Genomic DNA, 72,089 nt, shown 5'->3' with positions numbered 1-72,089 from the left:
CTTAGAAATACACTTCACTGGGGTTGAAATGTCTCCCTACTGCAATTTATCACCACCTCAATATATATTTTAAGATACTTCGAGATACTTTCCCTAGGGGAAAGTTATAAATTAAAAGACATTTCCTTCTGTAATCTTTAGAGGCAAAACAATATAAGTTTGAAGTGTTCTGTGCCCTAACAACAAAGGACAAAGTTGAAAGCAATAGTCCTTTAATGACTGATTTCAAATTGAGCTGTTACATAGAAGTAAAGCAACAGACCTGAAATTTTTGTGTTGCTTTGTTTTCCCAGGTGTTAGCCATCCCTCCCGGCTTTCCTGGCTTGTGTTTACTCCATCCTGGGGCTCATTAACAATGACAGTAAATAAACCCTTACCAAGGAAGCCAGTGCTTTTAATCCCTGACAGGTACTCACCAAGCAGTCACACCTTCAGATGAAGAAATACCCTCTGCCAGGTTTTTTTTTTCCCCAGATAGTAACTAAGCTCTGTAGAAATATGATTTATTTTTATTTAATTGGTAGGGAAGATTGTTGGCAAAGAAAATTACAATCCCACCTCCTGAAGCCTGAGGCACTGTGTGTTGATGCCACCTGCCCTTGTGTTCTGCTTGCTGCCTTGTCCAGAGATGTGAACTCACTTTACCTTTGCTCCACTCACACACCCGTTTAACATAATGCAAGCATCTGGACAAAATCAGAGTGCAGAGTGCTGGAAACAAAGTATTTCATACTCTAGGGAAAACGACCAGCTCAGTACACAGACATAAAAGCTTCCTATGCACAGAATCACGGGCACATTTTACAAATAATTAGTTAATTATCTGTTTTACCCTTTTAACCAATAAACAATCATCTCCAGATTGCAGTAGCCAGGTAACCACCAATAAACATTAAGAAATGAAACATCAACACTATCACGGAAACATCCTGAGGGTCTCTCGCCTTTTAATGACCTGTATCCTGGATTAATTTGGCCTTGCATTTTTCTTTGAGATATTATTTTGTTTGGAGTTTTTTTTATTATTTTTATTTTACAAAGGATTTATAAGGCAATTTATGAAAGAAAGCCTGGTAAGACTCTCAGGCAAGTGAAACTATTTCTTTCAGTGGCAGAGGCAAAGAGTAGGTAGTACTGCCAGGCTAGTGGTGTCTTTAGCCTTGACCAAAGAAGTTTCTCACAGCAAACTGCTATTAATGTAGAGAGTCCTGGATGGCCAAGATGCTAAGATCAATCTTAAATAGGGTAACCATATCATCCCCTCCCCAAGATCTATAGAACATCATGGTAGAAGGAACAGAAAGAATGCAAGAGCCAGATGACCAGGAGGTAGGTCATGGACCCCTGTGTCAGGACATGATATGTTGATGCTACTTTTGAGGTCAAAGCAGCTGCTCTTTTCTGCATAGGATCTTCACAAGACTGAGCTAGTTAATACCAGTCAGAAGTAAGAGTGGAGCTCATTGTGTTCCATACTATCCAGGACAGCTATGGACAGTCACTGGCTGCTGAGTGGGACGAAGTCATTGACTTTAGAGTGATACAGTGACTAGTGAGTTACTGAAGTTCCAGAGGAGAACTGCACACCCATGTCCATGTGGGTGGCCCTGGCTATACTCAAAAAAAAAAAAAAAAAAAAAAAAAAAAAAAAACTCACAAAGTAAAACCAAAACCAAAACCTGAAAGTGGGTAGAAAGCTGGTAAGAGCTGGAGTAGTATATAGGGATAGACTAGAACGGGGATCCAAAAGGACGGGAGAGTGAACATGACCAGAATATTAACATGTATAGAAGTCTGTGAAATATATACATATACATTTATTTTTCTTGGTTTGCTTTGGATGGTGCTTCTAAGTAGTTTGGCCTGAATTATTTATGTCCCAGTTCTGACAGTCAATGTGGGTGTCAAAGCATAAGGTTTTTAGCACATACCTAGAATAGCAGGGGGTTACAAATTGAGGGGCCTCCCCAGGCATGGCCTGTGTCAGTGTGAATGCGAATTAGTATAGTCTATACAGAATGGTAGTCCTTCAAAATACCAAAAATGTGACTATCACATTGGTTCTCTCAGTCCTTGTTATATACCCCTCAGATATGATCTCTGTCTATCAAAGGGATGCCTGGCCACTTCTTTTTATTGCTGCCCTCTTTAAATTAGCTATGTTGTGATGTCAGCCTAGATCTTATCAATGGATGAAATTTGCACCTTCCCAATGGACACATATAAAAGTATAGAAAATAATGAAATCCTGTTATTTATGATAAGTGAGCAAGAATGGTGAGAAACAAGACATAGAGAGAAAAAGACTGAATATGTTTCCTCATTATAGATGCTAAGGAAGGTGGATGAAGAAAAAAATGTTCAAGTTATATGTAATCTTTTCTTACCAGCAATGAAGAACAGAGCTATGGCATTTGCAGAAACATGGATGGAGCTTGAATTAATCATGTTAATGAAATAAGCCAAACTCAGAAAGAAAATTTTCACATTCTTTTTTGTAAGCAGAATCTAGCTTTTTTTTTTTTTAAGAAAGGCATAACAAGAGAACGGGCCTCATTATGGTTGAAAAGGAAATGAAGAGGATGAAAGGCGGGGTCGATAATCTGTGAATGTGGGCTTAAAAAAGACTGAGGCAGTGTGTGTACCTCAGGATGTCATCATGCAGTGTTTAACTCTGTACAACGAATGTATGTATACTAATAAGCATTTATTGTAAAGCAGTGTCTATCACAGGTGGAATAGAGTGGAAGGAGAAAAGAGAAGGAGGCTACATAGTAGCTACTGGAACACAGCTAGGTAGACATTTCACCTTTCAGTCCGGAGCAGTTAGATGAATGCTTTCTCAATAACCTGCATGTCGCTTACTCGTGACTGCAAGGGTTAAGTTGGAATCGCCAAACACAGAGTAAGTATAAGGCAACCGAAATGCAATTACCTTCATTGTTTGAATAGCATGCACTGTACACATGGGTTTCAGTCTTAGGCTTTCATCCATAAACATGCACAATTAATTAAATTATGAATGAATTAGAAAAACAGTATTATCTATCATCTAACTATCCACCTATTCGGTCTTTCTATTATCCTTTATCTATAAACTGTGTGAGGTCACAGAAGCCAAATAGAAAGAAGCTAAATCAGTGACTTTAGCTTTGTATTTCTTCTTCATTTCAAAACTGTGAGAACATATTCTATTGCTTTGTTAGAGTATTCTAAGTACCTTAAGGAAAACCAGGGACTACTTGTAGCTTGTTTTTTTGTTCTGTTCTGCTTTCTTTTCTTTTTAATGCTGTGACTTTAATGGCATGCCTGTAGCCAGCTCAATATTAATATCTATATTTTAAAATCTATTTTATAATTTTAAAGTCAAGGCCATGTGTATCTCAGGTTGGTATTGAACTAGCTGAGATTTTCCTTGATTTGCTAAACCTTTCACCTTCTGTTCATGAGTGCTGACATTACAGAGTGTACCATCTTGCTTGGTTTATGTGGTACTGGGTTTAACCCTTGGGAACTTATGCATCCTGGGCAATAACTGGACCAACTCAGCTGTATCCCAGCCTTTAGACCCTGATATAAATGTGACCCAGTTTGTGTTACAAGCCTGTGTTGATGCATATAGGTGGTAAGAGGGTTTACTACTATCAGAACAATTTTACAGATTTTCACAGTTTCCAATTATATATCTTTACTGATACTTGTTATTAAATTTTGGTTTCTGAAAAACACCCTCCCCCTATCCCATCCCCTCTCCCCCTGCTCACCAACCCACCCACTCCTGCTTCCTAGCCTTGGCATTCTCTTACACTGGGACATAGAGCCTTCACTGGACAAAGGGCCTCCCCTCCCATTGATGTCCGATTAGGCCATTCTCTGTTACATATGCAGCTGGAGCCATAAGTCCCACCATGTGTACTCTTTGGTTGGTGGTTTAGTCCCTGGGAGCTCTGGGGGTATGATCAGTTTATATTGTTGTTCCTCCTATGGAGCTGAAAACCCCTTTAACTCCTTGGCTCCTTTCTCTAGCTCCTTCATTGGAGACCCTGTGTTCAGTCCAATGGATGGCTGTGAGCATCCACTTCTGTATTTGTCAGGCACTGGCAGAGCTTCTCAGGAGACAGCTATATCAGGTTCCTCTCAGCAAGCACTTGCTGACATCCACAATAGTGTCTGAGTGTGGTGATTGTATATGGTATGGATCCCCAGGTAGGGCAGTCTCTGAATGGTCATTCCTTCAGTCTCTGCTCCACTTTGCCTCTGTAACTCCTTCCATGGGTATTTTGTTGCACCTCCTAAAGTATCCACACTTTGGTCTTCCTTCTTCTTGAGTTTCATGTGGTTTGTGAACTGTATCTTGGGTATTTCGAGCTTCTGGGCTAATATCCACTTATCAGTGAGTGCATATCATGTGTGTTCTTTTGTGATTGTGTTACCTCACTCAGGTTGATATCCTCCATATCCATCCATTTGTCTAAGAATTTCATAAATTCATTGTTTTTAATAGCTGAGTAGTACTCCATTTTTGCCCAGGCCAGAGAGGAACCAGAGGAAGCACCTCTCTGGTGGCTTAATAGAAGACTTGTGATTGGTGCAAACACGGTCTTTCATTTGCATGAAGGATGTGCTCTGCTTGGTGTACGTACACTCACTCCTGGCATGGTATTCTTGCACAATTGACACAAACATCTCATCATACTCTTTTTCTCGAAGTTGGATATTTAGTTCATTCTTTGAACTAATCAAGAGACATTCTTCTGATCTGTCTCAATCTCTCTTGTTCATTTTTGTTCTTTGTCATTAATAGAGTCAGCAAATTCTGAACAGAGCATATATGATTTAGCAGCAGTGTGGGAACAAAGAAGGATGCAGCAGGGTGGTAGGACTAGCTGCTACCCCAGCCCTGGCAGTGGTAGCAGTAGCAGTTAGCAATGAGACTTGGAAAGATCGCTATGTCATAAATAATGAGAAGAAGGGGTGGAGACAGTAACTCTGAGATGCTGAAGATAAGCTGTAGACCCTGGACATTGGTTACAGTAAAACCAAGTTTTAAGGGCCACAGGTCACAAACAGCACAAGGCCCTCAGAGTACTAACAGTGGTCAGTGAGTAATGTTCCTAACATTCTGATCTGAGAGCTGTTTCATTGTCACTGTAGGACTGAGTATACAGACATCTAAACTGTAACACAAGGAGAAACACATGCTGTGGCTTCCAGGGAATACCTTCTTGCTGCTCTCTGCTTCTGCTGCTTCTGCTGTTTCTGCTGTTTCTGCTGCTGCTGCTGCTGCTGCTGCTGCTGCTGCTGCTGCTGCTGTTGCTGCTGCTGCTTATGGCTCTTGGCAACTAAGAATGACAGCAGCTTCCAACTGCTGAGTCTACTGATCACTAAAGTGGAGGACATTAAGTCTCCAATATCAATGATTCGAACCATATCTGTGGCTTCTAAATTCTTGAGAAATAAGCCCCTAGTTCTCAGCAATTGGATTGGCAAACTCCTAAGTTTGCCTGTTCATTCCCAGATCACTTAACATAATACCTGACTATAATTGTTTCCTATGGTGCTATATTTATATTATGGCAAATATTCAATAATGGTTTCTAGAGAAATGTGACCTAATCTGTGCATTATAAGAGAATTCCTCAAAGATTTATGTTACATGAAAGAACTTATCCTATATATTTATAACAATGGCTCAATAAGTATTTGTTGATGTGAATAAACATAGGTAATCTGACTTTATCTACAGAAATGATAGGAGATCCTGTGGTGAGATGGCTTACTGGATGAAAGCTGATTGCCTGTCCTCTCTAGGACCAACCTACTGGGAAGAGAGAAATGACTCCTAAAAAATGTCTTCTGATCTCCACATATACACTGTGGTACAAACCAATGCAAGATAAACAAAAAGGAATCATTGAAAACTAAATAAATCTATATTTCCCAATCCATTCTTCATGAATTCAGACTTTAGATCTGCCCTAAAACAATTGAATACCACACATGAGAATTATGGATATGTAGGTCCATAATGTGAAGGCTGTAATTGAATGAGCTTGTGGATACATTGGTAGAGGGGATGGAGAGTTGCCAAGCTCTGAGGATACAAGAGCAGTCAATCTAGAAGGAACCAGAGCCATCTGTCCAGCATTAAAACACACTGTGCCCCACAGTCTAGGATGAGAACCTAAAACTTATTTTATGTTGTAATAATACCTGACAAATACTGGCGTGCAGTTGGGTAAGAAAAGGAGTTAGGTTATTGACAGGGGTAGGAATATAAGTAAGATTCATGTATTGAAGTTCACTATAAGACTAAGGCAAAACTGAATTCACTGGAAGTTTTATAGAGGAAAATGTCTTTAAAGTATTCAATGGTGATATGAACAAGAAAATGTACTCTATGGTTGGCTTTAAACTCGCAGAAATCCTTCTGCCTCAGCATTCCAATAGCTAATATTGCAAAGTGTGCTACCACCCCTTGTCAATTTCTGACTTTTCAGCATGATTTTGTGTTCAATATTCAGGGAATAAATCAACTTTGTATACCCTTAACCAAACTATACAGGAAAGCACGTGCCTAGGTCTGCGACTCCACCAGGTCTGTGCCTGTCTGCCAGTTCTGCGCCTGTCCACCAGGACCTCGAGTTGGCTAACAGAGACTGTTAGAAATGATTTTGTTGCCTTGAGGTACTTTTGTCACAGTTCCCAGTAATTGAAATTTCCTATGGCTGTTAAGAATCATTAAAATAGCCATTTCTTCATCAATTAGAATCTTGCTGCCAGATTGTATGACACTTGGTGAACCAGCTTTAATTTGTTATACATTGTTCTCAGAAGGTGAGATGAGATTACAGGGACTTGTGTGTTAGTTAGGAGATGTATTTTACACTTACCACTCATGGTCCCCTTTCTAGTAATTCAAATATAACGGCCTGATCTTGATTAGTTAATCTTTCCACATCAGCATTTTTAGATGGTACTTCATAAAAGTTTCACTACAATTAAAAATGCAATTAAAATGGATTATCTGAATCAAAGTCAATCTTTAATTACTGCATGCTATCTAGATCCTTGCTTCATGATGGAAGAGATAAAACTCTAACAATTGCTGTGCTAATGCCTTCATTATTAAGAGCATAATAACGCCAGGCTTTTGCGACTCATCTCATTTCCTGTCAGTTCCTTTTTTAGGTTGTCATCGAGAAGCTTGCTTCCTTTAACAGCCATCCCTACTTAGTCTGGAGCAGAGCTTTCTTATTATTCACCTACAAAAATATTATTAGATGGAGTTCATCTAATTAATCCAAGTCCTTTCATGTAAAGGGACTGAGGGCCTCAATTCTGAACATATCTTTGTCCCTTTTTAGTATGCCTTCTTTTTCCCATTACCATCTCTTCCAAAAAACAATTTAAGAAGTTCAAAACAGATGATGTGTTGGAAAATTCCATTCACTGCTTCATCCAAATTATTTATCACTTTACTTGCAAATTTGGTTTCGTATTTTAGCAGTGTGAGTATTAGGTAATGATCTAAGAACTCTTGAACTTGAAAGTCAAAAAGCTCCACTTTCCAACTCATTCCGCATGGTGGATCCATAACACTGGAGAAGGCCCCTAAGATACATAAGCTTTCAGTCACTCATCTATAATACAAGTGGCAGCAGATATGCTTACATATTGTGAAGTTTGGAAATGATTTCTAGATGTATAGATACTGCTCTGCAGCAAATAATCAATGAAGAGTGGCTATATTTATTACAAAATAAGCTTTTCCCTGTTATTACCCAGGCATTATGAATATCAAGATAATATCTCAACCTAGGTTTGTATAAACATTATACAATAAAAACTCCTAATTGGTACAGTTTGAGATTGAAGACGGAGTTTTCACATCATCTTTAAATTTGCATATATAATTGTGTTTATCTGCTATTTTAAAGCACCTAACCCATATCTGATGTGAAATGCTTGTAATCGTAAAATGTCTTTATGAAACACTTAACAAGATGCTGTTGCATCAATCTTTTATAAAGGCAATTACACTAAAATAATCTTTACCTCCTGGCAGTGTAAGCGCCAGCCAACATTGTTGCACAGTAACTAAAGGATCAAAATACATAGGTAATAAGTCAGTAAACTATCACCATTGTGTTTAGTAAAAGCCTTAAGAATTGAATTATCTAGATAAACTGGAGGAAATTATTTCAAGAACCCATATATGTTTATGTTGTATAACTTTTCATGGGGAGTTATAAGAAAAAATTATTTGTCCTAGACAGCACAGTCAGGAAAGACTAAAGATGCAATCGTACTAAAGTCTATACAGCTCAGTGAGCCCAAGAATTTATGTAGGTTACTTAACATGCATGCATATAAGGGTCCAGAGGTTACATACAAGAACACATGTGACTCAACCACAGCTGCCTAGACTGAAAGCCCACACCAGCAAAGGTGAGGGTTCCTAAGCTCTACATTAATGAACTCCTTGTACAACTCCCAACTGGTCTGCTGCCGTGAGTGTTTCCTCTCCATATCAGTTGCTACTGCTAAAGTAAACTTGGGGTAAATCTTGCAGGTTTTGTTACTTCCTGAGACTTTTCATTTTACTTTCCCAACTTCCTAGGATTACTTTACTTCCTGAGTCTTAATGTACCTCCCTCCAGTACATAATACTTGGAGGACTAACTAAAGGAAAGGTTTGACTTTCACTTTCCACATCAGAGAGAAGGCTGACTGGAAGACGTGAAAATATGGACACATCCGTCATATAGAAAACAGAAGGATTGGAATCTAATGGTGACAAGAGGAGAAATGGAGAGAAAAGATATAAAATACCAAAATTGAGGTCAGCAGTCTACTAAACGTGGTCTTAAATGACAAAGAAGTAATCACAGGTAAAGAGGTTGATTTAGCAGCGTATGGAAAAGGACCCAGCAAGAGAAAAACATGAAGCAAGAAATGTAAACAATAAAGTCCACTTATTATAATCAACACACTAATTATCAGAGTATGTGTAGGATAATCCACAACTTTGGCCCAGCGTGATGCCAGAGAATATGCTGCGACTTTACCGACCTGGAATTGACCGATTTGTGAGTTGGGAGGCAGAGTGTATGGAAAACTTCAGTGCCTGTAAGATTGTTCATGCTCTTGACAGATAGTCAAAATGGATTTGGGTTAAGTAGTAGACAATTTCCTTATAATATACAATAGCTGGCAGAGATCTAAGTTTTATGAAACATTGCCTATCTTTGTAGTTTTACTATTTTTTTCCATATGGCAGAAATCAGAACATCTACTTTCAGATGCTATGCTTTAACCACTAAGCAGCTCTTTTATTTATTTATTTATTAGGTATTTTCTTCATTTACGTTTCCAATGCTATACCAAAAGTTCCCCATACCCTCCCCCACCCACTCCCCTACCCACCCACTCCCACTTCTTGGCCCTGGTGTTCTCCTGTACTGAGGCATATAAAGTTTACAAGACCAACGGGCCTCTCTTTCCACTGATGGCTGACTAGACCATCTTCTGATACATATGCAGCTAGAGACACGAGCTCTGGGGGTACTGGTTAGTTCATATTGTTGTTCCACCTATAGGGTTGCAGATCCCTTTAGCTCCTTGGGTACTTTCTCTAGCTTCTCCACTGGGGGCTCTGTGTTCCATCCAATAGCTGACTTTGAGCACCCACTTCTGTGTTTGCTAGGCCCCTGCATAGCCTCACAAGAGACAGCTATATCAGGGTCCTTTCAACAAAATCTTTCTAGTGTATGCAATGGTGTCAGCATTTGGAGGCCTAAGCAGCTCTTCTATTTGCTTCCTAAGCTGTTTATCAGGCATGGAAGCTCATCACTACATCAGCAATTGCTCTGTTTTCAATGTTTTCTACCCACAGATACATAATGCATCTAGATTGAATCTGAAAAGAAAACCTTCAATGCTTGAGTAGTTATCATTTTGATAGCAAAAACCTTTGTTTGAAAATTTCTGTATCTTCAGTGATGATTGCTTGTTACAGTTGTAAAATATTTACTCTGTACATCAGTTTTGATTATGGACATTTGACAAAGATGAAAAGTAGTATGATGGTGTATATCTAAACATATGAACTTATGAAAAGAAATGTACCAATCATAAATCAAGATGTGTCCATGAACTTGATTTAAAAAAAGATAAAAGAGGTGATTCAGTCCTGGTGACAATGCAGGCCAGCACTGGGGATGCAGAAGCAAGCAGTTCTCTGAGTTCCAGGCCATCCATGTTTACATGGCAAGTTCAAAACCATCAAACGCTATATAGCATGTACTTGTCTAAACAAAACAAACAAACAAAAACAAAACAAAACAAAACATAAGCAAATTCAAAAACCAATAAAAGAAATAAACAAATAAAAGAGAAAAGAAAGAGAGAGAGAAAGAAAGAGAGAGAGAAAGAAAGAAAGAAAGAAAGAAAGAAAGAAAGAAAGAAAACAGTTAGTGTTACCCAATAGAACTACTAAAGCAATTTGCTGTCAACTATACTGTCCAGTATATTTAGTTTTGTTTTTTTTTAATTTTACTTATTTTATTATTTTATTATTTTTATTTTATATTACTTTGTGGACTAGGGACAAGATACAAGAAGATCTTGTTCAGTTATTCCTTTGAATTCAATTTTCACATTTATTTTATTTAGAAGGTCAAAACAGCCCTTATAGTGCTGTAATTGAAAATGTTCCAATTTTCCATCAAAAGGATTGATTCTACAGATGTGTCTACACACACGTGGAGTCAGGAGGGCAGTGCTGCTGTCTTCCTCTGTGGCTCTCTGCCTTATTCTTTTCAGATACTTCCTCTCATTCCATGAGTAGTGTACCACTTGGCTGGTTAACAATTCCCAATGATGCTCTGTCTCCAAGCCCCAGGCCAGCTCTGGAACTACAGACATACAACCTTTTGCCCTGTTTTCACGTGGATGCTGAGAATCCAATGTTCGGTCATGTTTGTGTGCAAGTACTTTATTGTCTGAGTCATCTCCCTAGGTCCCAACATGGCTGGTACTGTTCCTGCACCAACAATACACTTTAAAAAAATGAAAAATGTGTAAAATAGCTTATTCACATTTTCATGAAGTACATACTGAAATGATGGTATTTTTTTATTGTGACTCATACTAAATGGTGGTTAGATTGATTTAGACAGGCTAGATTCACCTGTTTTATTCACATTTTATTTGAAAATTTAATAATAATTGCTTTAGATATATATTAGTTATTTTTCTCTTTGGGATAACAAAAATACCTAACAATAAACAACTTGAGGAAAGAAGAGTTTGTTTGGGCTTAGTAAATACAATCCATGTGGAGAACAAAGGATGACTACAGGAGATGGATGATGCAGCTCATCACAGTGAGTGTATAGCCATGAAGTAGAAAGATGCATGGTGATGGTACATTCCTGCTCCCCTTTTCATGAAGTCTAAGAGAGTATTCTTCAGAGTGATATTATCTACCTTTCCTTGTGGGTCTTCCCACTCCAGATATACCTTGATGAAAGCATTACCATGGGGCATGCAGAGGTATACTTGCATACTGAGTCTAAACTCCATCAACTTGACAGTTCAAGTTAACCATCAGAGCCACAGAAATTTATTTTTAATTGGGAAAATATGTGGTTCTCGTGTTAGGGCCATAATAAAGACATTACAGATAACAGACAAAAAATATAATACCGGACAGCAGCTAGGGCTTAATGAACTCAACGTACACTGAAATTCTTTACCTTACCATTCCAAAGCTTGTAACACTGAACAACTTTTTCCAATCAAAAATAAAAGTAAATGTTCATTTGAAAATAGAGACAGAATTTAAGCAGATAGAATTTAATTAACCACACTGGAACATAGCCAGACCTCTTCAGCTAACATTTCTGCTCATTAATAGATAACATTATTCCTGCCCTGCTAAACCCAATGTCAGGAACAGAAAACATCCTTGCTTTCCTTCCTTGTTGGTAAATATCCAAAATTAAATAGGATATTAAAATGCAAGCATTTCAAATTAACAATTCAGGTCTCTATAAAAGAGGAGTAGCCACTTTCCCACGGTGAATCACTACTAATCTGTTACTGGTAGGAAGAATTTATGTATCAACAATATTACCCACAATACTTTAAAATATAAATTGAGTGACTTGATATGTACCACATGATGCAATAGACTCCAATCAGCTCTTCCCTTGCCCTGCCCCATTCTGTGCTCAATCTGCTCCTCATCTGGTCACCAAAGTCACCTCACTATATCCTTGCTCATAATGATAACAAAGGTGCAACAATGCTGGTTATCCATTTCTTTAGTCACGTCACATGCAACAGTAGTGGTCTCCTCCTTAAACTCTGTTAAGAAATGTGCAAAGCTGTGCCAATATAGGGCGTTTAGTGCCCATTCCAGCCTCAGGAAGCATCTATGGAACTCTTAGCAACATAGTTATTATGGTCCCTATGTGTGGCTTCATTGTATTGGCCTACCTAGGACAGTTGAAAACCTCCTTAGTATGATTGTTGTGAGATTTTTGGCTGGGGTTGGAGTCACCATATAGTTCAGGTGACTATTGGAAAGATGATGACTGGTTCACTCATGCAATTGCTGCCTCAGCCTAGTTAACCAGGACAACATCAGTCTTTCATACATACTACCCACCCCTCTCTCCATCATCATTTGGTTAGTACAGGTATGCAAAGAATAGGGAAATCTATATTCTAACTGACTGAGTATATTCCACAGCTCATGGAATTTGCCCCTAAACATTCCAATAATCCCAGGTGAAAACTGCAAATTTTATTAGGAACCCACTGAGATGTCACATCTACCACAGTTCATTGTTAAAGATGTGAGTCAGAGCCTTCATCTAAGAAAGGGGCATTGATAAGAACATGCACACTTGGAAGCATGGCTCATCGAGATCCTGCCCTTGGATATTACTGCCCACAGCACACAGAGCACAATGTTTAGACATGGTTAACCTGACAGCAGAAATCATAGGATTCATAGCTATGCTCCTTGGTTCTATATATTCCAATATGTAGTAGTATCTAATAGTGCATTTAGAAAATGACATATATCAATAAATAATTTTCAGGTGAATTAAGTAGTTATTGGTTTATATATCCTATTTATCATTGTTTGTATCTTACAGAAACTTAAGTGTAAGATCAACGCAATGACAAGAATATATTGTATATTATACAAAATGTTCAGTAGCAGGCTTAGAATCAATACTTGGATTTTTTTTGACAGTTCTCCAAGCTGAATAATCCCATAGTAGTTCTCAACCTTACTAATGCTGTGACCCTTTAATGCAGATCCTTATGATGCAGTGACCACCAACCATAAAATTGTTTTCTTTGCCACTTCATCACTATAATTATGCTTCTGTTATTAATTGTAGTGTAAATATCTGTGTTTTCTGATGGTCTTAGGCAACCCCTCTGAAAGGATCATTCAGTCCCCAAAGGGGTCATTATTGATGTTATAACACTTCAATAGTTAGCTCATATATTGCATTGATGATGTCATAGCCTTACAATTATGGTGTTGTATCTATGCAATTGTGATGTCATAATTATACAAATATGATACCATGTTTCTGCATTGATTGTCTCATATCCTCCAATTGTGATCTCATATATTTACACTGATGATGTCATATCCTACAAATTGTTATGTAATATTCTTGTAACTTTGAAGTCATATCCTTCCAATTATGGTGTTGTGGCCACAAGTTTAGAAAAACTTGAAGAAGGCAAATATTCATTCATTCATTCATTCATACCTAGTAAGTACCTGAGATTTAAATTAATATCCTAGGAAGTGTACTTTTCACCAGGTGTAAAGTGCTGGAATAGGTCTGGTGATTGGGTTTCTAGACTGTTCTGAAGATTGAAAGAAAACACATTAACACACCAACTCACCTTTTCTACTATGTATATATTCTTTTGACATATAGTCTAGCTGAGCACGTTTGAGTTGACAGGGGCACCAAATAAGGCTGGGAAAATTGCAATATACAATAAACTAAAACAAACTATGAGTTTTATCTTAAAAATGTGATAGAAAAAGATGAAAAGAGGAAAAGAAAAGAAAGGAAAAGAGAAGAAAATGAAAGAGAGAATGAGAGATGAGAATCTTACAACCAATGTCCAGCTATTATCATCATCAAATATTGATAGATATAAACCATACATATTTTGCTATAACCTTACTATGAGGAAAACTTGATAACATTTACTAATTCCAATGCTAACAAAGTATCAATTACCTTTAGACATGAAGAAAAAATTAATGAAAAAAACAGTTTTTTAAAAAATATTATCTTTTAATTATTATGATATGTATACATTAGGTTCTTCATAGACTTTTATAGACTCACGTGGATGCAAGGAGGTATATAGTGATTTTTCCCAAATAGAAACAGTCTCTGCTGAAGAGAGGAGAGGGGCTCACAAAACTCATCAAGCAAAGGAAACACACAAGCCTCACGGAGTCCTGACACTTACACAATTACAAGGCTTCTCCCCAAGGTAATGTACTCAGGAAAGAATTGGTGGAGAAAGGAGACTCTCTAACTTGTCCAGTTGCCTCAGGACATGCAGAAAGTTCTAGGCATGCAGCTTTCCTAAGCCATAACCCACTATGGGGTAAGCATCATGGTGACATATCTACCTTTGAGTCATGCATGCTCTTCTAAGTACCATCACAGCTTGTATATAACCCAAATTGGTTCATTATGCTAGATATAAGTGGAATCATTTTTTATATCTCTCCTTGATTTGGGACAAAGAGATGTTTGTTCATGTCTCCCAAGAAAAAATCACAACACAAGCTTTTCATGCCTGAATAATATGGGAAAACATCATTTCCTATCTTTTATTGTAGTATATAAATTTGATTTTCTAGGCCATGCAATTAATCAACAAAGATGAGTTTCTGTGTACAGGTGAGTAACCTTAAGATATGCACAGCTGATCTGACATTAGCAGGAAGCAGAATGACTGCCACAAAAAAGCACAGGAATTTCACTTGTATCCTCCCACTTACACAGAAATATTGCAACAATTTTAAATAATCACTGCCTCTATTAAAATTATAATCTTCATTATGGTGTTGAGAATATTGACATTAATACATTTACAACACTAGGAACGATGCTTGGCTTGTAAGCTTTAGTAAATCTAGAACATCAATACCACCATCACCACCACCACCATCATCATCATGATCATGTCGTTCATCAATCATCAGATCACCATCAAATCATCTATTTGCCCCTCATTTCACCTCTGCTGCTGGGATAAAATACCCTGACAAATAAAAAGCAACTTGAGGACATAAAGGTTTATTTTAGCTCACAATTCCAAGCACTCTATCATATCAAGGAAGTCTTATAGGGACTTAACATCTAACTACATGGCATCCATACTCAAGAGCAGAGAGAAATGAATACATGTATTTTTTTAATCAGTTTACCTTTTTACTCTTTATGTAGTCTAATATCTAAATGTAGGTAATTCCCCCTTTCTTCTGTCCCACAGTGGAATGGTTCTTCCCACATCAATTAATATAATCAAGACATATCCCATACATAATAACAGGTGGATCTGATCAATACTACCCTTCATTGGTACTCTCTTCCCAGAAGAGTCTAAACTCTGGCAAACTGACAAATCAAACTAACCACATAGATACTTGAAAATCACATTTTAAATAAGGTTTAGGTTTTTTTCCCTCATTACATACCTAATGTATTAAATTATAGGCATATAAATGTTATATACTATGATTTTCTTTCTCAAATGCTGTCTGTAGGATAGTACTGGGTTTAAATTAAATCCTCCCAAATTATATTCTGTAAGCTCCTATTCTGCAAAGTGTAAAGAACAATGGTCTCAAGATGGTTTCAATCACAGTCCTTCCTCATTCACTCTATTGTATAGAAATGAGCTATATAGCTAAAGCACACTGGCTTGACATCATGAATGCTTTTTGATGGGTCTTTATGAAATATAAGCAATCATTGATTTGAAATCCTGCTTAGCCACAACAGAACATTCTGTAATCAATTACATTTGGGGTTTTAACCTATAGATAGAAGACATGAATAAGCTGAGTTAATGACTTTTTCAACTGGCCAAATGATATCCCTGGGGGGTGAAATGTAATCCCCAGGACAGGCAGCAATTTCCTATTGTCTGTCATTGCTACACTAGCTGTTGGGAGCAGAGCTTCCTATTGCTGGGCCAACAAGCTACTCAAGACCATCACTTATGTTTCTGCAATAAAAGGCCCATGCCAGCCATTTTTCTCTCTCTCTTCCAAATACCACTGATCTTCCTATTTCCATGGTAACCGACTCCTGCTGGCATGATCAAGAAAAAAGTGATTTGGGATTTTAATTAATTGCTTAGAAATGGAAATGTAACAGGACTGGCAGTTCAACTAAGTACATTTTGCAAAGTGAATAAAAATAGAATTTCTGAAATACTTGAAATTGTTTCAGTGGCTATAGCACATCCTTTGCTAGACACCTTAATTTATTCCATTTTCCAAAATAAATCTGCCAGATGTACTAAGCCATTTTGTCAACACAAATCATTTTAGCAAATATTTAATCCCTCTTCTAAACAAAATGCATTATAATTTAAAAAAATCTAACCCATCAGTGTGAACCCACTAGGTCCTATCTTGAAATACTCCTGAGATGTTTGTATATCATGTTTAAAGGAGCTGTCATACCTTGACTGTAAAGGAGAATCCCTGTATTGGCTGCCTAGTTAGAAATAAATCCCCCAAACTCATGGTACTTTCACTCCAGGATATATTCTCCTAATCTAGGTAGTAAAGGCTAAGACTTGTGGCTTGTACAAAAAGTAGAATTCAATATTGCTCTGAAGACTATATGTTAAAAAAACAGAAACTCTATAGAGATTCCAGACAAAGGTAAAAAAAAAATGCATTTATTTGACAAATGTGTGGTTGTCTGTGTCTTTTAACTATATGCAAACTATAATTAGGTTTTCCTGTACTATTCAGTTGTAAATGTTCACTATCACACCAATAACTAAAATTACTTTTCATTTAAGATAAAATCTTCCTGTTCTTTAGATAAATGCAAATATCTACTATAAGATACACAAACATGTTTTTTGTCACCAATAAATGACTTTATTTAAAGTTCATAAAATTAGGTGAGTGGACATTGTAGCCATCCATTTCCTCTTACTGTGAGGACATTCCTGAGGTTGATAAACTTCTAAGCAAAGAGCTTTATTTAGATTCCTGTTTTGGAGATAGTAAGTCCAAACAGTATTGTAGATCCTCTGGAAGTTTCTACCCTGACTACATCCCATCATGATGGACAGCTTCATAGGAGGTGGGAGGTGACTTGGGTGAGTGGGAACAATAGCCATGGCAAGACAAGAAGAGTCACACTCTGAGTATGACAGTTCTCTTTCAAGAAATAATTGGGTCTTGTGATACCAACACTAATCCCTCCCACAGACAGTATCTCCAAGTATCTGCTTCCATAAGATCTGACCATTTGAAAGTCCTATTAACTGTGAATGTCACCACACTAACGACTAAGCTCCCAACATTAGACACTTTGGGAAGCACACCATATGCAAACTGTGTTCTTTTGAACAGCAAATCTATAATACATACATATATTAACATGGTCAGAAAAATCACTGCAATATAATCTATATCAAAGCTAATGTGTTCAAAGTCATTCAGAAAAAAATAATAATCAAACACAACTTTCCTTACTTACTAATTAAAGATTTTGAGTACCAATGACTTTTATAGGATCATTGTCAGTACTAAACAAGAGCAAACTGATATGAAGTCGGGCCACATCAGGGATATTTATGAAAAAGGTATTTATCTGGTCTGCCCATTTAATAGAAGCTGGTATGATTTGAACACAAAATAGACATTCATATTATGGTCTGCTGAATGAAGAGAAAACTGTTTCTAAGAACTGGAGGTGAGCAATGTTGGAACAGGCATGAGGCCAATTTTGACTTCTTCATGCCAGCCATTTCTCAGAGTAAATTTTCCTCATTGGAAATCATGCTCCTGACCTCAGGTATCAGATAATGTCTTTGCTGGATATCCTCAGGACATCTCAGACTTACCACTGGGAGACACTCATCATGCTTGTGATTGTTGGCCCAGTAGGGCTCTTTATTATTAATCATCTTCAGGGGGCTAAGACAAGATTCTCAGTAGATATTTGCCTCAACAAAGTATCTGGAAGAAAGTAGGCAATTGAATATTCTTATGTTAGATTAAAGTTGAATGGTCTCCAATCCTCAAAGTATGAATTAGTCCTAGATCTGTTTGTTGACCATGAAATATCTTAGCGAAGATAAGCTCCAAGGAGCAGCTTCTAAAGCAGAGCTGATGGCATACTAAGCAAAATATTTTGAAAATAAATAAATTCATGAACAGAAAATATATAAAATATGATCAATATTAGAAAAAATCTCAGGCAATGTAGAAATTATATATGAAGTTTAAATGAAGCATGCTTATTTTATTAATTCTGTCAGTGATACTGTCCTTACTTATTTTATTTATAAGGATGTTGATTACAGATATATTCTAGGACACCCATAGTCACTTTGGAATAATATTGGTCTTACACCTTGCCTTCAAATAATACCTCTTCTCATAGACAAGAAATTCAAGCTGTTTGTACTAATGTGCACTTATTCTTGGCTCCATTGTGCCAATTAAAATTTGACATCTGTGAATAATTTGTAGGTTTGTCCATTTTTGAAAACTACAGATAGTTTTTAAAGTTCCTGTCCCATGTCTCTTGTGATTCACACACAGTGTATATACAAATCCTATAAGAACACACACACACTCACATACACAGAGACACAGAGACAAAGAGAGAGAAATAGTATAGTATACAAGCAAAAGTCTAATAAACAAAGAATTTACAAACAAATAAATAAATAAAATAAAAAGTTTTCTACAATGACATTGAATTCATTTTTCATTGGCCATCTACTGGGGCCACACTAAATGGGGGCTACACGTAAGTGTGGTTAATATACTCAGTGAGACTCTATGAAAGAAAACAAATTCATTTTCAAGCGGTTGTCCATTGGAGAAGTCTTCTAGATTAAGAATGAAAGTTAATATATCCTTCCCAATTCAGTACTGATATCCTTTCTGACCTATACAGGCTCTGTGCATGATGCCACAGGCCCAGTGAGTTCAGTGTGTGTGTGTGTGTGTGTGTGTGTGTGTGTGTGTGTGTTGTGTTCTAGAAGACAATGTTTCCTTAAGGTCATCCATCCCTTCTAGCACTTACAGTTTTTATGCCTCTTCTTCTCTACAGCTCTTTGAGTCCTGAAAGGAGGAATTTGATGAAGACATACCATTTAGGACTGAGTGTCCCAGAGTCTTTCACTCTGTGCAAACTCTTCAGTTATAAGTCTCTGTGTTAAGTGCCTCTACTGCAAAAACGTTGCTTCTCTGATGATGGCTAAGTGGGGCACTGATCTATGACCATAGCAGAATGTCATTATTAATCTTTATATTGTTATGTCCCTTAGCATAAAATAATATTAATAATATTTGTGTTTCTGATAGGTCTGTGGTCTCTTTGCTCTCAGGTTTCTGGCTACCCAAGCAGTGTCAGGCATGGGTTTCATATCATAGAGTGGAATAATTTTTTATTAGATACATTCTTCATTTACATTTCAAATGCTATCCTGAAAGTCCCCTATACTCTCCCTCAACCCTGCTCCACAACCCACATACTCCCGCTTCCTGGCCCTGGCATTCCCCTGTACTGAGGCATATAATATTTGCAAGACCAAGGGCCTCTCTTTCCAATGATGGCCGACTAGGCCATCTTCTAATACATATGCAGCTAGAAACTTGAGCTCTGGGGGGTACTGGTTAGTTCATATTTTTGTTCCACCTATAGGGTTGCAGACCCATCCAACTCCTTGGGTACTTTGTCTAGCTCCTCCATTGGGGGCCCTGTGTTTCATCCAATAGACGACTATGAGCATCCACTTCTACATTTGTCAGGCACTGGCATAGCCTCACAAGAAACAGCTATATCAGGGTCCTGTCAGTAAAATCTTGCTGGCTGGGTTTGGTGGTTCTTTGGTGCCCCGGGTGGAGCAGTCTCTGGATGGTCCTTCCTTCTGTCTTAGCTCCAAACTTTGTCTCTGTTACTCCCTCCTCGGGTATTTGGTTCCCCATTCTAAGGAGGAATGAAGTACATGGAATGGAATTTAAATCTAATCGGAGAGTGGTTGGTTACTCCCACATTGGATATTTTACTGTGGCACAATCATATCATGCAGAAAGGACACATTTGTAGCTCAAGGAAAGAGTGTGTCTAGGTTGATGGTTACCTTTGTGCTCTGTTAGCATGCAGAGTACAGCCAAAGTAAAGTACAGGAAACAGGAAAATATGCATAAAGAAAGACTTTCACATCAAATTTGAATGTTTTATTTTGTCATTTTTTCCGAGGTTGTGTAATTATTTCATTACCTCATTATTGGTATGTCCTCTCTGTCTTAAAAACCTCTTACTTTCCCAAGCTCAAACATAAAATGTATTGTACTTACTAACATGTCAGGGAAATATGGAGCTACATGTCACTAAGAAATGGAAGAATTAGGTCAGTCTATGCTGTGTAAATACAACAGTTATCTTTTATACTATCAGCAACCATAACTACTAGGTCTTACTCAGGGCCCTTAAGCTCTTTCTCATTTTAATCTTTTCTTTCTTTTACCTAACAGATGAAGTAACTGGGACTGACTGACTGGAGTGATGAAACTTCTCTAAGTCCCACAACTGACACTTGAAAGAGCTTGAAACCAAACTAATTTCACTCACAACTACTGGTGCATTAAATATAATTTGAAGTACACAATTACATTATGGAAAAATAACAATAAGCAAATATTTTGCTTGTACCATATATAGCATTTAATGCATACAAATAAACATATATTTTCTAAGATCCCCACCCTGGGTGGTCCAAATACACATGTCTCCAATTCCTATATATTATATATTTCTATCTGAACCACCACCTTCTAGGCTTTTCTGTGATTTTGAAGCTCTCTTGAGTGGCTAGTTGCAACTGAATTGCAAATCTGTGTGAGTAATTCATATTATCTTTCCATCTGATCTATGTTAAAAGTCCCAGGAGAACACATGATCTGAACAACTCTGTATCTGCTCAAAATATTGTTTGAGTTAATAAAAGAATGGCTGAATCTCTAAGAAAGCACACAAGCCTGGTGCTTTTTTCTGTCTGAGTTTTTAAGAATGTCTACCAGAACCAATTGCTCTAGACCCACTCTAGCCCTTGAAAAGATACAGAAAAGAATCAGAAAATTTCATATCAGTTTGGCTTAAACTGGGTATAAAACACTCACAAATTGCAATAATAATAATAATAACAATAATAATAATAATTAATACGTGATAATGATGAAGACAGGTAGATGATAAATAGATAGATGATAAATTGATATTGTAATTATAGATTTCAAAAAAAAACTTATTGATAAAGTGTATGGGTAGTATACATATTCTTATTTCGTTATGTATTTTCAAAATAGTTTTTCTGAAATATATGTCATATGAGCAACCCATGTCAAAAATAGACATACACATATACACCACACACACACACACACACACACCACTAACACCACTACTACCTTGAATCTTTACTGAATGTTTGATCACCAAACTCTTTTTTTGTTCTTGTTTTGGGGGTTTTGTCTGTTTGGTTTTTGTTTTTGTTTTTTCTTCTTTATTGGATATTTTATTTGTTTACATTTTAAATGTTATCCCATTTCCCTATACCCTCCCTGTGAAACCCCCTATCCCATTCCCCCTCCTCCTGCTTCTATGAGAATGTACCCCTACCCATCAACCCACCCACTCACACCTCCCCATCATCACATTGCCCTACACTGGAACATCGAGCATTCACAGGCCCAAGAGCCTCTTCTCCCATTGATGCCCTACAAGGCTATCCTCTGCTACATATAGGGCTGAAGCCATGGGTCCCTCCATGTGTACTCTTTGGTTGGTGGTTTAGTCCCTGGGAGCTCTGGTTGGTTGATATTTTTGTTCTTCTCATGGGGTTACAAGCCCCTTTTCAGCTCCTTCAGTCCTTTCTCTAACTCCTCCTTTGGGGAACTCAAGATCAGTCCAATGGTTTGATGTGAGCATCAGCCTCTGTATTTGTTTGGCTCTGGCAGGGCTTCTCAGGAGATAGCTATATCAGGCTTCTGTCAGCAAGCACTTCTTAGCATCCACGATAGTGTCTTTATGACTAAAGATGTTGAACATTTCTTTAGGTGCTTCTCGACCATTCAAGTTACATCAGTTGAGAATTCTTTGTTTGTCTTTGTACCCCATTTTTAATAGGGTCATTTGATTGTCTAGAGTCTAATTTCTTGAGTTCTTTGTATATATTGGATATTAGCCCTCTATCAGAAGTAGTGTTGGTAAAGATCTTTTCCCAATCTGTTGGTTGCCATTTTGTCCTATTGACAGTGTCCTTTGCCCTACAGAAGCTTTTCAATTTTATGAGGTCCCATTTATCAATTCCTGATCTTAGAGCATAAGCCACTGATGTTCTCCAAACTCCCTTTTAATCTTCACTTACCATCCCATATTGTCACGTCCAGGTAACCATTGACTTGCATTCTGTCTTTAAATATTAATAACAACTTTCTTTCACCCATTATAATAATTTTGAGAATTGTCAAAATTATGTGTGAGTATGGTTTATTCTTTTTATTACTAAGTAGTATTCAGCTGCATAAACACACCACAATCTGCTTCAATATTCATAAAGATAGTGTCTTAGTCAGGGTTTCTATTCCTGCACAAACATCATGACCAAGAAGCAAGTTGGGGAGGAAAGGGTTTATTCAGCTTATACTTCCATACTGCTGTTCATCACCAAGGAAGTCAGGACTGGAACTCTACCAGGTCAGGAAGCAGGAGCTGATGCAGAGGCCATGGAGGTTTATTCTTTACTGGCTTGCTTCCCCTGGCTTGCTCAGCCTGCTCTCTTATAGAACCAAGACTACCAGCCCAGAGATGGTCCTACCCACAAGGGGCCTTTTCCCCTTGATCACTAATTGAGAAAATGCCTTACAGTTGGATCTCATGGAGGCATTTCCTCAACTGAAGCGCCTGTCTCTGTGATATCTCCAGCTGTTTCAATTTGACACAAAAGTAGCCAGTAGAGATAGCAACTAAAATTGTTTCCATTTTGAGTTGCTAATAAGCTGGCATAAATATACAAATACAATTCTTTAAAAATACTTTCATTTTCATTAGTAAATACTTGACGCTCAAATGGCTAGGATATGGTATAAGTCTGTTTTTAAGAAACTGCTAAAACATTTTCCAAGGTAACTGCGCCACATTCTTTTTACATCTTGACATCTGAAATTGCATATTTATATTTAAAATGTTTTTTTCTGAGATTTCCTTTTCCTTCTGTTGTTTCTCAGTCTGTTAGATATCAAAAAAGTTTCCAGTTAAGCATATTATTAAGTTTCCTTGAACATTTTCCCCAAACCACTGATGAAGTGTGTTCAAATTATTGAGAAATACTGGCACCCTTTGAAGCATTTGATGGTCATGATGTTCCCCTTCATTCTGCATGTTTAGACACCATCCAATATTAAATTACAGAAGCATCTGGTCATTGTGTTGTGGCAGCAAACAAACCCACCCTAGCTGAATGATTTTGTTTTGTTAGTAACAATACATTAGAAGTGGTTGGCTAGCTACAGCTTATTGAGATAAGCTGACGAGCAGATTTAAAGAAACAAAGTTATTCATTCTACCTAAATGCTTCACCTCTCCAGTCAGTAAACTGGAGAGCATAGATCAAGAAGGATTTCGCAAAGCAAACTCTAGAATATATCAGAAGTGGACACAACAATGACAAGTATAAAAATGTTCAAACAGACTCTGGTCAGACATCATCATGGTCCCCAAATCTAGCCAGCTGTTAAAAAGTGTCAAATGAAGAAAGTCAAGGGCAAACAGCCTGTTGAAGGGATGAGTAATTTCACTTGCAAAATCTGTATACTGAATGGGCAGGGTTTCAGTGCACGTTGCTTGCCTTCATACTTCATTTGCCTGGGGCAGAAAAGGTCTCTGGCAGGGGGTAAGCAAGATGACCATGCTCCAGGCAAAAACCAATGGAACTGCCCTTTGAAGTTAACTCCCTAGAAAAGTGGATAACAGTTTCAAAAGGAAATAACAAAGTTTGTGGATAGGCTTACATTTCCTCTGAAAGAAGAAGCTAAACAATGTGAACTTGAATGCCTAATACTTGAGTTAAAAGACAGCAGTTCCCAGAAACAATGGCAGTATAATTCTCAAGATCACGTCTACGTTGACTACTGTTGAGTGGACACAGAACTCTGTTGACTGAATATATGAGTGCTATCTTTATGCTCATGCTTGTCTGATAGTCCCCACAGCAAGAGCAATTGCACACAATGCCATGATGACGCAATTAAATGAGGGACTTACAGAGTAAAAAAAAAATTGGAGAGGATGAGACTTGTGCACTGGGGAATGATTCTGAGACATAATGTGAGGTTTGTTTTATTATTTATTTTTAATTGTAGCTACAACTGGACAAAATAGTGTTGTAGATAACAAATCATGTTGCAAGCACACCCAGAAATTCAAAAGTAAACCAATATGCAGACCCTAAGTTTGAACTTAAAATAGACTTTTGAGTGACAACGTCAATAACCAGCAAATAGCAAATCTTAAAGAGATAAAAACTAGCCTATATGCTGATGAATACAGAAGAATATAGAGAAGGGTGATGTCCAGACATGACAATAAAAGGCCTTTGAAGATATAAAACTATGCTTTGTGGGTAACATTAGTAAAAACCCCATGTCAAATACCTCACACAGGATTATATAGACAGAAAAGTGAGGCTGTTTCTCTAAATATCTTGTGTTTACAGTTATACATACAACACAGAGGTGGCTCCTACCTCAGCTTAATTTTGTTTCCCTCCTAATACACAGTGAGCAGCAAACAGAATAATAAAGTTATTTTTAGAAGGATTAAACTACTTTTCCCTGTGCTTAAGGTTTTTCCCAGTATCCCGACATAGCTTGGGATTTCACTGTGTTCTTTGTCCTTTCAGGTTTTGATATGTGTTTGACATTTTTTATTTTCCTGGAAGGATTTCAACCTACTCAGACCCAATGTCTTTGGAAAGAAGTATATGTGTATCTTTATTTGGGAGGTGGGAGAAAGAGACACACTAGGGACACTACCCACATTCCACACTCTGTGAAGAAGTGCACATAGTTGTTTAGATAGATGCCCATAAGGTTCTACTTGAGTGTAGCTTGGCTGTGTCTTGCAGTAACTTCAGCATGCGGGAGACTGGAGGAAGGAGATCACTAGCACTGTCTTGAACTTTTAAAACAATGTATTTGAAAATGTTAAAGAGCACAGATGTTTTCTCTTTTCAGAGCTACCAGTTGACCTGAACATTTCCTGAAGATTGGAAAAGTTGCCACCAGCAGGACACATAAGAAGAGCACACCTGAGCATCACAGGTTGAGATAATCAGACTAACAAAGCCAGCTTGTTTGAGAAGAATGAATGAATTGCCTTTGCTGTGCTTTTTCATTTTCTATCTTTGCTTATATTTTCACACTAACAAGGAATTAACAGTTTAAGAATGAGATTTCCCTGTAGACTATTTAGCACACTGGGGGAAAGGTTTCCTGTACAATCTCACAAACCAGGTACCCAAGGGATTCAGGGCTGTAGTTTGCATCTATGATGTTTCTCATCTGTTTACTCTCTAAGCTTCACCTTACTCATTTTTTTTTTTTTGAACCTCAAGTCAACAGAAAGAGCAGCTAAGTTGACAAATCGCTGCAGGATGTTAGTAAAACCCCTTGTCACTCTTTATAGTGTTACACCATAATTCATGAAACAGGCACACACACACACACACACAATCTGTGATGGTTTGTATCAGCAGCTTTATGAAGGTTCTTTAGTGTTAAAATGGAATATTCAATGGCAATGCTTTTCAGTCAATGTTGTGTGACTTGACTCTTTATTCTTCTAATTGAAAACCCCAAACCTAAACCAAATAACAATGGCAAGTACCTCTAGCTAGAATTAATAACCAAACCTTCAACATTTGGCTACAGAAAAGAACTCTTCTTTCGAGTCTTGAGAAAGTTCAAACTCATTTAAAATTTTTCCACATATTGAGAAGAGTTCACAGAAATTTACCAGCTGCTTCTTAATAAGATAGAATCACTGGCTTCTGCCAATGAAAACATGGTGTAGCTCAAAGGCATTAATGAAAGGTAAAAGAAAACAACAAATGGCAAGGGTAAACTGACCTGGCAAAAGGGAAGCAGCCACTGCCCTGCAGTATCTTCTACAACAAGCCACCAACAACCAGAAATTACTGTCTCAACATGGATAGTGAGGATTAGGCTCTCTTCTACACTAAACTCTTATGGCCATCCTGCTCTGAAGTTTCTTAGGGTACAAATGTCATTCGCTAATTCTATTTGAAACATAAATCCAGGTGTCTTTGTCCAGGAAAAAAACAAATTCAAAGTCTAATGAAAGGGTAAGAGGTACAGTGTGGAGAGTATGCTACTTTTAACTGAAGTGGGATTAACACATGGTCTCCTGAGGACTTTAAAATGCCACAGAATCCATAGTCATTCTAAAAAGAAATTGAATTTCTACATTTAACACCACCACCCCACCTGCGATATCATTACAAGTTTATACGGCTCATCTAGCCTTGCGTATATATTTATAAACTCCTCTCCATCATTACAAGACCCTTTAGAAAATAACTACACATACTTAAGCAATCAATTCATTGTTTCGAACAGTTGAGAACAGTGGGTGGGCTATTTTTTTTTCCGTGAGAAAAGGCAGGCTGGGAAGTGAACACCTCAGCTTGCTTCTGTTTGTTTGTGCCTTAAATCCCCAAGGCTGTGTTCTCTTGGCTGGGCATACCTGTTGATCAAGCTGCTTAACTGTAATTACTCCAGACAGCTTTTTGGCTCACAGTGTTATTTCATAGGCTTCATAAATCATACAAATTATTACCGCAATAGAAAACTATAATTACCCACAAACCCTGACATGCCAAAATGTGTATTAATTAGATAAGGTAATAAATACTTTACGGCACATAGCCATAATCATTACCTCAAAGGTGACATATATACATATACTATCTTGATGGTCTGCAGCAAAGGATTCAATATAATGTTCAGTTTATAATACATTTGTTTTCTAATTTGATTAATTAGTTGATGCTTTGTAGGTTATTTTAAATACGAAAAATAATCTAAAATTGAAAATGCTTCATCTAAAGATCAAATAAAACACACAATATAATTTCATAAAGATTGTATAGAGGAAGAACTTAATGGAAGTGTGAGTTCCTTTGTTTCAAACTTGGACTTGCATAGCAAATCATACAAATGATAATCACATTTTGAATTCTACTCAAACCCACTGTTTTTCAAATGAGGAAATTCCTATCTAGTATAAATGATTATCTTTTCTATGTCCAGAGCCCTCAAAATATGATGACAAACTCAGAGTGGATTTGAAAGTAATTACTAGATAAATATGGTGTTTTATAAACTAAAAGATCATAATAAATTTCCTCACATTCTCACAAAAACGTGTTCTTCAGATCTACAAAATAATGTGTTTTATAGGACTACAACTACATTTGATTTCTTGCTACTTTTCAATTCTTTCAGCCTACAATATTTTTTTAGTTCATCTTTTTCCTATATAGTCATCAAACTATTGGGAAATAAATGGGTCTTGTGTTTGTTGTTCTAAATATTATATTAAGCAGGTTTTTTTTCCTATTTGTAGCTCCACTTGTACACTTAGCCCATTACATTCAAAGAAAAAAATTCAATGAGGAAAACATATTGCAAGGTAGTCAGATAAAGGCCAATTTAATTATCACTTGATTAAATCTGTTCAAAAAATCATTAACGCCAGTGACTCTCATTTAAGTAGAGATATGCGTAAGAGACCTTTAATATTAAGAAATGAAATAAAAGCTACCCATATTTTCCCATTTAGATGCTTATCTCAATGAATCATTCAAAAATGAATTCAAGCACGATTGAGTCACTTGTCTTCATTTTATCAATATCGGGAAATCACAGGGAAGCATCACATGAAAGATAAACCGTGTCACAGATAGCACTGGCTCTCCACAGTTCCCAGAGATAATAATGCGCTCTCATGGATATAGATAGGTGAAGTAGTATTTGCAGTGATTGCCTATGTCTTGTCTACTTCTCCATATCTAGCTTTCTGCTAGGATTCCAATGAACTTGGTTGAATAAATGACTGTGATTAAATGAAATTTACCCGAGAGGTGATGGATTACTTAAAACCTACATTTCATACTGAAATGGAACCGTTATAACAAAGGCACTCTGAAGATATTCAAACAACTCAGAGCTGATGCTACCTCAACGTAGAAATACTACGTAAATTGTAATAAACGAAGACGCTTTAACCTTCTTGCACTAAAGTTCCAGAACCTAGCTGTTGTCCTGAAGATTCATTTTCTCAAAACTCCTCAGTATATTTCAGAAGAGTAAAGATATTAGAAATAATAAGATAAAGTTGTCAAATTATAGTATATCTTTAATTTGATAAAATAATGAACAAATACATACATCCAATTCGAAATGTTGAAGCTTATTAAACAACTTTGGAGAGGTGAGGTCATAAGAACTTTAGTACTTGAGCCAACACCAAGGTAGTAGAAGAATTCTTCTTCAAGAAACTTGAAGAAATCTGTGGTGATTTTCATCTTTGTAAACAGAGGATAGCAGGGTCCAGAAGAAAACCCTCGAGGGAAAAAAGAAAGGATTTAGTATTTTGAAGTTAAGTTTACTGGAACGTTCACTCTCAGTGTTTCACATAAAATATTCCACCAGCAAACAGAAAAGATCCTGGATTAATTTGTTTGTTTTAAAGTTGTAAAGTATCAGAGGAAATTTAAATTATGAGATCACTGTGGAAGTGCAATGAAGCAGTAACTCTGTAGGATAAAGCATTGTGCTAAGAATGTGAACTCATAAAATCTTTGAAAAACGTGAATTGTGGAGTAAGCAGGTCAGACCTCTCTGCTGCTTACCTCATGCTTAAATAGCCGATCTCAAACTAGGTCCTAACAAATGCATCTTTGGGAAAAATAAAATATAAGACAAAATATATCTATTGATAGAGAAGATTTTCATGGCTTAGAGGAACCGGAGGAATCACAGGATGCTAATTCTAAGCACCACTTGCTTGCTATTTGGGATGGCAGAAACTGAAGATACTCAGTTGTGTATAGTGAATCCTTATGGCTGTAGGGTCTGACACTATTGGGAGGCAAAATCTAACAACAAACTCCCTGAATCTCTGACTCTTGGAATCTTTCCTCCCTTTCTTCCACAAGATTCCTTGAGCCGTGGGTGTTGGAGCTGTTTTACAGATGTATCTCTTGAGATCAGGCTCAACAATCATGCATTTTAATTGGATGTTGTTGTTTTTTTCAGTGATCCCTATGGAAGAGCATATCAATTAGTTATCCAATACAAAATGGTCAGCCCTGAAAAGATACATACAGACATCATTATACAGATTTAGTTGGTTGTTTTTAAGAATATATATGTTTATACAGATATACATAAAGAAACACATACATACACATGCCTATAATAACAATTAATGGAAAAATGGTCCATGGATTTGAAGGACAATATGGGAGCTCTTTGAGAGGAAAAGGAAAGGGTAATTATGTAATTGTGCTATGATCTCAAAAGAAATGTAATTTTAACTGCATATCTAGAAATCTTACATGGGGCTGGCTTCATATATTTCAGTATTTATATTGCCTAAGGGAAAAAAGTCACTCAATAATCAAATAATTTCTGGCTCTATAGATATCATAAAGTATCTTCCTTGTGCAAAGAACTCTGGAATATATTCCCAGAAACAGAAATACAGTTTGCTTATGATGAATTCTCATATTTCTGTAGGTGAATGCAATCACTGCAAAATAAAGACTTCAAATAATCTATAAATAAGTAATGCTCCTAGTTTCTATATAAGAGACTAGTCTTACTTATCATCATGGATTACCTGGGCCTTCAAGATGGTTTTTAAATTAATTATTTTATTTATTTCCATTCCCAAATGTTATCCCTTTCTCTTTCCACATATCCCAGAGTTCTTCATCCCATTCTGCCTCCCCTCTGCCTCTGAGAGGGTGCCCCTCCAGCATCCACATTCTCCATTGCACCAAGTCTCTACAGCATTAGGCCCATCCTCTTCCACTATGTCCAGACAAGGCAGTCATTTGCTACATATGTGCCACAGGTCTCCAGCCAGCCTGTGCATGCTCTTTGCTTGCTCTGAGAACTCTCTGGACTCCAAGTTAGCTGACACTGTTCCAATGGGGTTGCCATCCCCTTCAGCTCCTTTAATTCTTGTCCAAATTTCATGCTACCTCAGTCCAATGGTTGGCTGTAAGTATCTGCACCTGTCTTAGTCAGCTACTGGTAGAGTCTTTCAGAAGACATCCATGGTAGGCTTCTGTAATGCATGACCTTTTGGGTCTGAGCTACCTCACTCAGGATAACAAGTTCCAGTTCTATTCATTTGTCTGCAAAACTCAAGTCTTACCTTCACATTTGCCATAGTTTCTGTCTCTTATTTTAGTAAGCTATGGGTTGATGACAGTCAATAGAGGAGTAAATTAAAAAAAAAAAACAAAAACAAACAAACAAACAAAAAAAACAACCTACAAGTATCCCAAGAAATGGAGAACTCCTGAGACACATTCACACCAAGGAGTAGTTTAGAGAAATTTAGTAGTTTAGAAGAACTTTGTCTTATTGGCAAAAAAAATTATTTGGCAAAAGATTATTTACTGTCATTTTGACAGACAAATAATAATAATAATAAATAATAAACTACAATTTAGAAATACAAATAAAAACTTGCCATGTTAGTATGAATGTCATGTTAGTATGAACACACTTCAACATTAAACATGTATTTTTAACTGTATAGTCACCAGATATGATGCACAACAAGACAATATTTGTGATAGGAAAAAGAAAAGAAAATTTTTTCATAGGTATAATTGTCCATTTAATGTTTATAGAGAAATAGGGGTGGAAATTTTCAGAAAATAGTGTACACATGTATAAAATTCTCAAAAAGTTCTTCAAAAATTAACCAAGTTAAAATATCAACAACGATACAGCCCATTACATAGGAGGAAATTTGCTGATTTGCTTTATATTGGGCGTACATATGTCTCAACTGAACTCTCCAAGAAGGCAGCAGAACATTGTAGAGGTAGGCCAGGAAATTAGTTTAAAATTGCAGTTTTTAGATAAAGAAATTCATCGTAGCACTCAAAATAAATCAAAGTACCAAATCAAGAAGAAAAATAACTCATTATTAAACATCGTAAAAGTTATTTAAAAATTAAGATTTTTTTCACAAATTGGGGATAAGGAAGAATGGTCAGATGTGTCTTTTTTATTACTTAATCACATATTAATGAAATAGGGTTATAAAGCTAAAAGGCCAAAACACTTAATAGGCTTATAAAGGTCAAATATATATATATATCACATATATATCACATATATATCACATATATGTATAATGTATGTATATCACATATATATATATAATCACTTATATATAAACCCAAGATGTATGAAATAAAATAGAAAGATTTTCTCCAGTTTGAAGTATCCTAGGCTAATTAATGAGTACTAGGTCATCAAGGGCTTCATAGTAGGACTTTTGTAGAGAAAAGGTTACATATATATATATGTGTGTGTGTGTGTGTGTGTATGTGTGTGTACATACATGTTATATAATAAATATTTTAATATATAATATGTACATAATAATATATAATTAGACAGATTATAGACAGGTAGGTAGATAGATAGATAGATAGATAGATAGATAGATAGATAAATAGATAGATAGATAGATGATAAATAGATTAGATTGTGAGTCAGTCATAAAAATAAAATCTCAGCACTTGTGGTGATGACCCACTAAGATTACAACTTCATGGTCAGTAAGGGCCACTAAGCATTACATTATATGTAAAAATTAAAAATTAAACAATAAAATAAAATTGAATTATGCAGTGGATACTTATGCTACTCCCCATTTTAGTTCTCTAATTCTTGAAGCTAACTCATGATAAGTACTATTTTTCATCCTTATGGTTGTATTTACCACATTTTAAATTGTTTGGTGTTGACATATTTGGTCGATGCATGAATGGACTAAGAGACAGGAAACAGGATGTCCTCCTTAAGACAACACCTCCTACTATAAACCTTTACAAACCCTCGTGTTTGGTTGTAAGTCAGGCAGTAAAGAACATTATAATTACTTAATCATCATTGATAATAACTGAGAAGATAGGTCTTTGTTTTTTAGGTATTAATCCAAAGAGACTATCATTTCATCATAATGTAATTGTTGATATGATCCATGGTTCTGCGTAAGTTTGTTTTCTTGTGTTTCAAAATGAGGAAAGGGGGAAAGAAGAGAGCTATAAGTTGTCATTCAGTTTCATGCAAACTGAAAGGTTTATAGTGAGGAACTGTTAGATGCAATTTCAGTAAGCAAGGATTTGGTGGAGAGATTAGATCAGTTACAAATTACTAAATCTGATGGCTTAGATAAAAATTTTTACCAGAGGCTCAAAAAGAAGTAGAACATGTTTTGGAGAGAAGGAATTGCCTTCTGGAGAATGTACACGGTATACATTTTCAAAAGAAAGCAAATGTGAAGAGATTGTGTAACTAGATTCTCCCAAGTAGAAATAAATGGTTGGATTTTCATTTAAATGGGCAAATCATCTTTACATGTGATACGTATAAGTGTGCAGACAGATATCACTAAAGACCTTGCCCTTTCTTCCTTGCTAATTACCTACATGCTGTGCTAAATCACTAACACATAGAAGAGCTAGTGTGTAAATGTTCTAGTGCCTGGTCTTTTTGAAAGATCACATCTGTATCTCAGGCTGTCCTTAGACTTGCTTTGTAGGCAAAGATGATGTTGAACTTCTAAGCCTCCTGTCTCTAGCCCCTGAATGGTGGGATTGCACAAAGGAGACAAAACATCCTATTTTATGGTGTACTGGGGATGGCATCCAGGGCTTCTCACATGCCAGGCACATTCTCTACTGAGGGAACTGAACATCTTCTTACATCAACTGCATCTTTGGATTCAGAATTTCTTATTCAAAATTGTAAATGGTCTTATCTTACAAAGGTAGCTTGTAATAAAGTTTTTAATGGTGTGTGTGCCTGTGTGCCTTGTGTACTGTGTGTTTATGTATGAATGTGTGTGAGTCTGTGTATATGTGTATGAGTGTGTGTGCTTTCATGCATGCTTGCTGCACATGTGAATGGGTGTGTATGTGTGTGTACTGCATACTTGTACACAAGGGTATGTATATGTGTGCATGTGTGTGAGTGTGTGCTTCTGTATCCATGTTTGTGCAGTGAATAAATAAGGACATTGAAAGCTGATTTCTGTTCTTACTAAAGAATGATGCATGCTGTTGCATACAGAACCATTTAAAACAGTATGGTCAAGCTTGGAGCATTCCATAATCCAGGAAAGAAGCTCTGAACTCTAAAAGCAGACCATGCATGAGTCAAAGCAAGGAACCTAGGCACAGAAGTTCCACAACTCATAGTAGAAGCAATGGACCCAGGAGAAAGATCTAAAAGGAGCCATGCTAAGGTAAACATGTGCAGAGTGTTGCAATAGACATGAGAAGTTGTAGGAAATTATGTCAGAGATGCCCACGGTGTGGTGACCAGGAGAAGCAGGGTGGACAAGTAGGGATGTATTGGCTTTGGATAGTGACTGTTGCTGAGATTGTATCTGGCTCTCAGAAGCCTGTGGCCCTGAAAATCAGTCCAACGGGGGAAATTAATACCACACTCTATGACTCTATGACTTAAGACTCTCCTGATCATGGTCAATAATGATATTTTTAGTGATCTATCTATCTATCTATCTACCAATGAGAGAGAGAGAGAGAGAGAGAGAGAGAGAGAGGGAATGAATGAACTAACATACTAGTCTTAATGTACAAGTCCTGGGGCACAAACAAAAACAGTATACAAATTCAAAATATGTTTTCAAAAATTATTAGTACAATGGCAACCAATACTAATGAGTTGAAGGAACTTCCAGACAAAGTGTATGAAATTACAATTATAACTATGTTACGAAACTTTAAAAATGTTATTTGACTCAGAAAATAAAAACAGAGAGTTGAGTAAAATTTTAAAAAAATCAATTCATGACATACTAATATATTTCAATAAAAAATATTGAAAAACGATTGAACTGCAATTTGTGGGGGGAACCTTAATAAGATAGAAAAAGTTCAGAAGAAAACCTCTTCTATAGACTGGAATGTGCAGGAAACTGAATATCAGGTTTTGAAAATAAGATGTAATAAGACAAAAATAAAAATCACTCAATAAAAGCCAGTGATTTAAAAAAATACATATGAATGGCATTTGGTAGAGCTTCAGAGTGTCATGAAAAGATACACTCTTTATATTACAGGTATAGAAATAGAGTAATACCAGCCAGAACAAAGACTTAGAAAATATTGATAATGAAAGCATAAAGGAATATGTACACAGTACAGAGCACACGGTGTGTGTGTGTGTGTGTGTGTGTGTGTGTGTGTGTGTATGTATGTATGTGTGGGGTATATGTGTGGCTATGTGCATGAGAGAGCAGGTTTCCAGGAGACACAGAGAAGATGTCAGATTCCCTACAAACTGAATTACAGGTTGCTGTGAGCTGCCCAAACTAAACTCAGGTCCTCTGCAAAAGCAGTATGTTTTCTTAACCACAGAGTCATCTCTGCAGCTCAAGCACCATTCATTTCTAGGATGTATTTTAATTGTTATGTGTAATCAATTGTTCATAATATTTTATTGCTGAACTGTTGTCAATTATAAAATATTTCATAACTTTTATTCATTGCATGCATTTTAAAAGACAGTTTCTATTCAAGGTAAAATAAAACAAAATAAAATATCACTCAATTGGTGGTCAATGTCCAACTAAAGAATTCCTGAATCTTTCTAAAATTATGCATTATCTTATATTGTAGAGTTGTAATTAGGCTCTGGGTATTTAAAAGTTGTTTATTGGATTTAAAAGCTAACATTAGAGTTTATTTATAAAACACTTTTCTTAAAATTGCATTGATTATAAGAAATACTCTGAAATTTTCATCTAGCAAATATTCTTTTTTTTTGCAAATATTCTTATAATCATAGATGGTTATTTAATAACATCAGACAATTCATCCTATGACTAAAGTAAAATAGTATGTGAAATATATTTCATTTCACAAAGAGATTGTATTTCTTCCTCAGTGAAACTTTTGGGACAATACCTAAAATCTCTATTTTATACGTTTGAAAGATAAAAATGCAAATAATATAAACTCAGTATAAACCATCTATGTATTTTATGCTGCCAAGAAATGTATCTATTCCTATAACAAAAAAAGAAAAAAGTGTCCAGCTGACTAGGTTGAGAATCACTATTAAAATCTTAGTGTGTTTATGTTGTGGTTTGTATATGTTTGGCCCAAAGAATGGCACTATTAGGAGGTGTGGTCTTGTTGGAGTAGAGTGACCATGTTGGAGGAAGTGTGTGACTGTGGGGTTGGGCCTCCTGAGGATACCAGTATATCCTGTTTGCTTTCAGAACAAGTTGTAGAACTCTAAGCTCTTTCTCCAGCACCATATCTGCTTGGACACTGCCATGCTTCCTACCATGATGATAATGGACTGAACCTTAGAACCTGTAAACCAGCTCCAGTTAAATCTTGTCCTTTACAAGAGTTGCTTTGGTCATGGTATCTCTTCATAGCAATGGAAACCCAAATATAAGACAGTTTGTGAGGGCATGTCTATGGAATACTGAACCCAAATATGGGTGATTCCATTCCACTAATTAAGGACTTAATAAAAAAGAGAAAGAGAGCTGGGTACCAGCTGGGTATTCATCTCTCCATTGTTCCTGAGTATTGCTGCAGGGTGATCAACCACTTCATCTTCTTGCTACAATGACACTCCCACCATGATGAACTGTACCCTCCAAACAAACAAAACCATCCTTAATCATGTATTCTGTCACCATAATGAGGAAAGTAGCTAATACTTCCTCTTAAAATGAAAAATGCATTTGAAACATCTCCAAGGTTCTCCAAAAAAATGTAAAAATTATTTTTTAGTTCACATCCTAAGCCTGGAGTGTCTCTTAAGAGCCAAGGAAATCTCTCATTTGGGATACTCTGTAAAATAGCAAAGTTAAATGGATATAGATACAAGGACCTAGAGTAAACTACATTTCAAATGGAAGAATCTGGCCAAATCAAGATCAAGTGCAGTAGGGACAATGATAAATTCTATAGCTCAATGTCTAGCATTCATTGTTCCTGATAGTGTAGCAAGAACTCCAAGGAGCTTGAGCTCCCATCCTGTCTACTCTTCCAGGTGCAACCCAAGTAGCCACCTCTCGGAATAGTTTTTCTCACTACCCATGGCTTTCTATAATAATGTACATCCATGGCATGACAAGCATTCTGGCTATCTCCTGGAGCTTATATTTTATCCTCAAAGAATAAGACCATACCCTTTTACAGGGATTATAACCCTGCAACACACTGCCTCACTTTGCAAATCTTCCTTTAAAATCTGGTTGGTAGCTTACCAAACAATGTAATGCTTGTCTTCTGAACTCCTATAATGCAAGCCTCATGTGAAAAATCAGCCATCAGAATGAATTGTAGCTAGAATCTCTTAGGGTATAGCTTCATCTTCCTGCCACAATGACACCCTTGCCATGATGATCTGTACCCCTGAAACTAACAGAACCTTTCTTAAGTTACTTTAATCAAGTATCCTATTACAATGATGACTGGCTTCTTCTTGCCTGGGTGGTAGATCACAGTGAAATAAATTCTGGAGGGAAAATGATGTGTACAACCCTGTGAGAGCTCTGGAGGCTCTATTGTATTGAGAAAGGTGTTTCTAGTGGATTTTCCCTTGTGCCTTTGAACTTTACAGATATGAGCCAGATGTCCTCCATGCACCCTAGTGTCCTGATACAAATACTTAGAGACCATGTCTTCTTTAGCCTTAACATGAAAATTTTCAAATGTTTTCTAATGAAAATATAAGCTTCTTAATTCTCTCTTCTGAATTTGAAGTACCTAATCCTCACTTCAAACCTAGCTAAAAATTTCTACCAATAACCATGTCACAGCCTAAAGGATGTGCCATCTCAAAGTTCTACCAAACTTACTTAATACATCACTAAAATATAGCTTCATACAAAGTCGGAGGAGATAAACAAACTGTGGACAAGATCTTTGCCAGAATATAATGATTGGCTATGAGTCCAATTTTCAAAATAGGTCTTTGCTCCTATGTAAAAACCTACATGTACAGTCTTTATTGGTCATATTTTATTGGCATTCTGGGCTTCTGTCAGAATAACCTGTTAAGATCTGCTTGCCAACAATGAAGTTCTCCTCTCAATTTTTTCTTCCATTTTTTTCTTACAAAGACTTACACTTGAGCTTAGCTCAGTAGTACAGCTTTTGCCTAGTTTGTACAAGACCCTGGGTTTGGCCTTCAAAGACAGGATGGAAAGGCTTAGTCACACTTTTCTGTCAGAAATCTCTGTAAGGTTTCTTGTTGCTGTGACCAAATTTTGAAAGAAACAACTTCTAAAGGATTAATTCAGTTTGTGATTTTAGAAGTTCTTGCCCATCGTGGTGACAAGGATATGACTTAAGAGCTCATATCATGGAGGTTAGGAAGAGGGAGGAGCAGTGAAAAGATGTGCCTTAGCAGGGAATGACATGTCTCTCGTGATCTCCTTCATCATGCTGTGCCCAGTCACTCAAGCTTTCCCACAACCTCCCAAGAGACTATCATTATCTGGGTAGTACACATGGAATGCATGAATCGATGTGGACATTCACACAACAATAGTAGAAGATGAATGAACGTACTGACTTATATCACTCACTGTGCCATTAGGAGATAATTAGGGTGAAGAGACAGCGGTCTTCTTTGTTTTGCTTTTCAGGAGATTTTCAGCGTTCTTCAGTCTTTAAAGTCCAATGTCGAAACTTATATTAGGCAGAAGCACAAACATCTTGAATTTCTGTATTTAGCTTTTTTCTCTGTCTTATCCTGTTTTCATATGTATTTCTTATATGAAAAATACATCTCTTCCTTCACTCCCCTTTAGCTTGGGTTTCCTTGCTCACTTGTCTTTGTCACCTCTTTCTGTAGATGATAGCTACTAACTAAGCCGAACTAGAAAATGTGTAGAATTGTTTCTGTGGAAATATAAAAACCCCTAGAACAAGCACTCCACATTCACCACATGACACATTTATAAAAATGGCTGAATATTTAAAAGATGCCCTAAGATTTCTTTGGAGGCCAAGACTAATGGAGTGTTTTCCATCACATCCATTTCCAGCTTTGTTCAACATGCAAAGCTTTTCCACTTATGCCAAGTTATACTGTTAATTCCAATTTTAAAAATACCCAAAGTTCAAGTTGCTATGGGAAAGCTAAGATGAGCAAACTTCAATCAGACTGGCTATATCTATAGTTATAGTGCATCAATTAGAGCTGAAAATGGTAGAAAAGTCAGGAAACTCAGTTAAATCAAGTCCACAGAAGGAACCAAACCCTGCAGCTCAATCATACAAAGGAACTTCTAGATCTTAGATCATTTCTGGTTTAACAAGCAAATCTCCTCTATGTTTTCTGCTAAGACAAGAACTGTCTTGTACATAGAATCAGGTAACCCCGGTGAGAAGCAAGGGATGATAAGGAGATTAATCAAATTTAAATAAGGGATGTCACCAGGATGTCCTGGTAAGAGGATGACAGTATATCATTTCTCCAGTATATTTTTTTAAAAAACATGGACAGAAACAAGCAAATCCCATGGGCTGCATCTGTGAAACTGTTTATCCAGGTGTTTGCAGGTGGCTACTTCTCTCCTTAAATTCAAACTCCACTGTGTTACACAGCTGTGCTGTGTATCTTCTCAGAAGTGAAATTAACTTAGAAAATCTACACATGCTGATGAAGCTACTGAGTTCCCCTTATGCCAGGAGCCCTCTGTAGACAGAATACTGAGGCTGAGCTGAATTAGTCTCAGTGGGGGTCACTTCAGCAGGTTGTTCTGAGCCAGTCTCCATGCCCTTTCCAATCTAGTTGCAAATAGGAAAAGTTGGACTTTTGCAAAATCAGCGGGAGAGAGTCCCACCTAAGGGCGAGGCAAATTGAAATTAAGATTGTGAAATAGATGCCTTGAGCATCAATCAGAAATGTTTTTAAAGAGAAAGAGAGCAAGAAGTCTTCAGGCAGAAGGATGCTTTAGATGTGCCAGTCTCCTTTGGCAAGACCTGCTCCATGTTCTGAAAACCAGGTCATGAAAGTTGGCAGGAGTGTCTAATAGAGAATGAGATTTAGGGGCTGTGGTACCCACAGAAACAGGAAGGCTATTTATAGATGTAATAAAGACCAATAATTTAATCTGGGTTTTATAAATGGCATGTCATCAGAGAGCTCAACTATCTGTCATAACCATAATCTCTTTTTACTACATCCCTGTGAAGGCAGACATGGCCAAACATTAGCATGCCAAGAAAGAGAACTTCATTCCAGAATAATTTAATAATTTATTCATCTTTGCACAATAGATCAAAGCTTAACCCAGCCCAGTTTTTTCATAGTTTTGTGGTGTAGCTATGGAAGGACCACAATGTTTAAGAAGTGAATATAGCCCAGAACAAAAATTATGGTCTTATTTCTAAACTCTGTGTACATTTGTTTATCTTCAATTTGACTTTCTTATTTTCCCACTACACAACTATATCTCCTAACTAAAGTACCTCCTTAACATTTTATTTACAATTGATCAATTATTTTATAAAGTGATGAAGATAGAAAGTCATGAAACGATGCTAAAATTAATTAGTTAAATTTTAGAGAATAAAGGACATTAAGGGAAATTGATACAGTCTCTCTAGACAGTAAAGTGCTTGCTTGTTGCATAAGCACAAGGCTCCATATTTGGTTTTCCAACATTACATCCAATTAAAGAAGAAAAAAAAAAAGCATTGTGACTCAAGTCTGGAATTGGTGTCAAAGAGAAGAACATCCCAGGTCCTTTGTGATCAGCCATACTAGCTGAATTAGTGAGCTCCAGGTTCAGTGAGAGTCTCTCTGTTCCAGAAATACATAAATAAAGTAAGGTGGAAAAGTCATAAAGGACAATATCTATCTGGTGTCATCCTCAACCCCTGGCTTCTACATGCACACACACACACACACACACACACACACACACACACACACATACATACAAGCATACATACACACAGACACATATACACACAAACATACATATACACATACACACACACACATTAGTAGATTTTATTATTAGATATTATTTTAATATCTCCGTAAATTTTTATTCTATCTTCTAGGAGGAAAGAAAACACTACATAAAGGAGAAACAGGTGGATTCTACCTTACTAAGTCACTGAAATAAATTCGTCATGAGCAGAGCAAACCTGCCTAAAGCACCTATGAACTACTGTATTGTTAAGGACATCATATGGCATCTACAGGCACTTCTCTAGAGTACCTACCTTCAATGTTATCACAAGGAAGCTCAGATGAACTCATGTAAACACGATTTTGCAGAACAATGCACTTTCATTCCACAAAATGCCAGGGTTGGGATGAGCCCTAGAAAGACTAACTTGCATAGATTGAGCATGACTAGTTTTATGGAACTAAATAGAGTATGTAATCCTATCAAAACGTTACTGGGAAGGCCAGGAAGATGGTTCCATGGTAAAGGCACTTTTCACGCACACTTGAATAGCATACCTTGATGTTCAGAATCCACATAAAAGTGAGAGAACAGAACTGGCCTCACAGTGTGGTCCCCTCTCCTCCACATCAGTACTGCACCTTACATGTACACACAATAATGATAAATAACTTAAAATAAATATTAGTCCTACAATGTAATTTGAATCTGGACTGAATAATGCATTTAATTAATATTTTTATCTGGGGTTACTAATCATCCCATGGATATACTAGAGATTATTTGTTTAATAATGCAAAGAAATATTTAACAATGAAAGCTTATAATGGCATTTTATTTTTCTCTTAAGTGCTTCATATAAAAATATAATGGATACTAAAACAAATGAAACAGTATGAGTAACTGCTGAATAGATACAGGTGTCAGCTAGGAAATCCTTCCAAGTCTGACACAGGTGACACATCATTTCTAGCTCCCTGTTATGTGTCCAAAGATGTTATATATGTTGGGAAGACACTACCCAACTTAATAGAGAAGTTACTCTTGGGGGAGTCAAAGGATTTGCTTGTATTCGCCAGGAGATTCCTACTGTGGATTTCTTAATTTCGCTAAAGTAAAATGTGGATCAGAATCCAGAGCGCTCTTTCTTGAGGTCAATACCTTTATTTATTAAATTTGCCAAGAAAGCTAAGAAATTGAGCTGACAGAATGCAAGATGCCTGTATGGCTGCTCTTCTCCTTATCTGGGCTTTTTCTTTAATGTACCAGTGAGTCTCTTATATTTTCTCTGGTCACTGGGAAGAATTTTAGTGCTAGATTTTGTAAGAGCTACTTGGCCAGGCTTGCTATCATGTCTTCCACTGTAAACTTAGTGAGGGAACAGAATATGTGCACACATGTATACACTTCCATCTTCCCATACTCCATACATTTGCACATAATTTATAGTACTTATGATTTCTAAAATAATTTTATGTAGTTTTATGAAACTTGCATACTCACATACTATATTTAGCAGCACTTCCTCCCCTTTTGCCCTTCTCTCCAACTCCTTACGCACTGTCTCTCAAATTATTTCCCTCCTTTTAATAATTATTAAATTATTAAATATCATTTAATATCAGTTAATAATTAATACTAATTATGCACATATATATGTATTATTTATGCATGTATATACACATGCATGTATTTATGTATATAAGCTGAATCTATTTAGTTTTATACATATGTACATTTCTTCAGGGCTGACACTTGGGATTCGGTAGTCCCCAGCTAAGACTGATTCCCCCTCTTTGAAGCCATTAATTGCTTGTTATTCTTCATCTACAGAGCAAGCCTTGTGCAATTCTTCCAAAATTTGAAAACAGATTTACCATGCGGCCCAGTTCTACTATTTCTTGACATATGCTTAATGAACTCTAGTTTCTGAATAATTTTAAAAATGAGAAAAATGGACTAGATATGGTTCAGAAGTTAAAAATACTGGCTAGTCTTTCAGGGGGCTGGAGTTCAATTCACAGCATGCATGTGGGGGCTAACAACTGTCAATAAATTCAGTTCCATGAGATTTGACACCCTTTTCTCACTTCCATGGGAACAAGGCATATTTGTGCTACACAAACATACATGCAGCTAAAACATTGTACATATAAAATAAAAATAAATCTCAACAAAATTTAAATGAAAAAGTTGTAACCTACAATGGCATTGTTCTTGCTAAACTCTCTACTCTACAGAGATCATAAGTGACCCTGATTAAAAGCTTTCCTTTTGAAACTTTTGATGAAATTAATAATAAACTCTTACTAATGTATTACAGTAATCTATATTATACTATAATATAATACTATACTATATATACTATACTATACTCATGACTTCTAACATATTTTTTCAGATTTAAGATCAAATTTTGAAGGAATGTGAAATTAGCTATTTTCATCTTAGAGATGATTAATGTGAGAGACAGAGGATGGAGTAATTTTTCTCAAGGGCATAGGCTAGTAACGATATCAGAAGTTCCAGCAAGTCTTCCATGTGTAAATCTTCTCCTATTTCTGTGCTGTATTGTCTCTCACAATGATCCTCCTTTGGCATGATCTCCATTATTCCCAGCATCAGTATCTGTCAAAGCACCCTTTGTGATCATTAAAAGCTGTTTCAAGCATAGTATTCAGCACGTTGTGTATCTTTTCTCATTATCAAGAGATCTCATTAATATTCTGATAAATGTATGAATTTTAGTAAAATTTCAACTGGTGTAAAAACCATATATCCAGCAACACAAAATTTTATAAATACTAGGACTCAGGTTGAATCCTTGTCAATTTTCCCTCTACCCTTAAATCGCCACAGATATTGGTGAAAGGGAACATGTGTAGGAATGGAGCATATAGCCACACTTTGTAAGTCAATGGTACTTGATATCCATGATTTAGTCTTCAGTGGGGACAACTCACATATGAAGCTCCCTTGTGTTGGATTAACCTTTGAATGTGTTTGCTCTGTCTCATAATCCTCTTTAATTCTTGCTTTGCATACTTTAATGGATTGTGGTCATATGGTCTAAATAGTATGTTCTCAGAGTAGTTTTTGTCTTGCAAATAAATTTATCACACTAATACTACATATACAGAGCAAATAATTCCGACTGGGATTGTCTAGATTATGGATCATATTATATTTTTATTTTGTGAGTCCATCCACAAAAATGTAAGTGCACCATTATCCCAGGCACTTGAAAGAGTTAAATCCTTACTGGGACGGAACACTGAGTTCCCTGAATATTATTTCACTCATCTTGACTCACCACTGAGTCAGGAAGTCAATCTGATGTGACACCTGTTTCTGATTCTCATCACAGATTCTCTCTCCCTCTCCCTCTCCCTCTCCCTCTCCCTCTCCCTCTCCCTCTCCCTCTCCCTCTCCCTCTCCCTCTCCCTCTCCCTCTCCCTCTCTCCCTCTCTCCCTCTCTCCCTCCCTCCCCCTCTCCCTCCCTCTCTCCCTCTCTCCCTCTCTCCCTCTCTCCCTCTCTCCCTCTCTCCCTCTCTCCCTCTCTCCCTCTCTCCCTCTCTCCCTCTCTCCCTTCCTCCCTCTCTCCCTCTCTCTCTCCCTCTCTCCCTCTCTCCCTCTCTCCCTCTCTCCCTCTCTCCCTCTCTCCCTCACTCTCTTTCTCTTCACTTTCCCCTTCTATTTACATCATTCCCTTGTTTTTGGTTTTGGACTGTTTTGCCTTCTTTTCTTCATTTATTAATTTTTTAAACTTTGGGTGATAAAGATCACAGACGTGTTTGATAGAGCCACTGACTTTATCCCTGAGATTGACAATGACCACGATCTAGCAAATGGTCCCAAAGAAGGAAGATTACAGAAAGAGAAGATGCCAGAAAGAAAAAAAAAACTGGAGCAAACACAAGAAACTAAACTGTTTAGGGTCATAGTATTCTCTCCTAAAAATGTAGAATCTTCATATCACATATAGTCATTCTGTCATCGAGTAAATATCACAAAACATTTGTGAGAGAGGCTGAAACCACACTATTTCTAGAAAATTCAAGGTCCAGTAGATGTGGGGATGTGGATATCAGTTTAAGGGAAAGAAATACAAAAATGTTTCAATTAATAAGAGTGGTTATAGGTTATCACCAAATGATAAAAGAAAGCTGTTCATTATTCAAGTGGGCATAGTGGCACAGATAGCACAGGAACCTTTATGGAAGAAAACATCCAGTTGTAAAACTTGAAACATTAGTAGGGACCCACCAACTAGATACTGGTGTGAAGACAGGAGATGGTTTTCAGATTTTATTCTAGTTAAATGAAAATTCAATTCACATTGATTGTTTGTTTTCCAATAGTATTTATTGAATGAGATGTGTGTAGCCTTCAAATGCTGAAGAACAGTTCACTGTCCCTGAAAATCATTTCCTATTTTTCAGCCAACTCAGCCTATGAAAGTGAACTTCTCCGAACAATGAAGATGGATCACTCTCAGGAAAGAAAGTATATTGTAAATACTGTTAATCACCAGAGTGTACATTCTCTGAAAATCCTGACATGATAATAACAGGTTATGCATCACACTCATTATTGCTTAATGGTTGTATAATCAATCTTATCTATAAATCTACAAAAATAATGAAGGGCTTATCGAGTCAAATCTACCCAGCCTCTCCCCACTAATTATCTGTTTCTTACAACATGGATGAGAGCTGGATTCGCCCAGCAGATCAACTACAACTGGGTGGCAAGTGTTTTCACTCTCAAGAGATATGTGTTCTGAATGAAGTAGAAATGACAGAGAAAATATGACCTCCATTTAGTATAATTTACAAATTTTATTTGCAAATTCATGATAGTGAATATTTTCTTATTCAATTCCTACCTTGCATCTTAAAGTTCTGCCCAGGATCCTGAAGTATTGATGAGCAATTACCTAATTAAAAGAAAAACTGTATAGTATTTTGGAAAATGATGTTCCATGAAATAACAGAGTGAGAGTAACTGTGAGTTACAGGCATAGGATGTATGTTTCAATGATATGTACAAGTCTTTTAGAAATATGAAAGGGGGCAGTGCATTCATGCCTGGAGAGGTAAGTCTGTGATAAACATGTTCTGAACAGCAAAAAGCATCAGAGTGAAGACACTGAAATTGGTGTGTATGCCTGGGCTACTAAGAAGTAGCAAGGATGCCTTTGCTTCTGGTGCTGGAATACAAAGAACAGGAAAGATGAAGAAGAAAAACACAAAGTAATTTATAGAATTAATAAACATCAGAAAGGCATAACATGCAGGCCTTATGGACAATGAATAGCTTTCTAGTTTCAATCTGAGTGCTATGGGTTTTCTCTTTGGGGTTTAAACTTTATTATTCCGTTTTTTCTGACTGTTCTTTGGAAATGAGAGTAGAAATTAGGGCAGTAAAAAAGCTGGTCAACCAGTTAACAGGTAGTTGTGGTTTACAGCTGAGGCATTACTTCAGCCTGAACAATAAGCATGTGCATGGCAAACCATATTTAGAGTCTGGATTCATGGTGAAGGAAAGTTACCAGCTGTGTATATGTGCAAGGACTTCTAGCCCTCTGTGTTGCAAGAAAGGCTCCGGAAGCTCAAGGCAGTTCTCTCAAAGTCACAGACACAAAGGACCATCAGAAACAAAGCAAACAAAAGTTGTGAGATAAGATCTGAAGAGGAATGGTGGAGCACTGATAGCATCTCCAGCAAATATAATACCAATTTTATAGTTCACTCTAAGCATAGAACATTCAGGAAGGAAGCCTGTACTAGAAGTGCACACTACACAGAACATCAACACAAATGCATTAAAAATGAGAATGAATGAACTTTTCAAAGGAGTGAGACTATATGAAAAGTTGTAGTACACTGTGTAGCCCAGTATGAAACAGTCATTGAGAAAAATGGAACACAGGGGCAGGAGAGATGACTTACCTGGAAAAGTGTTTGCCATGTAAGTATAAGAACAGAAATATAGTAGCAGGGGTGGGAGGGGGGATGAGGAACTGGGGATAGCCACTGGAGGGTCCCAGGCGCCAGGGAAATGAGACGCTCCCAGGACCCAACGGGGATGACTTTAGCTGAAATGAGCAGAGAAGAGGAGACGGAACCTGTAGAGACCACCTCTAGTACATAGGCATAGTGTCCAGTCAAGGGATGGGGCCACTCACCCATCTCAAAGTTTATTTTATTTTATTTTATTTTATTTTATTTTATTTATTTATTTATTTATTTTGGTTTTTCGAGACAGAGTTTCTCTGTGTAGCACTGGCTGTCCTGGAACTCACGTTGTAGACCAGGCTGGCCTTGAACTCAGAAATCCACCTGCCTCTGCCTCCCAAGTGCTGGGATTAAAGGCGTGCGCCACCACTGCCTGGCCAAATCTCAAAGTTTTTAACTCGGGAATGTTCCTGTCCAAAGGAAGAACAGGAACAAGAAATAGAGCAGTGTCTGAAGGAAGGGCCATTCGGGGACTGCCCCACTTGGGGATCCATCATGTCTGTAGACACCAAACTGGACACTGTTAACATTGCCAAGAGGAGCTTGCTGACAGGAATCTGGTGTGGCTGTTCCTTGGGAGGTTCGGCCAGCCATTCACCAAAGCAGATGTGGATGCTCAGAGCCAACCAGGAAACTGAGCTCAGGGACCCCAGTGGGAGAGCTGGCAGAAGGACTGGAGGGGCAGAGGGATATTGCAACTCCATAGGAAGAACAAAATCAGCTGGTCGGACTACCCAATGCTCCCTGAGACTAGACCACCAACCAAGGAGTGTACAGGGAGGGATCCATGGCTCCAGACATGTAAGTAGCAGAGGCTGGCCATGTTTGATATCAATGGAAAGGTAGGCCCTCAGTCATATTGGGGTTTGATGCCCCAATGTAGAGGGATGCTGGAGCGGTGGGGTAGGAGAGAGTGAGTGGGTGGGAGCAAAGGAGAGGGAGGAGAGGGCCATTGTGGGATTGGGGGAGGGGGTTGTGAAGGGGTAACTGGGAAGTGGGACATAACTTGATATGGAAAAGAATAGGATGATTAATAAAAATAGTAAGAAAAAAAAAAGAATACAATTATAGATCGCCTTTAATCTCTCTCTCTCTCTCTCTCTCTCTTTTTTTTTTTTTTTTTTTTTTTTTTTGGTTTTTCGAGACAGGGTTTCTCTGTGTAGCCCTGGCTGTCCTGGCACTCACTTTGTAGACCAGGCTGGCCTCGAACTCAGAAATCCGCCTGCCTCTGCCTCCCGTGTCAGATGTTATCTGGAGTTTATTGTCCAGCAAGTTTAGCCAAATAGGAAACTCTCAGTTTAGTATGCACACATATATAAAGAGGAAGAAAAGGAGGAGGACTAGCAATGGTATTGAAACTATCATCAAAGCAAGAGTAGAACCTGGGAATTCAAACATTGTGTAAGTACATTTAGGAAGAAGGAACATCCAGTTGGGTAAATGCTACTGAAAGAACAAGAACGATGGAATCTGAGAGGTAAACATTGTGTCTGGAACCATATGCATCACTGGCAACCATGACTTGGGCAAGAAAGTGCAATGGGGTGAGTAAACTTTAATATAAAATATGTTTAGAGAAATCACAAAGTTGGGCACTGTGAATTTAGATAGTATTTCTATGAATAATTATGATTAAAAGGAGATAAATGAAATGGTAGCTACCAGGACAAAGGAGAGATGAGAGAATATTTATTTTTAATAGAAGAAAAGAAAGAAAAAACATATCTGTTTGCTAGTGGAAATAATACAGTAGTAATTCTGTATTGTGTTTTAAATAAATTCTCTGGCTTACAAGGATTACCTGAAATATATTTAAATGGTTCTGCTGTAAAATATAATCCACAGGGATCCACAAAAGCTCCAAGAGAAGACTACAGACTGAACAAAAACATGTCAACAAGCAAACCTAATATACACATGTATTATGTAAAGTGTAGACCTCACTCATATAATCCCTCAGTACCCAATTTTGTACTGATTAAAATGTTTCCCAAGTTTAAGTGTATAAAAACCTCTTATATAAATTTTCTTTTTTCAAGTATTTTTGCTTTCTGTTTACTAGTAAATTATAAATGGAATGTCATGGCATGGAAAGTACTGGAGATATATTGAAACCTTAGAATAATATATTTTTTAAAAGCTAATGTTTTATGATTTGATTGCAGGGATCAAATATACCATTGCAAATTTATACAAGATGATAACAATGCAATACATTGTGGAATATATAACAGTGTCTCTGGCCTTTTCCTATATAGTCCTCTACAATATCTCCTAGACAACTTAGGACCAACAAAAACACTCTCCAGATAGCCAACTACATTTATGTAGACAAAAATCACCTTTCTTAAGAAGATCTGTTTATTATTTAACTAGACAAATTTCCAATAATGAAATTGTATCCTCTAGTTTGCATATGTTTTAGAAAAAAGTAAAGAATTCCACTTAATCATCATAGATATTAAAGGATTTCAAGTATACACACATTTACATAAGTCATATATTGTAGGTATTTAGGGATATATTACATATACAGTAAAACTCATTTTACAGATATTTTCTGTAACAAAAAAACATTAATGATACAATTGTACAGACAGCAGAGATCTACTATTCTAAACTGAGGAAACAAGATTAAAGGTCTGTAAAACAGTAGAATAAAATATTAGCACATTCTAATACATAACAATATCCTTCCAAAATCAAATGGCTATACTCTAGCCATATTTAAAGAGCCGTGTGTTTTCAAACATTCATTCAACACCTCCTTTTCATGAACCTCTGCATTGTTCCCTTTGGGGGAAATATGCATAATTCATGAGACCTAATTAAAAAGAAAAGCAGAAATCATTTCCAATAAAATAGTATGCCAACACAAGGTAGCTCTTGACTACCTCTCTGACTAACCACATTAGTACTCACTTCCAAAGAAGTAGAAAAAGTTGGGTAATCTTAGGAGACTTCCTATAAGGGGTGTAACTTGAGTGACACATGGAATAATTAAAGTATACGAGAAGAAGACATTTCTAGAACAGTAACAAAGGGAGAGAAAGGTAAAAAAAAAATCCAAAGGAATTGGAAAAAGTCTCAGTGGAAAATCTCGAATGAAAAGGACAATGAACACAGAAGGAAAATGATGGATGTGATTGACAAGTGTCAAATATAGACCTGCAAAGTACTGGGTAATAGGGAAAAATGCATCTTTTAAAATTCGATTTTCTAATCAAGTTTTTAAACAGAAGAACACAAGGACCACAGTGGTTTCGTGAAAGGTCAAACCAGAGGGTAATGGATAGAACCTAGCACTCCTGGGAGACAAGTTATACATGCCAAGTAGGAGTATAATCTAGAATACACCCTGAATTAGGTTTTCTTTTTAACTGAGAGTATTAGTGATAACCTCAAATAAACTATTATTATCTAAAGAATGAGTGCAGACTTCGTGTTCTTATGCATTTATAATTATATAATCTCTCCTGGCTACACAGTGGAGTGGACTATGGTCAGATAGTCACGTCGATGGTTCTTACCAATGATCAATCTAGTGATTGCTCTCCTGCAGCTGCAAGTTCAGCTTTTCTGTTCTACATAGCTGTCTTGATATCATTCATTCTCTGGCTCTCACTCCCTTTGCAGCATGTCCTCAGCCGCCCTGGAGCTTGGCATGAAGTGGAAGAATCTCCTAATAACACCTTTAGTGTTATCAATTAACTCTGCTCCAGGGAGTATGACTCAGAGTTATTATCTATACAAGTCAGAGGTAAGGGACAGATGAGGCTATTATCTGATTCAAGGAAGCCAGGACCATAAGAGATGTAGTCCAAATGAACCTGTAAATCAGTGTGAAGAATCAAGTTGAGGTCTTTCAAGCTTGACATGCCTTTGACACTTATTTTTATAAATTAATTCTATACTTCCTCTGTCTCCCCAAGTTTATGTTTCCTTCTGCACAACATGGATGCTTCCACTTTAGTTTAGATTGGAAAACTATACAATTATCCAACACTGCAGTGTCTGCATATATCTGGGGAAGAGACACAGAAAAGAGTTAATCTGGGACTTCAGTTTACATTATCCTGGATATTTGAGGCAATCAAAGATTACACTGGAGAGTGAATTGCTGGACCTACTGACATATTACTGTCAAAAATGTGATAGGAATGATGGTGTTATTAACAATGTTTGAAATAATCTTTTAGATTGGTTTAGCAAAATATCACATGAGAGAGACCAAAGGCTTAGAAAAGTCCCTCAGGCCACCCAAGTAAATGTCCCATCTGCTTACTGATGCCTGAAATTGCACAGGAGAAAGAGTCATTTCTTAGCCCAAAGCATTTGATTCCTGTTAACATGCAAATCTCTTGAGTGTGGTAAGGCTCTTAAGTTGCTGTAACCTAGAAAAAAAAGTTCCCAAACTTATATGTGTGTGTGTGTGTGTGTGTGTGTGTGTGTGTGTGTGTGTGTGTGTGTGTGTGTGTGTGTGAAGTATGTATTCTTTTTAAATATAAACTTTAATACATTCCAGCCACAGTTCCTCCTCCCTTCATTTCTCCCAGGTCCCTACAAACACACCTTACCTCTCCCCCAGGTCTATTCCTCTTTGCCTCCTCCATTTCCCCCAGGAAGCTCTGGTGAAGGTATAACAATGTTACTGAATGTGTGGAGATCTATGAGCTAAGAATGGGGAATTAAAGGAGGAGAATACAACATGCCACAGACAGAACGTACAAAGAACTTTGTGGATCTGAGAGCTGAGAGTTGACATCACTCAGGATGTGCTTCTCTTACTAATTTATGCCCTGCATCGGATGCTATAGAACATCTTCATAAGTACATCTCTATGAACATGTGGGGAAGGGGACACTCTTCTAATCTCTTAAACAAGCTGTGATGTATTTACACAAATTTCAATACGGTGCAGAAAAATTACCCAAGACCTATTTATTTATTTATTTATTTATTTATTTATTTATTTATGTGACATAGTATTTCCAGTTTTAAACATAGCTGTAGAAACCTAAGAGTTTTCATTAAAAATAACAAATATATTGCTGATAGACATTTTAGTTATTATATTTATTCACCTGGTTTAGATTTACTTAAATATAGTCATGTTGATATATATTATCTTCCTCTATCATAGAAAAACTTCAGGAAAATCATGAGAATTATTTGAGGATGCAGCAGCAGCAACAAAAATACTTGCCTGTCCTTACTATCATGTAATTTTCTTAAAACAACACAAGAGGTTGAATAAAATGTGGAGGCTCTTGCTTATTATCCCAGATCTTTGAATGATGAGACCAAGAGTTCCAGGCTATCCTAATTTCATAGCAAAGCCTGCCTGCCCCCTACCAAACACAGAAGTAGCTGTGTCATCTTTAACAGAAAAAAATATAACTAAGCTGGTATACGGTCAAGTACTTTTAATGAAATAAGTTAGTACCAAAGCTTAGAATATCTGAATTTCGAGATATGGACTATTTTCAGTTTATTGGTTTATTCATAAAAGAAGAAACTGGGGCAAAGTTATTTGAATGAATCCAGAGGAAGTAGTTTAATGCAGAAAATAGCATAATCTTCTATTTCCATGTGTAGAGGACACCCTTCAACAGTAATCTACCCCAACAAGAATATTGAAGGCATGTAATGTTTTAGAATTGGAGGACCATATATTTAACATTTATGAGAAACTCAGGAAGGAATTAATGAAAACTCATATCTGAGATAAAGAAGTATAATGATTGTGCATTAAAATTTGCATTGATTACTCAGGAAATTGGGGCCCAGAGGGATAAAATAGTCAAGTGTCATATACAACTAATCAATAGAGAATTGGGAATAGCTCAACAGCCTGGATTCTTCAGATGCAAAACATGCACAGAGCAATGGACAAAACTAGACCTGAAGACTCCAGAAAGATGATGTTCCTGTAGCAGGAAACATTAGATAGAGTTAATATAGAAACATGTCTCATGAAGAAGCATGGGTAGTCATGATGAAAAATATTCTCTGATATTGTGAAATTCTGTTGTCTCTATTTGAAGTAGGGTGATTGAATTGTCCTCTCTCCAACAAAATATCAGCAATTTTAAAAAGCAACCAGTAATTCACACTTAAGTTAATAATCAGATTACTGCCTCTGCCTAGTTGCTAACATTGAGCAGAATGCATACACTGAAGAAATGATGAAATGGACTAGAAAGATTTAGCCCTGAGCTTTACTGGAAATAAAAATATGTCTAGTTGAGAATTAACAAAGAGTAAAACAGGAAGAGAAGGAATAGTAAGATACTGAAATAGACAACAATTGTATGATCAATTGGCAAAATGTTGTAGAAATTTCCCCAGCAACAGTCTACACTGTAAGAAGTCATACATTCATGATTTCACGACAGAAGCGCCCTGGGTTTGCTGTGAAGGTTGTCTGCCATTCATGAGTGGCTCAGTGAAGGAGGTTTCTCATAAAAGAGGGAAGCGTACAGACCAATTGTCAATTTAGAAACTAAAATTATCTGGATTAAAATTTTTGTATTTTCTCTTACCAATGGCAGAACCTTAAGATACTTCAAATGTTAAGGTACCAATCATAAGTCGTGGCATCTAAAATGTAACTGTAGCCCTCTGGATTGTACTCCAAGAGATAAAACGAACAGCATAAACAGAGCTCACAGAAAATATAGTGTAAACTGAAAACTGTTTTAGTTCTGTTCACAATTCTGTATTCATGTAAGACAACATGACTAGACTGGACCACAATAAGATATTGATCGGAAGTGAGTGTAACCAGTTATATGCACTCAGCTTCCTCTCAATTATTTCCAGCCCAGTGAAGAAGGTTGATCCACAGTAATGAATATATTTGGGGGAAGGTAAGCTCCTTGGGGAGTGTAACCTCATTATCCCTAAAGTGAGAACATGGAGAGTAGCCAGAAATTCTGGAAGCAAGTATGCCCATACCAGAAATCTGGGCACTAGTCTTTGACTCACTTGCATCCAGCAGCTGATGAACACCAGTAAGGGGTGGCAGAGGTGAGTTCACCACTCACCAATCACTGTACTCTTTGCCCTAGACCAAAAGTCAGTCCATGCCCTGCTTCTCTGGAAGTTAATCCTGGTTTGATGAATAAGTGTTGACTTATGTCATAAACAGGTTATTCGGCTCACACATCCACACCACAGTCCTGCATCAAAGGTTATTAGGGCAAAACTCAAGGCAGGAACCCAGAAGCATGAATTGAAGCAGAAACCATAGGGGAAAGCTGCTTACTGACTTGCTTGTCCAACTTCTTCAGCCTGCTTTCTTATATAACTTAGAATGACCTGTCCAGGGGTGGCATTATCCACAGTGGCCTGAACCCACCCATGTTAATCATAACTCAAGAATAATCCATCAGACTTGCTCACAGACTGGTCTGGTGGAAGCAGTTACTCAATTTAAGTTACATCTTTCGGGATGACTCTAGAGCAATTGTGTTGACTTGACAAAAATCTAGCCTGGACACAATCAATAGGAAAAGGGTAGATCTCAGAAAGAAAGACACCCCATGAAAGAGAGAAATGCTGAATACCAATGTAGCCATTCCCTTAAAATTTTTGTTTCTTAATTGTTCTGTACATGCAGTGTTAGGAAGACACAATATTGAACTTAGTTTCTATGGTATATCTATGTTTTTCATTAATGGTATTACATGCACACTGATGTGGGGATTTTTTTAGAATATTATATTAGACAAAATGCTTTCATCTTACATTATCAACCCAAGAATGAATTTAAATATGCTCTCTTCTCCATTCTATAGTATGGCAATGAAAAGAACTCACTAATTATAATTTCGAGTTGACGAATTTACCAATTCCACATATTCATTTCATGTGCTGCAAAGGCAGAGCTCAAGAAACTCAGTAGTCCTCAAAGCTAGTGGTTAATGCTTTGATTCCATATTTGTTTTATAACTCCTACAAAGCAACCAGGAACTTTTCCCCATATCCTTTATACTTAGAGAAAGTTATCACCATGTGACATGTGATCAGCCACTCTACAAACTTGACTCGTTTCCACTTTAGCAACAAGTCCTTGAACTATGGAAATTTTATAAGCCAGTCAATTTTTCCCCTCTCAAAACCAATTCAAAAATGAATCGGTTGGAGGCACAGATGTAAAAGATTCAAACTCCGAACTGAATCCAAAAGTTTTCCAGTAATCACTTTCATTTTGCTCTGTCTGCCTGGCTGCTTTTGATGACTTCATGCTCCTCCCTTAAATGTGTGATCAGTGCGAGTGCTAATACATAATGATGAGGGTCAATAATTAGTTCCTCAATACCTAATTACACAGTGCATTGAATTTTAATTTTTTGTGTGCTCTGGTGAAGACTGGTAACTTAGTGGCCTGACTCTGCCTCTATCTGCATATGCATCTTCAACCTTCCCTTCCCAATACCCTTGGCTTCTGTCATTGTCCAGGCATATGGAGGTTTCCAAATGTAATTTCTTCCCCTTGTTCCTTATCATGTCTCTCCACATCTGCGGACTATCTCTCATCTATGGAATCTTCTATCCCCTGTGTGATCAATCCTTACTTGTATTTCAAAGTTTCCCAAAACAACCTTTTTCAGGGAGACCTTTAACTAGACAGAAGTTTGTTTCTTGCCATAGTTTTTTCATAGATCTCAACATTACTGGAATTTTCTGCTCTTATCTATAAACCCCGTGGTCAATGTAGCTCAGTTGATTATTTATGAAGGGCAGCAAACATTCAAACCTAAGGCTAAGTTCAAATATCTTAACTCACTCTATACTAAGTTAAAATATAATTATTACACTATGAACCTTTAGAGACACCCACCAACTCAAATAGTCAACATATGGCACCCACAAAATTATGTAGATTAACAAATCATGTATTTTAGATATAACATCATTATCTCCTGGGGGACTCTGCCATTGCCTGACAAATACAGAAGTGAATGCTTACAGCTATCTATTGGACATGGCACAGGGTCCCCAATAATGGATCTAGAGAAAGTACACAAGGAGCTGAAGGGGCTTACAGCCCATAGGAGGAACAACAATATGAACTAACCAGTACCCCCCAAAGCTCACTGGGAGTAAACCATCGATCAAAGAAACACACGGAGATACTCATGGCTCTAGCTGCATATGTAGCTGAGGATGGCCTAGTTGGTGATCAATGGGAGGAGAGATCCTTGGTCCTGTGAAGGTTCTATGCACCAATATAGGGCAATGCCAGTGCCAGGAAGCAGGAGTGGGTGGGTTAAGGAGCAGGGGGAGGTGGAGAAGGGATAGGGAATTTTTAGGGGCAAACTAGGAAAGAGGACAACATTTGAAATGTAAATAAAGGAAATATCTAATAAAAAGAAAGAAAAAAGATAGTTTTCGTGCAAAAAAATAACTTCTTTTATCAGCCTCTGAGCCTGCTTCTTCTCAATATTACATTTGATGAATACTTTTGCGAAGCACACATTGGCAAATCTTTATAAATTATGGTCATGATTTTTGACAGTGTATCAACTTCATGAAAATTTTCTTGAGCCAAAAATATGTAAGTGATTTTCATAAACAGAATAAAAAATCCTCTTATCATACTAACTTCTGTAATTATTAGTATTCATTCATCATCAGTCCAATTCATATCACACATTACATATACTGTGCTAAGGACATAAAAATGAACACATAAGAGAGCAGTCATTTCAGTGTGGAGTTTGTACATTCAAATTCATACAGAATAGTGTGCAGAACAAAACTAGTAGTTATAATGAAAGATATTAAACTTGGCTAGGAAATACTCAAATTCTCTAGGCAAATCTATTAATAAGTAGAGATTAAGAGGAAATCTCAGCAGGTCAAGAAGAGTTGCATTAACTGTGCATTCAGAAGGTAGAAAGGTCAAAAGAGGCCACAGACTTCACACCTAGATTTGTGGGTAACAAAGAGTACTAGCACTCCCCGAGATCAAAATAGAAGGAGCCAGGAACAATGGCTCGATCATTACAAGCCATTGCTACACTTCCAGAGGTGAGGGAAGACTGTGTGAGGCAGGATAGGGAGGAGTGAGTGCAGGCTGCATCCAGGATACAAAGTGAATAAATAAATTAGTGAGAAGTGTTTTCCAAAATCTCTTCCAACAAAGTTGTGTCATTTTGTGATATCACCGACAATGAACAAAGCCTCTGATGCCCAAGCCAGAAACTGGCATCATCATTAAAGATAAGAAGGGACCAGGTCAACAACTGTCTCCTGGGCTCTGTTTGTTGTGGTGATATGCATGGTCCCTTGTGCACTTTTATGATAACTGCATCTCTGGCTTGGTTAGATGCCTCTGATTTCTTCTCCATCTCTTACAGTAGGTTAGCAGTTGTTTTATAGTATCCTAAGAGTATCTCCTAGCAAATTCGCTGACCCCCTGGCTCTTACCATCTTCCTGCCCTCATCTGCAATGTTCCCTGAGCCATAAGTGTGGGATTGTACATTTCAATTTTTTTTCTTGACAATTGCATTAGCACAAACTTCTGCTGTATAGTTGCTTAGGAGTGGTGATGAAGCACAATGTCTGTTTTCTTTTTTTCAATTACTGAAGAAGCTGTCTCACTATCAAACATGGGGTTATCCATAAGTTATGTTAAACATCTTGCTTCAGATGAGAAAATGCCACAATATTCATGTTAACTTAAGTTTTTATCATAAACAAAGCTATTAGATTTTGGATCTAATTATTTTTTCTGCAATTGAGAATTTTTTTTCATTAATCTGTTGTTACAGTATAAATACCATAGACTAGATGCTTGGAATATTTATGCTACTTGCTGTACTCTGAAATTCCTGGATCTGTTATTTATTATTTATCAATAATTTTGTAACATGTTAGGCTATTAATACTTAAAATGCTTTTTAGTTTCCATTTTCCCTTCTTTCTCTACTGTTATTGCACTGACATAACAAACCTTTTGGAATTTTTCTACCCTTCTTGTTCATTCTATATTTTTCTACTGTTCTTTTTTCTCTTTGAATATCAGTATGGAAATTGTCAATTAACCTATCTTCCAGGCCACTGGACATTCACAGTCTAGCAATTAGTGATGAAAAGCATTATTTATTTGTGCCCTATTTTTCTTAATTTGTGATGTCCTAATTTAATTTCCCTTCATTTTTACCTACAGTTTTTGTTTTTAGAATATGTATTAATCATTGCTTTGTCACTATGACCAATGCCTAATCAGAAACAGCATACAGGAAGGATTCATTTTTTTGGCTCCCAGTTTTGTAATGAGGTAGAAGGAAATAACCATTCTTTCTTTGGGGTTGGAAGATATTGTACACCTTGGCCATACATATTGCAACACTTCAAAAAGCAGAGAGCTCAAATGTGTACCAGACCAGGAAGGACTGTACCCCTCTATGCTGTCCCTGTGGCCCAATATCTGCCAGATAGGCATCTCACCACTCAAAGCAATGGTATAAGCTAGGACCAAATTTTCTAAAGCAGGAGCTTGAAGGAGACAATTTGTGTGAGAACCATAAGAATACCCTTTAACCTTGCTTTTTCCACTATAGTTTTCAGTAGATTAATTACAAGTATTTTAACTTCACTATCTAGTCCCAAATTTTTAATAATATACTGTTGTTCCATATGGTGGATGGCTTCTTTATATTATTTGATTTTTTCCCTAATTTATGGCTTACAACTTGCAGTTGAGATTCAAACATCTTGATTGGTCAATGGATATTAACATGCATTATCTTTTATTGGGCATGTTTTCAGAAGTCTGATGATGGTTTTGTAGCTAATATTCACAGTTAGCTGCTTCATCCCGATGCTGTTCCTATTAGTGTTTCCTGTATTTGTACTTTGTCTCAGAGATGCTATGTGCTGCATCTCAAGCTGTCACTAGTATAGGAAGGTCTGTGGGGTTGGGTAGCTGACTTTAGGGTTTCTATTGACCTGAAATAGGTCAATAGTATGTGCTATGTCAGGTGTAGAGCACTGTATTTAACTTCATTCCTCTTCTGCCTAGTGATTTCACAAGCCATTTCCTAGACACTTAATACGTTCTGTCCACCTAATCTTTAACTTTCCTTCTAAAAACCCAAAAGGTTGGAAGGTCTTACTTTTGATGGGCTCATCTGTTTTGATAAGTCTCATCTGGAAAAATAAGTCTTCATTGCTGAGGAAAGCCTAGAATTCTTTAACAATGATTATGTCTTTCTTCCACATAATACTCTGTTGGATACTTCTTATGGTCACCATAACATGCTAGAAACTAACCCCACAACTGCTCTGAGATTCTCCTGAGTCTGTAGTGTGCCACTTTCATACTAGTCTGGACCCAACTTGATAGAAGCTGGTTTGAAGTTCCAACAGGTGCATCACATAGCAGATCATAATTGTGACTCTTTGAGTCAGCAGGTCTTGGTTTTGAAAGTGGCTTAGGAAGTTTTGAGATTTTTCAGTCTTAGCTTTGATCATTGTAACTATTATTTTTTTCTTTTCTTCTAATTGTATAATAGACTCATTTCCTCTTTTCTGCAAACCATCTTCCATTCTCTCTGCAAAAGTTGTATTTCCTACCACGTTACTATAATTGAGTCTAATTAAGCCATTCGGAGTCTCTCTTTTTTCGTCACAAATATTTGCACTTTGAGTCATTACCTCCCTGGTTATCTCTCTCACAAATGATGTATGGTCTTTAATTCTGTGATTGCTTTCCCTTCTGTAACCCCCACAGTGTTTCATTCTCCTGCTGGGATCCTATTTTTGTAGCTATTCCTGAGTCATCTATCCAAGATATCTTATTCTTTCTTTAAAGTTAGAACATTCAGGAGGCAGTATCATTTCTGACACCTTCTCTTCTCACTCTGGATGAACTAAGGAAATATTACTTACTGTATCATGTCATTAGCATGGAGCTCTTCTTCGGTCTAAATGTATATCTAATTGTTGTTGAAAATGTTCATTTGCCTTTCTTAGAGACATGATAAAATGTTCATTTCTAAGACAATGTTGATAAGTCACTCATTAAGTGCTTGGCTAGCAACCAAGAGCTCCTCAGTTCAATCCTCAGAACTCAATTAAAAAAAAAAAAGGAAGGAATGGAAAAAGGAAGCAAGGAAGGAAAGGAGGAAGGCAGGCAGGCAGGCAGGCAGGCAGGCAGGCAGGCAGGCAGGCAGGCAGGCAGGAAGGAAGGAAGGAAGGAAGGAAGGAAGGAAGGAAGGGAGGAAGGAAGGAAGGAAGGAAAAGGAAGATCTAAGTAGGGTGGTTTGCACTCATGCTAGCAGCGAGAATGTGGGAGAGAAAGACCCATAGAGATTGCTGACTAGCTGACCTAACCAACTTGGCGATTTCTAGGTCATTCAGGGGTCTATTTCAAAAACAAAACAAAATAGGTAGATCATGCCTGAAGAACAATATAAGAGATTGTTCTCTGATCTCTGCATGCACATACACATATGTATATACACTGTCATACATATGCACATACATGTAAGCAAACACATGAAAAATTTCACTTCCTACATTACTTTTATTTGGGAAAGGGGAGCAAGGGTGGTTTCAAGGCAGGGTCTCTCTACATCATTCTGGTTGTCCTGGAACTCATTATATAAACCAAATTGGCCTTAAACTCAGAGATGTACCTGCCTCTGCATCCAAAATGCTCAGATTATAAAGGGATACACCACTGTACTGGTTTGAATATGTTTGACCCAGGGAGTGGCACTATTTGGAAGTGTGGACTTGGAGTAGGTGTGTCACTGTCTGTGTGGGCTTTAAGACCCTCTTCCTAGCTGCCTGGAAGTCAATTTTCCATTAACAGCCTTCACATGAGGACACAGCTTCATCTCAGCACTTCCTGCTCTTGACATGCCTGCCTGGATGCTGCCATGTTCCTGTCATGACTATAATAGACTGAACCTCTGAACCTGTAAGCCAGCCTCAATTAAATGTTGTCCTTGTAAGAGTTGCCTTGGTCATGGTGTCTGTTCACAGCAGTAAAACCCTAAGACAACCACTAAGGTTAGCTTTACAACCTCCTCTTTAAATTTCCCCTTTCTTGTATGTTTCCTTTCTCTGATTTCTGTCTATACTTGTTTCCCCAAGAAAGGAACTCTACTGTGAGTATTCTCTTCTACATATAAGAGCCAATGCATAAAACCTCATTAAATTCTATTAACAGCAAATAGCCTTAAATTTGGCCCTCATTTTTATGTTGTGAGCCAGCCTTTAACAACTGAGCCATCTCTACAGCCTCTTTATTTTGAAGAATTTTTTCTTTCTATTGAAGATAGACTTTTCTTCTCATAGAATATATCGTAATTACAGCTTCCCCTTCCACTGCTCCTCTCAGTTATACCCCACATCTCCTCCCATCTGGATGCATCCTGCTCTGTCTCTCATTAGAAAATCAACAGGCTTCTAAGGAAATATAATATAGTACAATACAAAGGGGACGCATAGGGATTGGCAAAAACACAAAACACAAAACAGAAGAAAAAGAGTGCAGAAGGAGGCACAGGAACCGACCCACATTCATTTGCACCCTCAGGAATCCCATTTAAGAAACAACTGGAAACCCTAATATATACATAAAGGACCTGATGCAGAGGTAAGTAGGCCCTGTGCATGCGGCCTCATTCTCTGTGAGTTCATATGTGCTTGATTCTACTGATGAGGAAGGCTTTGTGTCCCTGGAAATCTCTATCCCCTATGATTCTTACACTATTTTTACACCCTCTTCCTTGGTGGTCCCTGAGCCATTTTGCTACTATGGATTTTTTAGACCCATAGTATTTGGTTTTACCCTGGATCCCTGGGATACCTAGTCATATGTTAATGATTACCCAAGCAGTGTTGGTTGGGTATGGTTTGCATCTCATGGGGTTGGTATTAGGTCAGATCAGTTATTGGTTGGTTACTCCCAAAAGCTTTGGCCACCATTGCTCTAACATATCGTATAAGCAGGAGATCATTGTAGATGAAGGGTTTGTGGCTAGGTTAGTGTGCATGTTTCTCTTTATGACTTTTATCTGCCTTGTTTTAAAAGATGGCAATAGATGGCTACCTAAAGCTCACAAAGCTAAATGTCCAGGGACAGCCATATATTCCATATATTTTGAAATAACAAATCTTGACTTTGTATTCAATTCTGCTTTTCTATTGTGCCTGATAGAACCAACATTCTGTTAGTACTCAATAATTATTTTAGGATTCATGAGTGAATCTGCTATATGAGAAAGCCATATTACCGCATCGTGTTGTTAGTGTCTGTTTACAGCTATCATTATCTGACTAGTTACAAAAGGCTATAATCTCTATAAACAGAGAGTTCATCTATTTTTGTAGCTAAGAAACAACATCAGGATCAGATGTGATATAACCCAAGAGCAACTTTGGAACTCACTGATCTTGTAATAGAAATATTTTCAAGCTGTACATATGCAAAGAAATCTCCTACGACTGTGTATACTTCCATTATTTGAAAGCTTTATTAATGTGTTAATATATAACAAATATTGTCAGGATTCACTGAATCATCCCACAGAAAAGAAGTGTCTCTTCCAGGCAGAGATGATCCCTGAAGTCATCTCAGATACGGTTGAACCTGAGCTGAATTAATTGCCTTCTTGCTGGAACACAAACTAACATGGGGCTTACACTTTGTTGTAACCATGGAATTAACCATGTTTTGAAGCTGAAATAGTGAGTCCTGGTGAAAACACTCAGGAGCAACCAAAAATTAAGAGGCAATTTTGAAAGGTAACTAATCCTGTGGTCAATAATCGTCTAGCACCTGCATATTAAGAGGAAGGAAACAAGCTTGAGTGAACCCTGGAGATGATTGCAAATGAGGAGATTACAGACTCAAGAACAGAAAGTTATAAATAGAGAAATTGCAGATGGATCTGGAGAGTTTAAGATGTAAAAGAAAATCAAGTGAATGAGATTTAATTTAGATAGACAAAGTACCGTTATAAGAAGAATAATGCCAACGGGATTTATAAATCAAGCGAATACCAATTAGAAGCCAAAAGAGAAGACAAGAACAGCAAAACTGTGAGTTTTAATGTCAAAGGATTTGTGCCTTGAAGAACTTTCAGGATTTTTGAATAAGAGCATAGTCAATTACTGAAGCAGGCTTTTGTTCTTAATATGGATAAGTGAAACAACTAAATTAAAAGGGAAAATATATTACTACCCCCCCCCAAATATTTGCTCAAGAACCGGAATAATTCAGAATATATGTGTGTAAATTGCCCATTGTTGGGTATCCAGGCATTTGGTTAAAGACCAGGGGTTAAAAGATGATCATGATATGGTTATGGCCCTTCATACACTTATTGTCAATTTATATTAAGTTTTATTTAGTCATATAATTTCAAAATATCTTTTTAATTTTTATTTTTATTAATCCTTTTGTTTTTTTACATTTCAAATGATATCCCCCTTCCAGGTTACCCCTCCACAACACCCCCATCCCATTCCTCCTCTCCTCCTCCCCTTCACTTCTGTGAGTGTATTCCTCCTCCCACTCCAACCTCACAGCTCTATCATCCCTCTACGTTGAGGTATCAAGCCTCCACAGAACCAAGAGCCTCCACTCCCCTTGATGTCAGATAAGGCCATCCTCTGCTGTAAATGTATCTGGAGCCATGGCTGCCTGCTTGCATATTCTTTGGTTGGTGGTTTAGTCCCAGGGAGTTCTGGGTGGTCCTGTTAGTTGATATTGTTCTTCCAATCAGCTTGCAATCCATTTCAGCTCCTTTCACTAGCTCTTCCATTGGGGTCCCCAGACTCAGTGAGAAAGTTTGCTATGAATATCTGCATCTGTATTGGTCAGGCGCTGGTAGAATCTCTCAGGGAAGAACCATACAAAATATTATTGGAGATATGAATTCAATTATATATGCTACATTCAAAAAAATGAGCTATTAACTCAGAACCATCTCAGTGAAAATTCCAGGGGACTTTTGGAACTTGACAAGTAAGTACAAGTGACTTGAAAAAGCCATAAAGAGTTTTAAAAATGAGTTCATAGGAACAACAATCTAACTTTACGACATACTTAAACTACTGTAATTCATACAGAGTGCTGGTGTCAAGAGAGACTTGAGATCGGAAAGACCACTGATTATAGAAGAGAAGTAGACAGTAAAGAAGTAGATAGATGTTCACAGAGAGAAGCATCATTGAAAGCCACATAAAAAGATGCAGTGAGGATAGGAGGCAGCCTGCTGTTAAATTGTACTGGTAAAATTGACTATTAATAAATAGAAGAAAAATTTTGGTCTATATATTTAACTACATATGTAGTATGACTTTTATAATGGGTCACAGCAAAACATAGGTTTAATGAACACAAAATCATAAACTCACAACCTCACAGAGAAAAATCTTTGTGACTTTGGGTTTAAGCACAGCTAGCTTAGATTAAAAACAACCGAACCTCATCAAAGAATAAGATGTTTACTGGGACTCCATCCCACACAAACTGTTTTTTAAGGCACTTGGGTTTTTTATTAAGGCACTGGTTTTTGGGGTTTTTTTGGTTTTTGTTTTTTGGTTTTTTTGACACTATGAAATAAATCAGGAGATACACTACAAACCAATGAAATATGTTTGAAAACTATGTATTTGATAAAGAAATTTCATGAAGAACATGTAAAGAATTACCTAACTCACTGATAGGAATACAAGAATCCCAACATATAGTGGGTTACAACTGGACAAGCTAGTTACTTGCAGAGGGAGAGAGAGAGAGAGAGAGAGAGAGAGAACTGCTTCTATGTACTGTCACCAATATATCTTCATTTATAGCAGGCATTATTTCGCAAATCTGTCCAGCTTACTTGATTATGACTTTTAAGACACTATTTATCATTTTTCTGACAATGTCGAGGTTGCTGAAATTTCCTTAATGAAATAAGAGAAAATACGTGTTTGGTGAGTGACACAGCATATTTTTTTTGTCTTCTCTGTCCTTTGCCTTTTAACTTTCTGCACCAAGAACCATCATATACATAAGCTTCAAGGTTATTGTTTCTTTCCCAAGCAACAGCCATCATCTAAATTTTAAAGCACCACTCAGAATTTACATGATCTATGCCAGCAGGCTACAGTTACTTAATTCTGAGTTAAGGCACATAGTGTTCTCAAAACACCTGCATTAGCACTCATTCCAAACACACACAGACACTGCACAATGCATTGCCAAGGACTTGCTACAACATAAATTCTGAAACATTCCTGTATAGATTCCAGCTCACTGTGTAACTCTTTGCTGGTGGTAAACTTTGCCTTTCAACTCTGCCACAATAACTCAGTCTGAAGTTTTCGAAAATATTTGAGGAGCAGTTGTGAAAACTTAGGAGAACCTTGAGGCCATTTATGCCCCTGGATATATATGTTTCCTGTACAACTGCTTATTTCAGTGTCTCATGAGGGAGACAGAGCAGAGTGTCATTCCCATCCATCAGTGTTTGTGTGCCTCAGTCTACATAGTGAAAACAGGGCAGGCGCTTTTTCATTTAAACCAGCATGTCTTTCACAGGAAGCATGGGGGCTTCCCTTTCTTTAATATCCGGAGAACACCAGAGGGAGATTTGATTTGAAATGAGTTTTTCTTTTCATGTCTCATCTTATAATGAAGGAAATCTAGGACTTTACAGCATGACCTTCAAGGCAGTAAAACACACACACACACACACAAACAGAGAGAGAGAGAGAAATACAAATACAAATAGGGTTTTTGTTGCTTTACTCAGACATGGGCCCAAATTGTGTGTGTGTGTGTGTGTGTGTGTGTGTGTGTGTGTGTATGTGTGTTGGTATTGCTGAGTTATTTTCTGGAGTGAGCCACTCTCAGAGATTCACAGAGGTAAGTACATAGCAACATGGAAATCAATAGGACTTTTCTACGTTGTATATCGAAAAGTAAAAATACAGCAAACCTATTTCTTACATGGCTTATCTCAGAAAAGTTAGCCAAATCTCTGTCATCAGTGTCACATCTGAAAATCTCTCCATTACTGTAATTGCCTTCACAGCTCTTTGCAACAAAAATACCTAGAATCCCAAGTGTCATATTTATTGAGAAAAAGGTCCACATGGGCTGTATTGAATGTGTTATTGTACTTTGTCTTTCAAAATTAATTACAGTTTTATTCACTTAAACTTGCTCTCCCATAAAAGTAGAAAAGGCTTCTTTCACTTGTTCCCACCATAATAATAGATAACCCATAAAGACCCATCCTTTTTTTTAACCTATAAAAATCTACAGATAACTCAGGTTATGGTTTTTCTATTATTATAACAATGGAGATGTGTTTATTATTACCAGAAAATGATTTATAAATATCTGCAGTTTAAAATGAGTCATATTATTGAAGACCCAGTCCCTGTTTTGAGGAATGTTATTCAGTTCTTAATGGTCTCCAGAGGGGACCATTTGTGGGCCTCAGCTATTTCTGACATTTGTTTCGAATCATCAAAGAGACATATAGGGCCTTATATTTACTCTAAAGAACATACACTGATAATTTTTCAATATTTGAATGAAGCAACTCAAACATCGTGGATATAGTTCATCTACCCTACAAAGAATCCAAAACAACTGGCCACTGACTTAGTGTCTTAATTAATAGTGGGAGAAAGGAGTGAGCTGCTCTCCCTTGAGCTAAAGAAAGAACAGTGTGATCTTTGCCCTCTGGTTTAGAAGCTCAACCAGAAAGCCATATATGCAAAGCCTAGTGTCTTTAAATATTTCATTCTCAACAAGTGACTTTTAGGAGCACAGCGTGAATTGGCTGGATACTGGCTTCCTATCCGTAAGCTGTTTAAATGAGCCTCAGCAAAGTAGGCATGACAACAAATATCAGAAATTTGCCCATTCTGATGTAATTTCTGTTTGGTTTTGGTATTTTTTCCTGTCTGGGTCTCTCTCCCTTGTTCCCAGGCAACTCGACAACATGTCTGCACCTTTTCTGAGCTCTTTATCTCTCAGTCATTGTGATAAACACACACTGAGCATCTGCAGTGGACATAATGTTTTATTGAAGGCTTGAAACATGACTCAGAGAATATTTCACCCTTGTCTTCTAGGAACTTAGCTTATAACTAAAGATCCCAGATAAAAATCATTAATAAAAGCTGAAGCATCAGGACATGTCCCCAGTTCAGATTGGCTTCTTGCTACCAGTGACCCAGTGGTCAGGGAGCCATGATTGACATATAATTGTAAGAGTCCACAGAGGAAGAGCCGGTCTCTCCTTGCTATTTAATATTGCTGTCCTCCTGCATTTATTCCACAGCCAACACTGGGGTTGATTATGTAACACATGTCAAATGAATGAGTCTCCCTGCTGGGGGAATGAATCGGTTGTTAAAGTGTTTGCTTTGAAACCAGGAGGATCTGAGTTTGATGCTGGGAAACTATGTTTATAAAAGAAGTAACTGTGATAGTACAAGGAAAAAATGGAGACAGGTGAATTTATGGGACTTGGAACTTGCCAGCCAACCAGGCTATCCCACCTTGCAAGTTCCAGAAGACCCTAGTTAAAAAAGAGATGGATAGAATTCCAGACGATGATACCCATAATTGTTCTTTGGCCTACACACACACACACACACACACACACACACACACACACTAACTTACACACACATGCACAAAGCACACACATTCATATCTAAACAAATTTTTCATAACCTTACTAAGCTCATGACTATTTTTCATACATTTCCAACTGTCTTACAAATTCTTGGTGCCTATTGGCACAATAGATATTATGGGTCATTAACTGTAACAAGATGTATAATAAGAGGAAGAGAAAAAGAATCTATTAGTTGATGTTTGAATAGATGTCCCATATTCTTAGTCTTCTCTCTTTTAACAAATTTGTCCTAGTTATCTCTACAGGAAAATAGGTGCATATTTACAAACATGTCACACCTGCACACCTGAGTTTAAAATAATTGCGTATAATTAAGGAAAACTAGGGATATTTGGGTGTTTACATTGCAGTTCATATATAATTCTATTGGACTTGAGCCCTTTGGAAATGGGAGTTGGGAGCCTTGGTTTAAAATGAAAGAGTGACCACTGGATGAGGGGCACAGAGCCAGGTACTTCTTGCTTCTCTTCCTTATCAGTGGAGTTTTTCAATCAAGCTAATCTAGCGGAACATTTCTCCTTGGTGACGGAGATATATGTGCAGGAGACAACTTTCCCTTCACCGAAAGAAATAGCTTTAACCCCTTTGCTTCCCGAGTTTTGTAATTTGGGAGAAAAAGTGAGTTTCCCATAAGGCATTTCTAGGAGGAAAGGGATGCAATCTGTGCAGAAAATCAGGAGAAGCAGTGGGAAATTGCATTGCTTTATAAACCCCACTACATATAGATAATTTTCCTCCAGGGGGGAAGACAACCTGGAAATTTTACTTTAAAAAAGAATTTGTAAAGTCAGCAGCAATTGGTAACAGTCTTCCCTGCTTCAGACATCCTTTTCCCACCCCAATAATAAAGGATAATTTGGACCCATTCCTACTTTTGTTGAACGCTGTCCAATTCTATCGTCTTTCTTCCACTTTCTCTTCCCATTTGAGAGATGATTGTGTGGCTTGTAAAATATGATGAATCACTTCAACAAGAAATATGTGGCATCTGGTTAAGCTCCTCTCTAGCATATAAATTAAGCGTGAATGACAGCCAGGTCAAAAACATTCCTTTGAAACTGGTCCCTGTGTGGCAGGTAAAAATCAAGTCTTTTCAGGCTGTCGGCAGGAGGTCCCTCTCTGACCTTTAATTCAGAGAAGTGGGTCATCTTGCCACTTCTCTTGAAAACCGTTAAAAATGGAGATTTGGGAGAGGAAATCAGAAAAAAAATGTCTTTAATAACTGTGCTGAGATGAAGACTGTTAAAAGAAAATAAGAGAGCATCAGTAACCCTAAAAGATGCTGTAGAAAATACTAATAGCACAAATGGAAAGGAGCAGTAATAAAATATAGCTATGTAACACAGTGGTATTTTTCCTTTTAAAAAAATTCCTAGTACTAAAAGTAGTGATGTAATCAGAAATCACCGTTTTCTGTTTCTACCTTTTGTGCTTTTTTTTTTTTTTTCAGGTTAGAAATATTTCTTTTCACTCTTTTTGTTTGTCTGTTTGTTCTGTTTTGTTTTCCTCAAATCTATCTCATGAAAGAGGTAGAATCTACATTATGAAGATGTAATTTTTGGAAAAACATTTACTTTGTTAACCATTCTTCCCTGTGTTCTGAGTATCACCTCTGTCTAAAAATGTAATTCCTGTCCCAGGGAAGCCCGCAAAGGAACAGAAACAGCAAGCTGGAGAAGATTCTCTAACATTCCACATGATGGCAGAAGATCTTTTCCTTATTAAGTATCTGAAGCTCTGTAGATTTGTATTCTATTATACATGGAGAGATTAGTGATTTTCCATATTCTTTAAGTCATTTTAGAGTAATGTGTTCTTAAGATAAATCAGAAAAACAAAAACTCGTGTTTTCCTGTTTGAAAAACAAACAGCTGTGGGGAATGGTGTCAGGACAACCTCTTTATAAATTTTTTCTAAATAATGTTGAGGCTTGGATACGTCAATGTTATATTTCAAATGGAATCACTTAGACCTCGTTTCTGAGTGTCAATGGCCATATTGGGGATTTGCTGCAGCCAACGACAGCACACCCTGGGAATGCCCCAACTACTTACTACAAAGCAGTGTTACATGGAGAAGATCTTCAAGAATCTTTTTGCTAGATCTTTCCTTGGCTTTTGATGTGACTCCTTTCAATAAAATCCACAGTAAGATAGTGAGTGGTCTCCTGCTCCAAACCAGTATTTCAGACACAGTTAATCCAGACATCCTCTCAACTTTATAAAATGCTTGTATGTCTTGTTTATTTGAAATGAAAACAGACAGACTGTAAAGCTAAGATTATCTAAAATGTATAGGTGTTTACCACACCTCTTTTATGCCTTTCCCCACCCATTTCTTACTCTCTTTATTTCCTTTTTTATTTGCTTGCTGTTTTCATGGACAAATCATGGAAAGATAAAGAAATGTGCTTATAGTTCAATCAGTTCACAACCGTGAGCACCCTCTCAAGTTAAATGCAGTCTTTGCTTGCATTTTGTGGTAATGAAGGCAAAGTAACAATCTTTACCTTGCATGGTTTACTAAATGAACCTCATATGTTACAGAAGTTAGGTACCCATTACAATATACTTTATTAATTGTTTTTGACAAAATACCTACAAAAAATGACTTTAGGGAAAAAGTTCAGTTTTGAGAAGATTTAGGTCTGCCCTGGTGGGAAGGAGATGTGGTAAGATAGTGTAGTCCATGGCAGGAGGCTTGAGCCCATTGGCTTTTTGGGTAATCATGGACCAGGAAGTGTGAAAAACACATTAGATCCAGAGGCTCTAAACCTTCCAAAACCTTGCCCCCAGTGACTTACCTTATTACCCAAGCTCTACTTCCTTAAAAAGACACAACCTTCAAATGAGTTCTACAAGCTGCAAAATTAAGATTCTAAGCAAAGGACTATACAGAATATTCTATTCCTAAACTATAGCATACAGCTTCCTATGTATGACATTAGGGAAAGACTGTTAAATAGATAAACTTCCCCAAATGATTTACACTTGTGCCATCATCTAACTATGAGAAGAAACCAGCCTAGGATAGTAATATCTTCACACTACTTTTAAATGTCTACCCTGCATTCCTATGTCTACTCTGAGACTTAACTCTCAAATAAATGTTCCTTATATTTTACTAGTTATACTTTTACAAATTATCTAACAAAACATGAGTTTTCCTCTTTGTTTATAAGCATTAGAAAGAACAAAAAAAAGTAAAAAAGAAACCCTAGTTCTTGTATCTAGTTTATCAGTTGAATTTTAAAAAATCAACTTACAAAAATAGCATTTAAAGGAAGCTTTTCATTTTTACTGGGGGCTACTGAGCAAGTTTTCCTTCAGAGATTCTCATGATGGGGGTTGGGGATTGGGACTTTCCCAGAAACATTGTTTGGTAATGGTGATGCCACGTTCAAGATGATGCAATGGAGGTGAAAGGGGAACAATATCATCTTTCTAATGGCAGCTTCAGCCTAAATATCACTCACTACTGGATTCCTGCTTTTTGTCACCTAAAAACCATCAAGGTTTACCACTATGTATAGCATTGCTTTCTACTTATACAAGCTCCTTTACCTCATAGAGATTTCAGTCACAAAACTGACCAGTTTACTTCAGTCTCAATTTTAATCTTCCTGATTGGCACCAAGATATGAAATCAATCTTGGTGAGTTACTCAGTAACCAGTTATGATTCTTAAATGTAGTGGGAGAGATGGACATTTCCAGCATTTTACCATGAATGGAAATTGCTGGTGCCATCTCACCTTCAAACCATGAGATACATATTAAAAATGAAGTAAAAAAAAGTTGACTTATGAAAATAGAGCTATGAATTGTTAAGAGATAATTGCCAGTATAAAACAGCAGTTTATCTGACTCAACTACTATGCTTACCCTTTGGAAATATGATCTTGATAGAGCATCAAGGTAATGAATTATTTGGAAATGTAAGAATCAATGTTAACATTAAAGTTAACATATCTGAGTAATACCAACATTTCAAAAGAGACATGTTTTTTCTATGTTCCTATATAGTGATATAAATATTAAAATGCTCAGAATTTATGTTTTATATAAATGAGAAGGAATTAATAAAAGTAGCAAATAACTGAAGCTTGACAGATTGAAGCTACTCAGAGTTTATTGATTGAATTAACTAAAGAAGTCTCTTTTATATTATTTTTGTAGACTTCTTTAAAAGTCTAGGCTTTGCCCTTGGTTCCATCTTCTTTAAGACTCAAGAAATATTAAAAAAAAAAAAGACAGAACTTTGTAGGGCTACTGAGCCATTGAAACCACAAATTTTTCAAAACCAATGGATGATTGCACTGAATCTACACTAGAATGCACCAATAAACAGTCAGATGGGGGTGAAGGAAGTCATTGGTGACTCCAAAGAGCTCCAGTGGATATTACCAATCAACAGACACAGAGATTGCCATGTTTAAACTAAAGAGGTTCTACTGTTAAACCCAAAGTCATGAGGAAACACACAGATAGAGAAGATATGGATTAACAGGAGTGGGAGCAAGGAAAGAGGGGAGGGCAAGAGAGTAATTGGGATGCATTGTATACATGCATTAAATTGTCAAAAATAACAATAAAAATTCAAAAAATAATATCTACACCATCTACACCTTTAAAATGTGGTGTTCATTAGAGATTTAATTGCCAAGGGGAGTAAGATTTTCACTTGAAAAAAAAATGTTGCCCAAAATGTTGTGATTTGTTTGGATACCATGGAAAGGTAATGGTAGAACAGAGGCTAGAATAAAATTC

Source organism: Mus caroli, unplaced genomic scaffold, assembly GCF_978045245.1.
Source record: "Mus caroli unplaced genomic scaffold, Mus_caroli_1 scaffold_2, whole genome shotgun sequence".
Lineage (NCBI taxonomy): Eukaryota > Metazoa > Chordata > Mammalia > Rodentia > Muridae > Mus > Mus caroli.
Note: the sequence above shows the minus strand (reverse complement) of the source record.